Below are 60,380 nucleotides of genomic sequence, written 5' to 3' on the forward strand. Positions count from 1 at the left end.
TTAAAGCCAGTCCTTCTGTGTGAGTTGAAAATGTGTTGAAATTTAAGAAACCTTAATAAGGAGGAGATCTTGAAAACTTTATCCTAATTGTATTGATGTTTTCTGCATTAAAGCATTACCATAATGAAAATGTGTCAAAGGCTTTGCTGGAAAAGCCATTAAAACAGATTAGTGCATCTATCTGCACCATTAAAAGGTCCTTTTAGTAGGCCTGCCCATAATTCCAGCTGTCACAAAACAAGAGACTCCTGAAATGCCCTGTGAGCAGCTATTAAAACTGGAGAAGGCTCAGCCACATGATCTTGCTTTGATTTCAGTGCAAAAAGTGCTTTCACCTTTGGGCTGTCATTGCTGGGGAACATCTGCCTAGAGGAATTATAATGAGCCATCATTATATCAAGATAATAGTAACCTCATTTCCCAGCCAGCTGCACAGAGGAGGATGAGGGCAGTACTATGGGATATGCTGTATCATGTGGCTTTCCCTTGGTTCCCTGACCTGCCCCCACCTCCCTGAATTCAAATGTGGGCTGGTCATACAAAGGCTGATGTGATCCAGAGCCTGAGAGGGGCAAGCTCCAGCAAAGCTGGGGAAAAGGAGCTTGCAGAGATCCACATATAGTCAGGGACACTAGTAAAGGTAGGATGAGAAACTTTGGAGCAATAACAATTGGAACACAATTTTTTCACTGGAACAACTTTGATGTCTATCCACATCCCCACCTCTAACAAATTTGTGTTTTATAAAAATAAAATCCTCACTCACCTCTGAGACTTTGGCTTAGGTGAAGTTATATTTTCACAGGAAAAATATGATGAGAAATATCTTGCCTCATTAGCCATGGGTTCTTCCTCATCCCAAATGAAGTAATGGAGATATAAGGACAGATGCACAGGGCTGAAGGAGTTGGGGAGTATCTGAGAGACTAGAGGCAGGATATATATTAGCATCAATGCATTTGAGTTTCTGTCCTAGTAACAATGCAGACACCAGTCTCCAGATCCTTGTTTTGATCCTTTTGAGCTGGGAATGTAAAAGGAGTGATCTTCCTCATTCAACAGATTGTTCTGGCTTGAAAGCAAAACCAGTGAGAGAGTCCAAGTCAGAAATACAATTTATTAGGAAAAGGAAGAAAAAACCAAAATACATGCAATAATACAAAAGAAAAAAAAAAAAAACACTGACAGAGTCAGAATACAACCTGACACCCTGCTAGTTAGGGTGGTGGCAGCAGTCTTTGGTGGTTATCAGTTCTTTTAATGACAGTGTAGGAGGGTGAGTAGCTTTTATAGTATATGCAGCTATGGAAGTGGCCACTTGGTAGCTACAGGGTTTGCAAGGGGTCAGATTGTTTTAACAGAGATGCAAATTACTGTTGTTCTTGTATTGAATCCTAAAGCAGGTGGAATCCTTCCTCAAGAGAAAATGCCACAAAAGAAAAGTCACATCATAGCTTTACTATTACTGCAGAGCACTGAGCAGTGACTGTAAAGTGCTGCTGCATTTTATTTGCTTCCATTTACAGTCAATTGACTGACCTGCACTCTCCAGGAACAACCATGGGATTAGAACTTAATGAGTCGGTGGCAAGGGGGACAGAGACAGGTGTCTCCTCTAAGCATGGGTGAAAGGCCCATTTATGTGTCTTATGAATTATGTTAAAATCGATGGGAATAGATAACATCCAAAGTACATTGGCATTTAAAAGTGCTCCGTGGCTGTTAATGGTCACCCAGACAAGCACCTTGTAGCCCCTCTGGGGCTGGTGCATGTGTCCTGAGGGCTCAGTCCCAGTGGGCAGCTGGTGTCCTGGCACAGGCTGGAGGCAGCTGCTCAGGTTTGTCCTGTTTCTGTACCAAAACAGCTTGTGCATATACAGTGATCTGTTGTGGAGTGATTCCAGAGGGACTATTCCAGGGGCAGAAGGCACTGCCACAGACATATCAAGTGTGACTTATGCCCTTTCCAGCTTAATTTGTGAAGAGTGGAGCTGCACCTTACTTCCAGGCTGCCTCTATTTGGGGAAAAAGCACCAGGTACTGGCCCTTCAAAGGCACTGTCACAATGCATCCTGCATAGGCACAGTGCCAGGCTGAGGGCTCAGAGCACCCCAATCTCATCCTTGCTAGAACCAGCCTTGTAAGGACCTGCACAGCCCAGATCTGAGAGTGGTGAATGATTCCCTTGGTACAGCTGCTTTGTAACATAAAAATAAACCATTTTCTATATGTGAAAGCCTGCAAGGTAATTAATATCCTAGCCATTAAATTCCACTGCAGTATACTCAGTGTTAATAAGCTAGCTAAGAGCTCTGCTTGAAATTAATAAGTTGCAAATGACCTAAGGACCACTGCTTCATTTTTGCTTTTTTCCCCATGCACCCCCTTAGAATTACAGAATTTAAGTAGAAAGACAATTTTCATTTATGAGCTAGTATAATTATTCATAACTGGAGAGTTTTAAGGAATAAAAAGCCTTTCTGGTTAATTAGAAATTCCAGCATCTCAGGGAAATGAGGAAAGGAATAAAATCTGGGTTTGACTGAGGTGCACAAATATAAAGCACAAATCAAACGGAAGGGTAATGTCGTTTCTGCAGAAATTTTTAAATGCATTATCCTAAGGGTCTAGCTGTCTGTGCAGGGAGCATGAAGCACACCAGAGGTACAGATGCCCCATGTCCAGAGTATTTCCCCAACTCCTGGCCACTGTCAGGCGAGGAAGATAGAGGGGTATGCTCCAAGGAGGAAAGGGATCAGTCTGATTAGCTTCTGATCTGAAAGATCAAGTCCCTTTTGCTCATCCAGCCATGCATCTCTGGAGCTCTCCTGGCACTGACCTGCTTGGTCTGCCTTTAGCTGAGCTGCTTGGGAGATGTGAGAGAGGTGCTTGAAAGGAACAGGAGAAGAACTGGGCAGCTGCCCTTGGAGTTACAAAGCTGAGATGACTGGGCCAAAACCTCCTCTCCCCTTCAAAAAGGGGGCCATGGTGGGAGAAACTTGGAATAATTTTAGGCATAACTGGATTTTTTTCTTTCTCACATGGTCAGTCTGCCGTCATCTACCAGCAGCAGAATCTCTATTAAAAACAAATTAGGACAAGAAGACCTAGAAGTATAGCAAAGTTCTGCTAATTATGTGGCTTGTTTAGCAGGAGAGCTGGGCTGTGGTTTTGTTCCTGTCCTTTCTAAGAGAAGGTGGCATTGCTCAGAGAGGCTGAGGAAAGGGAGAGAACAGCCTTGGAAACTGGGATTATTTGTATCCCTTGTATGTGTGGATTGCCTCTGTGCCAAAGTATCGGCCTGATTCCCATTTCCCTGTACTTAGGCAGTTCTTTCCACACTCTCTGAAAACTGGGTGCTTCTACTGAGCTGCTGAGCTCTGAAGCATCAGTAATGTGTACAATCTCTCTGTAGCTCCAGATGCTCATCTTTTCTTCCATCCATACCCTATCCCTTAGGGGCAATTAGGGAAGAGCTTGTAAATTCATCATTGTGGACCTTCTCAAACCTAGATTAGTTCCTCCAGTCTATCAGATGAATACATATTTATAAGTGCGCTTAAAAATGCACCATTCTTCACTCAATGAGGTGTAATGAATCCATCATGTAAATACATGCGCAGGTGCAGAATGGAAAAATCCTTAGGGTATTTTTTAGGATTAATAGAAGGATGTTCTTTGAGTTGCTTGGCTTCTTTCAAAAGTGATAATAAAAGTGATTTAACTATATACAATGCACAGTAGTTAGATGAAAGAGCTTAAGGAATAACTCACCTATGCTGCTGAGATCAGACTCTGAAAAGTGCATCTTCCCATTATAAAGCAAACAAAAAAATCTGTTACTGATACAAGAAATGGTGTTTGGTATATGTGAATCTGAAATTTCTTGCTATCTAGTCCCTTTTCTGCTCTAGTAAGACTTAACCAGTTTTGCATTTCTAGTTTTCCGTGGAACACGTAATAAAGACTTTCTGAGGAAGCTGGGCTGGTAGAAGTTGACCCAGTGCTCTGAGTAGTGACAGGAATACCTGAAGGCAGAGTCTTCTTTGTCTGAGGCAGAGCTTGAGGCACGGCAGGTAAAGGCAGGTGTATTCAGGAGCCTGCTGACCAGCAGAGACAATGTGGTGGTGGCAGGGTGAGAGGAGGAATGTAATCTGGTGCATGGTAGCAGCTGTGGCCTGGTGGGGCTGAAGGAGAGACGTGACTCCAGAGCACTTTTACTCATCTGAGCTCCACAAGTCACATACTGTGTGACTGGGGGGAAACTGCTACTTCTTTGTGCCTTGGTTTCTCTGGTAGAAACCCAGCTCTGTGAGCTACACAGGGAATATTGGCTGTGGAATTGCTGAGTCTTACTGGGCTCTGATAAGTGCGCTCTTGCCAACATTTTAGACCACCTGGTAGTCTCCTGGTGTCTGACGTGTGCCACTGGCCCGGTGGTTCTGTGTTGTTTCTATCTTTGAGGAAGGTGGTACTTGAGAGGGCTGAGGCTCTGGAGGAGAGTTTGTAGTTTTTGCTGTAAAGGGAGGTGTTTGCAGTGAGGGTTGGGTTTTGTTACTGTTCCCCAGGTCAGTCAGACTTTTCTTTCTTCCTTCATGTGAGCACTTCTGAGCTCTGCTGTGGGAGATGACAGTGGACGAGTCACCTCTCTCCTAAGGCAGATGTTGGGTCTGGTAGGTAATTGGGAGCAGGAGAAGGCTCTGGGGAGATGTCATTGCAGCCTTCCAGAACTTTAAAAGGGCTTATAAAAAAGGAGGGAGGGTGGCTTTATACATGGGCAGATAGCGATAGGACAAGGAGGAATGTTTTTAAACTAAAATAGGAGAGATATTTAGATTAAATGTTAGGAAGAAGTTCTTTATTCAGAGCATGGTAAAGGCCCCAGTACAGGTTGCCCAGAGAAGCTGTGGCTGCCTCATCCTTGGAAATGTTCATGACCAGGCTGAATGAGGCCCTGAGCAATCTGATCTAGTGGAAGATGTCCCTGGCCATGGCAGGGAGCTTGGAATTAGATGGTGTTTAAGGGCCCTTCCAGCCCAAGCCTTTCTATCATTTTGATTTGTGTGCCCATCATTGTCACACAAAGTGGTGGTGACTCATGGGTAGCCTTAAACAACCATGTCTGTCTTCCTTCCTTGTACTGCAATTTCTCTGTCTGCAGAATCGTCCTTTATTACAGTTTTGAGCATTTCATTTAGCATTTTTCTACTCACAAATGTATAGTAGTGAATCGTAAAATAACACCAGGGCATGTCTCTGGGACACACCTGTGATTACAGTTAATCAGGCCTGTAAGTGCTTCGTTGGATGGATGCCAGGGCACTCAAGCACACTCAGAGTCAAGTTTGCCTCTCAAGTCCTTCTGTTGTAGGCAGAAGAACACACTTCCTCCAGGTTACTGTGTGCCAGGGGAGGGAAAACCCAGTATTACAGAAGAACACACTTCCTCCAGGTTACTGTGTGCCAGGGGAGGGAAAACCCAATATTACAGAAGAACACGCTTCCTCCAGGTTACTGTGTGCCAGGGGAGGGAAAACCCAATATTACAGCTGGAAGTGAGCCTTTCTCATCTCAAGTTAGGAAAACCTGCAGACTCTTATCCTGCTCCTGATTAATAGAATCTATTTTACTTTCATTGCATGACACTACTTAACTCCTTAGAAAGGAGAAGACAATTATTTTGGAGCATTAACAACTATCCTAATTTAATATTGCATGGAGTAGCTGATGCAGAAAGGAATCTGACAAGTATGGCTACAACTCTCCAGAGTCTGCCTACCCAAAAGGAAAATACTTTTTTACCTCAAACAAAGGGAGGAAAGAGTCAAGAAATAGATAAGGGGCAAAACATTTTTTCCCATGTCTCTTCTCCCACAGATTCATTAATTGCTGTGTGCCAGAAGACAGCAGCTGGTCCTTTTCATACTAGTAGGGGGAAAGTTCTACCCTCAGCCCAGATATTTGCAGGTGAATCTGGGGTTTGTGGTAGCCTTTGCGATGCTGAGTTACCTCTGTGCCATGGAGTAATTTGCTACAAAACTAGAGATGCTGCAGACAAAAAGTTGTGCATACCTTAGAAAAACTTTGCGTATTCTAGTCCAGACTGAGCTCATGTGAATGGTCCTCTCATGAAATCCACAAGCAATTGGGTAAGTGCTACATTTTACCAGTCTCCATTAGCCATAGGTCCCAAAGGCTTAAAAATTAAAATACCTGGTGACATAGCCGAGCATGAGACTGCTGGTCAGAACAGAAATCAGTGTGCAGATGAGACACCTCCTTTCTTGCTGGCATACTTTTTCTCCTAAACAGTAGACCTGTCTCTTGGTTCTCTGTTTTAAGCCAGCTTGATGGGTCTATGTTTCTCCTTCAAGGCTCTGATACAGAGAACTACTTTTAAATGCCTTTCTAAACCTAGATTGCTTCTGTTGTAAGCAGTTGTGGGGCAGTGTATTTGGGATACTAAAGCTGGGGCAGTGTTAGGTGGAGGTATTCCACCTGTTCAGGTGTGGACTTTCCAAGGCCCTGTGCCTGTTTCGGTGAGACTGGAGTGCAAAGCACCTGTGGAGGGTCCAACCCCTTCCCACCTTTTGCTCCTGGGAGACTGCCAAGACTGCCAGTGGGGACTGGCACTTTGTTGATAGTTAAGATCCGCTCCTTGGCACTGACAGCCCGCAGATCCTTCCCCAGTGATCTTTCTCCTATAGTGTCCTTTTTTGTTATTCTTTAAACATTACCATTTCTACAGCCTAAAGATGTTGTTGAAAAGTTTCATTAAATGTTACAGCTCATTATGGCTTTGATTACTGTAATTTTAATGTGGGATGAGCCTTCTGCAATGTGAGCCTTTTTTTGCTCCCTTTTTTTCTTACATAAAGCAGAGTGCTTTACCATCCTGTTACAGTGGACATCATAGAGGTACCTGAGGGACAATATTAATTGCCCTTTGTCCTAGCTCATCTCTTGATACATTTTGTAATATCTCAATTATTCCTTTTTACATTCTTTGCATTGTGAAGTGAATGCATAAATTAAAAACAACCCGGAAGGTCAGGGTTTGGGGTGTGTGCAAAATCTCATCAACTGTGATTCCTTACTGTTGTCTGTGTTGCTGCAGCAAGGAATCCAGGGCTGGGGCACAGAATGCTGTAAAAAACACGACCCCAGATGCAGGATGAAATGATGATGTCTGGCTCCAGATCAGAAGGCTGAAGGACAGCTTTATTAAAACTATACTATATTACATTAATATACTATTTAAAGAGATACTATATTATTCTACAAACTTACTTCTTACTTACCTGTCTAATTAACTACAAACTCGTGACTCTGCTGAGAGTCTGAGCCACAGCTGGATCCCACTGGTCACTGAACCCAAACAACCTTCACCAGAATCCAACCCAGCAATCACTGCAGGTGAACAATCTCCACACCACATTCCACATGGGGAAAACAAAGGAGCAGAGATAAAGATTGTTTTCTCTTCTCTTCTCTTCTCTTCTCTTCTCTTCTCTTCTCTTCTCTTCTCTTCTCTTCTCTTCTCTTCTCTTCTCTTCTCTTCTCTTCTCTTCTCTTCTCTTCTCTTCTCTTCTCTTCTCTTCTCTTCTCTTCTCTTCTCTTCTCTTCTCTTCTCTTCTCTTCTCTTCTCTTCTCTTCTCCTCTCCTCTCCTCTCCTCTCCTCTCCTCTCCTCTCCTCTCCTCTCCTCTCCTCTCCTCTCCTCTCCTCTCCTCTCCTCTCCTCTCCTCTCCTCTCCTCTCCTCTCCTCTCCTCTCCTCTCCTCTCCTCTCCTCTCCTCTCCTCTCCTCTCCTCTCCTCTCCTCTCCTCTCCTCTCCTCTCCTCTCCTCTCCTCTCCTCTCCTCTCCTCTCCTCTCCTCTCCTCTTCTCCTGAGAGATAGAATGATGTGTCTCTGTCCAGAGAATGTGAATGTCACACAGAACTCTTCACTGGTTCACCTGATCCCTGTTTTCTTCCTGCTCTTGATGTCAAAGGAGTGATGGATTTCATGCCTTAACCTCAACCACTGACTAAACCTAGTGGTAAAGTGAGAGAGTAGAGGAGATGGTAAGAGGCAGCGAGCTATAGTTCCTGTGGCCAGGTACTCATTGAAGTCTCCTGCAACTCTCACAATGACCATGAAAAAACTAATTAATGGCTCCCAGTGCCCCCACTGCAGTACTGATTAATTTAACCAGCCTTGTCACTGCCTATGGTACCCATACAGAAAAGGGGGTCTACATGGCATGCAGGTGCCCTGCTGGCACAAGGACACCCCCAGCCTGACCAGTGGCCAAGGAATCAGGTGTGCTGCTCTATCAATAATGGAGAGAGGCAGGGAGACTGAGTGGTGGTGGTCAGAATCTGATTTTATTGTGGACTACATGTGCTTATATACTATCCTAGAAAGGCTAGTAATTTTTTACTACAATGATTGGGTTAATCATCACATAAACAAACTTACACATTTTGCAGTATCTCTTGCTTGTAGAAGTTGATTAAATCTTCTTCCAATCTTCTTTTCCAGTCAGTCAGTCTGATTCAATCTTCAGCTAGTCTTGATTCAATCCTCAAAGTTCTGTTTGTTCTTGCCAAGGCATCCTGATTATCAAATCTTTTATGCTAATCAGGTCCAAAGTACAACACTGCTGTACCCAAGGTTGGTGATGGGTTTGGGTGTCTGTGAATCCAGCTCTGCTGGGACAAGTTTCCTCCCTGGCAGCAAGCCTCTGTTGTCTGGCCCTCTGAATTGCAGTGGCCTGTGGGCACAATGATAACCCAAGACAAAGTTACAGGGCTGCATCTTCCAAATCACTTCCTGATCTCCATGAATGAAACCCTGCCTGAATTTTCTTGAGACATGTGTGTTTCTAGTCCTCTATGGCAGAGCTCACAGCCCCTTAGGTCAGAAACTTCCCCTGTTGCCTCCATACCCAGGTGAAACAGCTGGAGCTCTGCCCAGCACAACTTCAGGTCAACCATCACTTGTGATACTGAAGTGTTGCAAAGCCCAATTCAACAATACAGTTTGGGAACTGTCGGAGTCCAGGACACCCCTCTGGCTGCCCTGGCTGTCTCGAGACCCTGGCAGGGGGCTCAGAGACCTTGGCACAAAGTCAAAAACACCTGTGGCTTCGATTTTAGCTCATGGAAAAAGCTGCCAACTCTGTATGAGGAATTACAAGCCACAAGGGTTTGAGTAGTGTGGTAGTTGAATTAACACAGGGTGAAAAAGTGGAATTTTGGGGCTTTTTAGAATGGGGTTCAGGGGACAAGATGGAGGGATTTGGGTGTGTCCTGACCTTCTTCTCCTTCTTCTTGCCCTCTGTGTCTTGCTGTGATGGTGACACTTTTCTATTGGTTTAAGGTAGAGACACACTGTCCAACATAGATGATAGGTATTGGCACATTATTGTAAATATAATACACATAATTTCTGATATAAAATGTAAACACTGCCCTAGAGGGCAGACAGAATGCCATGGCCAACTTGCTAGACAGAGCTCAGCAGGGCAGAGAAAGAACGTTATGGATAAGAGAAAATAAACAACCTTGAGAAGCCGACCCTACGCATTCAGACTCCTTCTTTGGCTGCGGGGCTGGGAGAACAAGGACTTTTACATTCTCAGGGTCATCTCGACACCCAGACCCCGAGAGGGAATGTCCTGCCTAGGCTAGAGCTGAAAAGGGAATGGGATCAGGAATTGCGATGTCAGTACCTGGGTTTATGTGAAAGGCCTGGATGTCACAACTCTCTGAGGGTGTGCAACTCTTGGCCATCGAAGACTTGGTCATCATCTGCTTGCGGTCCTCAGCTGGTGACTTCAGTAACAGAAGTGTGTTGCATAAACTGGGGCCAAGGTCCTGGTCCTTCCTTTGGAGGGGCTATTATGGCACTTGGAGAAGAGCCTTTCCCCTTCTACTGAAGAAGAGCGCCTGCTCCTTGTGGCTGTCGTGAGGAGCCTCCTGCATTTCTTTCCAGCATAAAACAGGGCTGGATAATTTCATCACTGCTAATAACATTTCTAGCACGGCAAGCTACCATAATGATAAGGGTAATTTAATCTCATGCTTCAGGGATAAGCTGAGCTCAGGAGGGGAATCGGGGAGGAATTAAATTCCCCCTTCTCTGTGGAAGCTGCTTTGCACGGTTGATCATTTGTGTTGAAAGGCTGATGCTTACCATGGCATGGGGGCTGGGCTGGCCCTAACAGCTGGTCTCCAGAACATCCCTATTGCCTGCTGTCTGTCCTGGCTCCCTGTTCTGTGGCAAGTGGTGTGCCAAATTTGCCTGCAGTTGTTCCAGAAGAAAAGGGAGAAAGTGATGAGGGGAGGGCAGGCACTGCCTGCCTGAGAGTCCCAGTTTCCCAGTCCCTTACAGCCTCCTGGCATGTGCAGGTGTGTGCTGAGAGTGAGTGCTGGGAGTGAGCAAGGGGGCCATGAGGAAGAGGAGAAAACTGTGAAGTTGTCCCCTATGAGGTATGTTCCGGTGCAACTAGCTTGGTGTAGAAAAACATGTGAACAACTTTGATAGCGGTGAATTTTAATATGTCCAGCTCTGCTTTGATTTTTATCTTTTGATTTTTAACTTTTTAACTTTGGGGGGATGAGCTAACCTATAGGGACATGCAATGAAGCGGACAATATGAAACCAGGATGGAGAATACCAGCTCAATTAACATCTGTGAGCTGTGGTGAATCTAAGTCCCAGGACTTGGGAAGTCTTTTCCTACATGTCATCAAAATAGCAAGTTCTAATTCCTGCAGCTACGTTACAAAAATTGTTCATAGTGTTTATGGTGGAAACTTAATTTCAAATACCATAATTGGAGAAAGTCCTGAGTCAAAACTTAGATGAGTCTTAGGAAGAAAAATGTGTCTGCATAACTTGTTTTGTTGTACTCCCAGCTCCTAATTCCATCAGAGGTGAATGTATTTTACTGCTGTCCATCAGTCCCTGCAGGTCCCTTTCTGCCTGGGCACTGTCCAGCCACTCTGTCCCCAGCCTGTAGCTCTGCAGGGGTTGTTGTGGCCAAAGTGCAGGACCCAGCAGTCAGTCTTGTTAAACCTCACATCGATGGATTCATCACTTGGATCCAGCCTGTCCAGGTCCCTCTGCAGAGCCCACCTACCCTCCAGCAGATCCACACTCACTCCCAGCTTGGTGTCATCGGCAAATTTGCTGATTGTGGACTCAAACCCCTCATGCAGATCATCAATAATGAGGACTGGGCCCAGCACTGATCCCTGGGGGACACCATTAGTGACTGGCCACCAACTGGGTGCAGCACCATCCCCACCACTCTCTGGGCCTGGCTGTCAGCCAGTTCACCTTCCCGCAGTGAAGATGTACCTGCCCAAGCTGTGGGCTGCAGCTTTTCCAGGAGTATGCCATGGGAGACCCTGTCAAAGGCTTTGCTGAAGTCCAGGCAGACACATCCACAGCCTTCCCTGCATCTACCAGGTGGGTCACCTGGTTATAAAAGGAGAGCAGGTTGGTCAGGCAGGACCTGCTCCTCTGAAATCCACGCTGGCTGGCTCTGATCCCTGAGCCATCCTGTGGGTGCCCTGTGATGGCACTCAGGGTGATCTGTTCCAGAACCTTGCCGGGCACCGAGGTCAGGCTGACAGGCCTGGAGTTCCCCAGATCCTCCTTCCAGCCCTTCTTGGGGATGGGCTCACACTGGCACCTCCAGTGCTCTGGCACCTCCCTGGTGAGCCAGGACTGATGGTAAATGATGGAGAGCAGCTTGGGGAGCTCATCCACCAGCTCCCTCATCCCCCTAGGATGGATCCCATCTGGTCCCACAGACTTGTGAACATCTGAGTGATTCCTCCTGGATTACTGGGGGCTGCTCTGCTCCCTGTCCCCATCTCCCAGCTCAGGAGGCCAGTTCTCCTGAGAACAACCTGTCTTACGTTAAAAACTGAGGCAAAGAAGGTGTTAAGTACCTCAGCCTTTTCTTCATCTCTGGTAACTTGTTATTTGTTGAGAATGAACCACAGAGTCATGCAGCTCAGCCATATGGAGTTTTCAGACCTTTCTGGCTGGGTGGGAGCTCTCACTCAGGTCAGAAAGACCTGGCTAGCTAAGCTGGAGAGAGCAGATATCTGGCACACCCTGTGACAAAGATGTCAGCAGTCACCTGCCCGAGTCCTCTCACTGTACTCCAAGACTATGCCTTTAAATAGATTTATTTCCTCCAGTGCTTGATTTGGATAGGATCGGGTGGTAGAGTTGTTTCAAGGTCTGTAAGTGGGCATTCAAGACCTTGAAAATGAAATGGCACGTGCAAGAGCCATGCAAGGAAACCATGCAGAGCATATTTTTTATTACTATTTTTAATAGTTAGTTATTTATTAATTTACTTACTTCTAGGAGAGAAAACCCTATGCTCAGCTACACTAGTCCTGGAGGGTGGGGTGGTGGGGGCACAGGGGAGGGTGCAGGAGGCATTTCCATTAATTTTTTACCTCATAACAAGTGTGGATTATTCATGGAGCTCCACTGACTCAGTGTGGGGGGAAAAGATTTCCTGTTCACTATATACTGTTCTCTTCAGGAACATTATATATTTTCTTTCCTTTTTTTTTTTTTTAAACGTGGAGTCTCTCTAGGAACAGGAGAAGTTTGGGCCCCTGGACTTTCAAGGAGTCCTTTTTCATGTACCTTTGTTATTTATTCTTTATAATGAAGCTTCTAGAATTAATTCCTAAGAAAATCAGTGTAAAGAAACATCCCTGTCATTAAACAGCCTTCAGAGCTGTGGTTAAAAGATTTCCAGGTGGCAAATAAATGCCTCAGTTGACTGTAAGTCAATTGACTCATGATGTGATTGATGGTGTCTGCTCTTGTATTGAAGCTGTCCTTGATGTCTATCACTGGCTCCTTCTCTGGTTGTGAGCACAGGATGAGAAGACTGCAGTGATATGCACAAAAGCCCTGGTGACCACACTGGGAAGAAGCCCTGCAGCTCAGCCTGGGACTGGGTCTCTTTTGAGGTTACCAATCCCCAAAGTGCCAAGGATATTGAAGAAGTACCATCAGATTTTTTGACATTCACTTGCATTTCTGCACATGCCAGGAGGACCACTGAGTTTGCTTTTCACTGGAGTTTTGCTCTTTTATCTCTCTTTTTCCAACCCCAGCACTCTGTACAAATACAGGTGTTGCAAGCCCTGTGTGGTTTTTTTTTTTTTGTTTGTTTGTTTGGTTTTTTTTGTTTTTTGTTTTTTTTTTTTTATGGGCTATTTTCTAAAGGTTCTGTTCATCCTTTTCTAGTGACTTGCAGTTACATATAGGGTAATTTCTCCAGGTCTCTTTCTGGGCAGCACTGTGATACTAGCAAGTATTTAACTGGGATGTGTGGTCTCTGAGACCAACCTCAGCCTCCTGATTGCCTGGGCAGACGAGCCAGGTGCTGCTGTGCATGTGGATGAAGATGGGCTTCCTGTGGGACCCAGCCAGGATGGGTTGGGATTTTAAGGAAGAAAAGACCCAGAAAAGGTTGTGGTTGCTGCTGTCACGATCAGGATGGGTCAGAGGGAATTGCACAGCAGGCAATCGCTGCAGATGTGGCTGTGAAACAGACTCTATGCAGCACTGCTCTGGCAAGCAGGGCAGTGTCTGGAGCAGAGTCCTCTCTCTGGGACACTAAGAATGGAGAGGAGACATTGTGGCTCTCTGCATGGGTTTGTGTCTATGTCTCTATGGGTGTGCTCAGGCTGTTGTGTGTTACGTCCCATTTCTGTGCTCATCCACTTTGGTTTATGCCTGCTGTGACAGCTCTTCCTGCAAGAACAGCTCAGCAGGACTTGTTCCTAGGAAGTCTTCAAAAGGACTTTTGAAAAACCAGAGAAGCAAAGTGAATTGAGGCATGAAACCTATGTTCATAGTCCAAAGGAAGGTATCAGTTCATCTGGACAGGAATTACTTCCAGCTTGGCTCTCCCACCTTCTCATATCTGAGATCATTAGATTTATGAAGGAGTGAATGGGAAGGAAGGGCTTGAAAGCAGCCTGGAAAAGCTTGGCCAGTGTCATGGCATACAAGTCATTAGGAAAATAGCAGCACCTCCAGCTCTTGGTGGGCTCTAATGTCCTCTGGAGATGCAGGTGAGCTCTGTGGCCAGGCTGTGTAGTAGGGAGGACAGGGAAATGGCTACAATTAAATTATTTGGGAAGCTCAAAGGTCTTTGCAGGCAGCTGCTCCTCATGTATGTGTAGGGGAAGGTTGTAGCATTGCTGCTGAGTGCCACCATAAGGAAGGAAACTCAGAGTGTGTGGCTGAAGCCTGGGCTCAGGGTGTTCCCTGGCACTGAGCCAGGGGCTGGGCAGCACAGGATGGGACATGTCCCTGTCCAGCACTGCACTGCTCTCTGACAATAGGCAGTGTGGTCTCCTTTTTGGCTTCATGTGACAGAAACTGTCCAGACACTCCTGGATATTTCCTGGCTGTTTCTCTGCCTGCTGGACATATCAACCCTTCCAGAACTTGCTGCCACGCAGAGGCGTGCAGCAGCTTGTGCTCAGGGGGTGAGAACTTGTGTAAATCCCTGTCTGCTGGGAATTGTTATGGAGAGAGGTAGAGCTTGATACTGGAAATATCATGGAAATTACTTGGAAATGAGAAGAAATGTCATTCATTTTGCATGTAGGCAAAAAGCACAGTGAATGAAAGGATTAGGTGGAGTATGCACAAAGGGGGATCTCTTGTCCTGATCAATAATTTAAAATTCCCAGACAAGTGAGTGGTAGGGTTGCATGTACAAAACACTTGAACAGAATTTCCAATAAATTATTAAAAAAAAAGAGTTTATTCAGATTTACTAGTTGCACTGGAGCTGAAGGTCAGAGTTGAATGTAACTGAAATTTATGCATGTATAGTAATTCATAGTTCTTTCTATACAAAGTCCCTTAAACTCTGTCCTTAGCATGATGACATGGGGGAGAATTAAAAACTGACTTAGCCCTGTCTGCTTAGAAGAATTGTCTTTGCCGTACTGAGGTCATAACAGGTGAAATACTTTTTCTGAATGTGTGCTTACCATGACCAAACTTCCCTTCCAAGTGGCCTTGTGCTGTGTTGGAGGCTGTACAAAGCAGGCATGAATGGGGAGGTGGTTCAGGAAACAGGTCTGTGGGCATGGATGTGTGGCTGTACTCAAAGGCTACCTCTGGGACAGGCTTATGTCTCTGCCATCCCTGTTCTTAAACAGGGATAATGGCTCTTGGAAGGTAATAAAATGTGCTAATAGATCAGAAGCACACAGGTATTTCATGTCTCACTTTCTTGGAGCAAGCACTATCTAGATACAGGTCAGGAGTTAATACATCCCTTGCTTTTTTTTTTTTCTTTTAATAAACATAATCTTGCCTTTTAGGGTTATGTGCCTGTACCAGAGGCCCTTTCTTCACCTTTTTTTTCTTCCATACTGAATCTCAAACCCTCTGCTGAGAAAAGAAGCACTGACCATCATGATTATCTGTGAGCAGCACCTCCTTTTCTGTAATGAATGTGTCAAACCGTAAGTATTGCAGCTTCTCATTTCTTTGAGCTGAATCAATCAATGGCAACAAATCAGTATAATTTCCTTTGTTTTATCTGGTTTTCCTCATAAATGCTGCTACCATTAAAATCTAGAGGAATCCTGTGCTTCTTCAAACGTGCCACATTTTCAGCACCCCCTTCCCCAGGTGGTGTAGCCAATGCCATGAGAGTGCAACAGGAAGGATTTGTGCTCCCTGCACCCTGCACAAGACTGATCTGAAGGGTCTTACCTCAGATATTCCAGTACACAGCCCCCCGAGGTGTCATCAAGGAGCTCGTGTATTGTAAACGCAGGTGAACCCGGTGGGAGGAAATGATGATGTTTGACTTTAGCTCAGAAGGCTGAATGACTTCTTTATTACAACCATCCTATAATACATTAATATACTATTTCAAGGAGATACTAAAACTACATACCGACTTTCTAACTACCTGACTTACTCACAGCTTGTGACCTTTTCTAGACACAGGTGGGTTGGATTGGCCATCAGCTCAAACAATCCTCACCAGAATCCAATCAAGCAATCACCCCAGGTAAACAATTCTCCAAACACATTCCACATGGGAAAAACAAGGAGCAGAATTTTTTTTCTCTTTCTTCTTTCTGTGCTCCTCTATGAAAAAATCTTGAGAGAGAGAAGAATGTGCCTGCCACACTCGTGTTGCCTCTGGGGATCCCCAGACCCAGGCAACTCCCTCCCCCCAGGCAAAGTGTCAGAGCCTCCATAGCAAGAGAGAAGGGTCAGCTGCTGTGTGCTGCTCCAGACCCCTCCCAGACAGGCTGGCATCCTGCAGGCTTGGCCCAAGACAGGACACAAGGAGGAGTGTTTTCATATTTATTTCAGTGATTTTGGACCAGTGAGTCATCCCCCTGTCTCACACACACCCGAGTGCTGTGTTTCATGATGGTGCTTGCCTTGGGCAGGTCATTATCCATCTGCCTCTGCTGGGTGCTTTGAATCCAGTGTGGTCCCTGAAGGCACAGGGCCAAGCGTGGGCTGGAGCTGTGCTCTCTGCTCTGCCCAGCCCACTGATCATGGGTGACTGAGTGCTGTGTGGACTGCGGGACACGAGCATTTGGCAAGGGAAATTGGGAATGCTGCCTGATTTCTTAAAAAGTTGCCTAGAAACCAAACTCAATATTGCTGAACTTCAGCAGGTCTGTAGTGCGGAACTTGCTGCACAGGGAAAAGGATTTTTTGTTTTTATTATTATTTTCTACTTTCTTTTTTTCTCTCTTACAAGAAATAACTCACTTTTCAGCTGTTGGAGAAGGTAGTAATTGATCTAGAGCTTTGCAGTTTGCCTTCCGGAATGGTTTTATTCTTGATGTAGGAATAAAATTCTGTTAGGTCAAATACACAGCAATAAATACAAGAAGCACATTAACTTTAATATATTGGATTATTCCACTTGGTGGTGACAGGGGAAAAAAAACAAAATTTAATTCCCCTGGCAATGCAGGCAAAGAAAATCGTTTTCCCTGCCCGTGTTTTTTTCTGTTAAGTCATCTTTGTTTGTCAATGCTGGTGCTGCAGGCTTTGGCGGGGTCTAATTTTACTTTTTTATTTTAGCCTGGTGTGAAAGTAGGAAGTATTTTCTCCAAGTAAATTGTTCACCAATTCTCTCAATGCCTTTCATTTCTAGCTGTTGCCGACTCCTTCCCTACTGAGCTGTGTGGAGCTCTCAGTACTGTCAGAAAAAGGGGGATTGTAATGAATTTGCAAGATAGGGTATGTTTTAGGTTCACTCTGCCATAGAGTGGGGCAGTGACTTCAGCACAGGTGTTCTCCTTTTTCCAGGTATGCTGGTGTTAGTTTCTCTTCCTACCTTGAAGTTTCTCAGCTAAAACTAGGATTTGCTTTTCCATGCCAGCTGTTTTTGTGAAGTACCAGCACCCTTCAGTGCCACAACATCTGTTGCACCTTTCCTTGTGTCCCACACTCCAGTGATGTCTTAGGGCTCCCATACAGTGCTGAATGTACCCAGCAGTGCATGAATGACTCCCAAGTGATATTCCTTGCAGTGCTGAAGTCTTTCATCAGGTCTCATAGTCAGTCCTTGTACTGAGTCTTCCCTCATTTTTCTGGGAGAGCAGTGACATTAGAAGCTTTTCCCACAATCCTTGCCTTTTCACAGATTTCTGTGAAAATATTTCTGAGATTTCTGTTTTATATTGGAAAAATGACAGGTGAGAAGAGGCAGGGATCACTTCCCTGCTTGTCATCATGGCAGACAGGTAGAAGATGGCTCTGCTATGGACCAGGCAAATAGCAGAACGACTGCAACAGGGATTTTGTCTGGGTGAGAGAGGAAACATCTCAGCATGGTGGAGGACTGTAACAAAGGATTTGCAAGGGTAAAGCCTTTCTAGCCAGAAAGCTTTGAAAAAAGACTGGAGGAATCTGTGTCAGGAGAGATGTACAGGTGGGAAGGGATCTGAGTTAGACAGGAGAAGGGGACTTGGAGCAGGCAGGCTTGGGTTGTATGGTTGGAAGTTTGTGTGCTGGCTCCAAAGCATCTCTCTCCTATTGCAAGTTAGCAGGAGAGACTGGGGAAAAGCAAGGTAGGAGTGTCTGTGTGGGTAACTGAGTCTTTGCAGTGTTTTTATCGGTCCAGGCAGAGTTACCAATAAACCAGCCTCCTTCACCAGCACACAGACTCTGTCTGACTGTATTTGTCTGAGAGAAGAAAGGCTTCATGATAATCCTGCTGACAATTAATTGGCTTTTGTTCAGCAAGACTGAACAAGATCTCATCTTAATCTGTTTCATTATTTTGCCTTGTATAGCACAGTCAACACAAGATTAGGTTTAATTTTCAAACAAAATGCAAAGGCATTACTCATATCTGGATCAAGATTTTATCTGCTTCATTTTGCAGTGCTTCATGTGTCAATATTAACGAGAGGAGCTGCATTATGTGTGGGGAGGTAGAAATATCACTGCTTGACTTCGGGACTTTCTGCAGGGATTGCAAGTAGCAGAGCTTTGATACCATCCTTTCTCTACTCTCAGCTCTTCAAAAAAGAATCTTTATGCTCAGGGAAACTTGGATATATATATATATATGTGTGTGTGTATCTGTATATCCCACTGCATTTCAGTGCTTCTGAACATGGTACATCTGCAATGTGCTCTGTGGGAGGCATGGCACTGCCAAAGCTTCCTCCCTTCCCTGCTCCTGCTGCAGAGAGATGTGTTTCCCCACGATCCATCAGTCCAACGAGCACTCTCATGGCTTTATTGCAGCCTCTCTGGGAGCACTGATTGCACTGTGCTTAATGGCTCTGCACAGATACAGCTCCACATGAGCTGCTCTGAGTGCCTGCAAGGGAGGTCAGCCAAGGGCATGTGTGGTGCACCTGGGGCTCCTGCCTGGCTGGGGAGGGCTGCAGAGCTCTGCACGCAGAGGAGGTGGGTAGAGGGGATGTGAGTGCCTGGGCATGGTGCACCAGGAGACACAGACAGCCCTGCTGCTCTGAGTGAGACTCTTCTGAGTCTTGTGGGCTGCATTAAGGTTAGAAAATAATCTGCAAGGAAAGGTGTGTTACTAATTTCAGTGATACTTCAACACTCTAGGATAGTGTTGGGCAAATTGTGCTGCTTCCACTTGAATCTGAAAGGCCTTGGTCTATGTTCAGGCAGCTTTCACTGCTCTGATTACTCATTGCAGTTTAAAAGGCTGCCTGCATCCAATAGAGGTGTGTTGTGTCTGCCACCCAAGAGGCAACAATCCCTGCAAAATGTGTATAGCTGTCCGGGATGGCAGGGATAAGCATTAGGGTCTGTGCAGCAAAGGCTGCACTGCAAACCATGCCAGCAGGCACTGCAAGAGGATGAGAAGAAAACATTCACTCGAGCCTAAGCTTCAGCTGGAAATAACAAGGTGCAGGGCTCAGGAGCAGACCCAAAACACAGCATCCAGACCGGTACAACTGCATCTCTTGTGCGTTGCTTGGCACGGAGAGAGCCAGCATCGGCAGGGGCTCCTGCCTGCAGCCCGAGTGCCCTCTGCTGTCACCGCCCAGGTGAGTGACACAGCCCCAGCTGTGCCTGCCTGGCTGTGTCTGGCTTCTCTGGACCTGTGACATCTCTTCCTCAAGTGTCAGTCTTGACCATGAGCATGTTGTTCTGGTTGTCTGTGAACCTTTGCTTTACACACAGGCTGCTGTGTATGGAGCTCAGCTCTCCGAGCAATCCTTGTGCTTGCCAGGTTCTGTGAGACTTTCCAGCTGAACTCACTGTAGCTGCAATTCCAAAGCTGCAATTCACTGTAGCTGCAGTTCTCTCTGCAATTCCAAAGTGTGTCCCCAGTAGGAAAGCATCTTGATGTGACATTCACATTCACTGGACAGAGAGACATCATTCTGTCTCTCAGGAAAAGCACAGAGAGAAGAAGAGAAAACTATCTTTATCTCTGCTCCTTTGTTTTCCCCATGTGGAATGTGGTGTGGAGATTTTTTACCTGCAGTGATTGCTGGGTTGGATTCTGGTGAGGGTTGTTTGGGTTCAATGACCACTGGGATTCAGCTGTGTCTTGGACTCTCAGCAGAGTCATGAGTTTATTAGTTTGTTGGGTAGGTAAGAAGTAAGTTTGTAGAATAGTATAGTCTCACTTTAAATAATATATTAATGTAATGTTGTGTATTTTTAATAAAACTATGCTTCAGGCTCTGATATGGAGCCAGACATCATCATTTCTTCCCTGAGCTGGGGTCCACTGCATTTTTACTATATCTTTAGGTCCTTATTTCCCTACTAGGTAAGGAGACTGAGGCCAGGAGAGTCACTGCTCTGAGGATATCAGAAGGAAATAACTGGATGGAAGGAGAAGCAGCTATCAGGTTAGCTCAGTGCCAAAGCTGCTGACATGTGGACTACTTTGTCCCCTAAGGTACCTGAATGATGTGGGACAGCAGTGAAGGAGGTGTGGAGTGGCTGCAAAGGGAGATGTGTGCCTCAGGGAGTGTTTCTTCACTAGTCCAGTGCTTTCCAGTTCTTGGAAGAGTTTCTGCTCTTGACAGGCAAGGATAAGTCCCTGGTTTTCCATCCCACTACCTGTGACCCTATTGATATCTGACCCTGAGATGATCTCATTTGGTTAGAGAGCATGGTGCTAATAACATATAACAGCAAGGTTGTGGGTTCAAGCTCTGTATGGGCCATTTACTTAAGAGCTGGACTCAGTGATCATTTTGGGTCCCTTCCAACACAGAATAATCTGTCGAGCTGTTAATCTCTGCTACAGCTTTCAGGTGAATTTCTCTGCTGCACTAGTTGATGCTCTGCTATCCTGTCTTTCAGAAGTGCTATTCCCAGCCTCTGTAAGCTGATTTAGAAGGAATCAAGTTCCTAAATTACCCTCCCTTTTACAACTGGCTAGAACAGCCAGACTGCAAGCGACAGGGAATTGTCAAATAGATTACTTTTATTTTCTCCCCCAAGTGTCCCATCCCCAGTCCTAAATTGCCTAGTGGGGGAGAAAACTCCACAATCTGTCCACAATCCCCCAGGTGGGTAATAATAGATGCTTCATATAGAAAAATTCTATTAGACTTTACAGGAGGTATATGATAGTGCTTCCTTGCCAGGACCCTATATTGTTCTGTTCTGTTCCTCTGCAAGAGACTTGCTGTAGAAGTTAATATGAAAAAAAATCAACCAGCCAACCAACCAACCAACCAAAAACCAAAACACCAAAAATACCCCAAAACAAAAGCAAAAACCAAACAAAAAAAAAACCACCACAAAACCAAAACCAACACAAAACCAAAAAACCCAACCAAAACCAACAAAAAAAAAAAAAAAAAAAAACCTCAAGGAAGGAAAAAAACCCCAAAATAGAAAACAAACTAACAAACTCCTTATAACTATAATGACATTTATATCCAAGATTAACTGTGGTGTGCTTTGTAGAACAGAAAATTGCAGTGGTATCTTGTACAACAACAGACACCAAGTACAATCAGCTACCCAGGACATCAGGTGCCAGCTGGTAGGAGCAGGACAGGGTTGTTGTGCTGTACTAGGGCTTCTCTTGGTGCCTCTGACTATTAAAGCAGTAGGGAAAAGAGGTGTTCATGTGGTGTCTTGGCAAAGAGTGAAAGGCTCCTTAAACTCTCCAGTCCCATCATCCATCTGTTCCCTCCCACTGTGGGTGTTTGGAAAACACTTCTGTGTTCAGTGTAGCTCAGCACTCTGGGGTGCCTTGTGGGCATGATGTGCAAAAGAACAAAGCCCTTTCTGCAGCTCTTGTTGCCATGATCAAGATTGGGAGTGGACGCTTTTATATGGTTTGGGCTTTTTTGGTATTTTTTTTCTTTCTTTATCATGAATGTTTCAACAAGACTCAATCTTTGTGTTTTAATGCTCAGATTTCTAAATACTCTGTGTCTGGGGGATGCAAATATCTGACATAAATCACTTGGGCAGACCTCTTTCTGTCTGTACAGCACACATCTGCATTGGTCACTAGTGTTCCTAGAAGTTACTGTGTAGTGTCACAAAACTGCTTGCATGTGTTGGCACAGCAGAAAGCAGAAGGAAGTCACATTGAAGTGGTGGGTGACAGAGCCCTGCAGCAGCTGGGAGATTCAATACATGTAAGGCCTTTTGCCACAGTTACACTTACTTTCTGTAATCCTATGAAATTGCACCATCTCAATTTCCATCAAGCCTGCAAGGTGTGAGAAGCCATTACCCTCCTGCACTCTGTTTGTCTTTGATGGGTGAATTGACATCACCTTGGAATTGGGTGTACATGTATGGCACAGTGTGTTCAGACTTCCAGGGCTTGATCAAAATTCAAAAGGCATTTGGAACAAAATATAATATAATGTGAGCAAGACTTTTTTTTCCCCATATACCCAGACACTTGCTTTGGGAATCTAGTACTGACATGGCTGAATGTGAGGAGTAATTGCTCCCCTGAGGTCAGCAGTGGCTTTTGTGAGCAGCTCTGTGAAGCAGAGGTGGCTATGCTCTGCAGTGAGGCTGCAGGCACTGAGTGTCTGGGAAAACACCTCTTGGAGGGGAGTGGGAAGGTCAGGACAAGCTTTGCAGGCTGCCCCTGACAGCAAACATGAACATGGGGGGTGCCAGCACAAAGAGGGAGTGCCGGGAGAAAAGCGCTCAGGCAGCTGCACTCATTTTAACAGAGCTGCTGGGGAGGCTGTGTGAGCTCAGTGCCTCAGCCTAGATAAACCCAAAGTGGGGACTACGGCCCTGCCTCATATGTACAAGGGCCACAGTACCTGAAGGCTTAATCCTGAGGTTTATCCTGACTGTAAGACGGTGACTTAGGAGAGGTTCAGTTTAACAATTGCACTGAGGTGTGAAATATTGATCCCCTCACTATACTGATTCCTTAGGGATAAATGGAGGGAGTGTTTCTTCTGTGGGCAGGGAGTTGGCAGTGAGCTGAATATTAACTAAAAGCTGCACTAAAGGCTAAGAGTGGGTAAAGCAGCACTGCAAGAGAGTGTGTGCAGGGGTAAGGGAAGGGAAACAATTACATTCTGAACTGATTCTGGTGCCTCCTGGGTCAGAACTAAGGTTAAACTCTCAGTAGAGCTAGTGACAAATGGCCTGGAAGGTGTGCAGCACGGCTGGGCTCCATGGAAGCCTTCCTGTACCTTCTCTGCGCCCTGAATGAATTCCCACTATGTTTGAGATGCACTTCTGCTTGCTGTTACACTGCAGACCCATTGCACATTAAGTGCTTCCCATGGGTCCAGGGTGCTGGGGAACAGAGCACGTGCCTCTTTCAGGGACACCCATGGTATTACACACAGTACAGTGACTCCTGCACTGGAGAGAACTGGCTGACACGCTCCACGTAATCAGAAGACGGATGCTTGAGCACAGGGGACAAATACCCAGTACAAAAGAGGAAATCCACACTCAGTTGTGTCACTTTATTACGTTTGCCTGGACTCTGGAGTGTGTGTGGCACCCGGGTGCAGTTGTGCAGAAAGCCTGAGGAAGTAGCATGCAGTGTCCAGGTGGGAAGCTCCTTCCTTTGGCTGCAGTCACTACATGTGTAAGGGGGCACTTAAATGGCAGCCCAGGGAGGGAAGACAAACACATGGACACAAAAATAGAAATACTTTCTTTAGGCAACACCAGCTCTGTTAGGGGATGCTCTTCTGAGTGGAATAACTAGCAGGGACAGTCTTGGTTCAGGAAAGTTTAGGGGGTCTATTCAGGATGGGGCACACAGCCCTGAGTGATATCAAGAAGCTCAGGTGGGAGACTGAAGTGCTGTCTTGTCAGCAAGCACATGGCAGAGGCAGAGGTGTACTTATTGCAGACGTGGTCAGTAGAGGTGGAGGTCAACAGCTTTCTGTGTCCTGCTAGCAGTCACACTGGATGACGAGGATGCTTGTTGCATGAAGCATGCAGAGGCCAGGAAGGGGTAAATGAGTTTGTTTTCATTTGTTTCTGGGACCCTATCCCAAATTTTTTCTAACCCAGTTCCCTAAGTTGTTGTCATCTCTCTCTCTCTGCCAGCAATTACTCTCAGATGCCATCTCTGAGGGAGCCAAATGAAGCCCCAGGGCTGGACACCAGACAGGTTTCTCTTCCCAACACTTCCCTTGATAAATGCATGCTGGGAACGGTGTAAGAGAAAAGGATTCAACCTCTCTTGCTTTGCATTATCACTAAAAATTAAACTAATAGTATTGACAGCCAAGCTAGAGCCCCTCTGTAAACAACGGGTAAACAAAAGGTAAACAATGTTACCTTTTTATAAATGGAAGAAGCCAAGGTTCCCACTGCAGGTCATGGAAACAGCTGGGGAGAGGTTCTGGGTTTCCCTGGTATGTTTTGAGACACAGGGTCTGTGGTTCTCCTTATTCTTTTCTTCCCACTCTAACTTCCAGAAAATATACTTAAAGTATCCCTTCAAGTTAAGGAGTGCCCAAGTCAGGGAAGCAGGCAGCAGACAGCTGACTCAGGCTGGGTGCTAGGGATTAGAGACTTAAGAGAGGAGATCTGCAGGATTTTTAGGTGATCTCCTGTCTGACAGAGAACATCAGTGCAAGTGGTGAGGCTGAGTCTTGTAGTGCATTCACAAATTCATTCACATTCTTTGCATAGTCCTCTTGAGGAAGGATGGGTGGTGGCTCCTGGCATCTTGCACACATGTTCCTATGCAGAAGGGCCATATAGCCAGAAGCAGCACCATGCAGAAACCATCCAAAGGCTAGGGGATGCCCTGAGAGAAGCCAACTCCAGCATGCAGATCCTGGTTCAGCACAGCTATGGCTCTACTGTCACACTGCTGTTGGTGACACGGACACCATACCATCCCTTCCAGAACAGCGTGTCCTGGCCACCATGTTCAAAGCGGACAAAACGGACCCCAGGCCCGTAGTTGGAAAAGGTGTGGGAGATCTTTAGGACAAGAGACAAAATAGGTGTTAGTAAGTGTCAAACCACCACAAACCTACCGCTGTTCAGTGCACAGGGCCTTCAGCCCCACTGGCCACAGCAGACCCATCAGGCTGGGTAACCGTGGGGAGATTTACAGTGGGACAAGCTTTGATCCCATTGTTCTGAGGCCACTTAATCACTCCCAGTTGGACATCTCCTGCACCTTACACCTGCTAGTGGTGACTCAGCAAATCTCCTGTAAAGCAGCCTCCCTTTTCCTTTTCAAATCGTAAGATCATGGCTCCAGAGAACACATGACAGAGCCTCCTCCTCCCCCTGGAGAATTCTTCTGCTTAAAAATATTCCTGATTCACATAGGTTGGATGTCACCTGCTGAGCCCATACCTGTAACTCACCTCAGTCCAGCTGGCATCATTTTCCTGTGGGATGGTGACAGTGTCACTTTTGTACTCAGCCAGCACATCCTCATTGTCAGAGAGCAGCTTCACACACAGCTCATAGAGGCAGCCAGCATCACTGCGCCCTGCATACCTACAAGGAGATCCAAGCTGTTGGCATTACCTGTAAGAGCTCTGCAGAGGCTCCAACATGCTCACCAAGCTACTGCAGCCTTGCTTTGAGATGGAAATGTGCAGTGGTTCTTAGCCCAGCCCACCACCTCCCCTCATTGCCCACAGGAACCTGGGCTGTGGAGTTCATGCGCTCTGACAGTTTGAAGCCTGTGGGAGCTGCCGGTGAGCCCTGTCCCACATCCAGGATCCTGGCAGCTGAGGTTTTAAGCCCAATATATATATAAGGTCTATGCCCTCCCTGCTCTTCCTTATCTTTCTTAACCCTCTGCCTGTCCTCAGAGCCTTTCTTAATACTTACCAGTCTCTTACCATGATTTTAGGCTGGGTTGTATCCATCAGCTCTTCCCAGTAGCCCTCAGCCCTAAGGTCAATGACCTGAGCCTTTCGACACCACCTGGAACACAAGATGCTAATTGGTATCACAGTCTCTCCTGAACTGGGAGAACCAGAAATGCCCCCTTTCCTGAGTAAGAGAAGAAAGCAGCCTTACTCATAAGATGTAACAAAGTATTTATGGACTTCTTCACTAGGAAATTCTTTTCCAAAGTCCCCTGGGAGCTCTTCAATTTTCCAGCCATCACCTCCATTCTCTACCTCTCCCCAGTGCTCCAAGTCTTCTGCAAATGGCAGAAAAGAGACTTGGATGAGTCCTGTGGATGTGGGGGACCTGACCATCTCCCACTGGAACCTTCCTCTGGCTTGTGAAAGTTTGATATTAGACACAGCACTGATTTCCTATGTAGACTATGGATATGTTTGTTAAGGAGAGGTCAGGCAAAAACCTTTAGTCTAACTGAGTTTAATCACACCAAACTTTAACATTCCCCAGCAAAGTGGCTGTGTACGTGTGGGTTTAAGAAAGTACTCCAGGGAAAGAATTTAGGTATTCTGAACAGTGTCACCATTTTCAGTGTCACAGCACACAAAGACTCTGGGGACAGATGCTAATTGCTTTATTTCTAAGTTTTCTAAAGCACTAAGTGGTATTTTCTGAGGCAGTAAGACCTTAAACATCGGGGTTTTCAAGAGGGCAACCTGGATGCTTGAAAAGCTTGCATAAGGTCACTTTTAAACAAAATGGGGAAGCTGTGTTGATACTGCTTTGGTCTGTGATGAGTGAAATTGTTGCTATTTGGATTGTGAGGCTTGGTTACTGCTACTTATTACTAAGCAGCTTGTAGCTCTGGCAAGCAAAGGTCATAGATTCAGAATAATGGCACATGGGGTGTGTGCCCAGGCTCTAACATGGGCTGTAGTGAGGGGGTTAAAAACATGATTGGCCTGAGCTGCTCCAAGGAAAGAAGCCTGAAAGGCTTGGTGAGCTGAGGGCAAACTCACCCTTGAGCTGGGAAAATCTTCATCTCCCCTGTCATGGCTTAGCAAGAAGCAATACAGAAACAAATGCCACAGCCATTACTGTGTTGGATGGTTTCTACAAAGGACATCTTTGTGTCTCAAACATGATTTAGATCCTTGCAGAGGTTAGATAATGTTATGTAAAGCCCTTTGCAAAGGCTGATTATCAAGGGCCTTTGTGCTCATTAAATGATTTGGCTGCACGGATTGAGTGACTTGACTCTTGGGCAGGGAGAAAATTCTGCAACCTGACAGCAACTAAGATCTATTTTCAAAGACTAGACATAGGCAATTCTCAGTGACTGGTCATCTCTCTGACACCTCGAAGCTTGTTGTGATGTCTCTCACCTTCACCGCATGGGTTCTTGATGAGATTCTTCCTTTTCTTACTCAGGAAGTAGAAGCTTTGCCAGTTCTCTGTATCTGACTCTGCTCTGGTGAGGCCTTCCTGCTGACACTTCAGGATCCAAAGTGCAGCTCCATCAACCAGGTTCTTCCACTGGCAGCAGACCAGGCGGCACACCAGCACCAGATCCACCGCAGGTAGGGAAGCCAGGATTCGGATCAGGACTGCTTCAGGGAGGGACTCCATCCTGAGGCAGGCTGGGCAGAGCTGTCTGAGAGAGAGGGTGGAAAGAAATGGTGAGGGTTTCCCACATCAATGTCAGACACTGATACAGTAGAAAAAAATGGAAAACAAATATATTCTCTGAAGGCATGATTTTGATTCCTAGCCTCAGGGTCTCCTGTTCCTTATTACATTAATATCCTGAAGCAGATTACTATTTTTGTATTCTAAATAAAAGCCCTGAATTAAATCTGCCCACAAAATGCATGTATTTGACCACTGAGTTTGTTCATTTTCCAGGCTGAAATCAGTCCTTCCAGAATCTCTGCTGCTTCAAAAATCAGGCTCCTAATAATGATTTCCTCTGCAGAGGAAGGCACATGGGTGTTTGTTCTGCCTTTAAGAGCATCCCTGATAACAGATGCTGCAAAGCAGTGCTCAAATATCAGTGTTAAGCTTCTTGCCAGCCACCTTTGCAGTGGTTCATTCTGTATCTGACAGTCTTTCCCTCAGAGTGCTGGCACTTAATTGCCTTAGTCAGGAGCCTGTATAAAGTAAAGGTCTGAGCATAACTGAAAATTACTCAGCTGATATTCTCAAATATTCTATTGTCTCTAGCCTCATAACTGGAGGAATTAAGTCATAAGTGCTTGCTCTAACTTCATGTGCTAATTCTGAACTCCAAACAGCTCTCTGCTGCCCTGAGGTCCAGGTCCAGGTGCTGCAGGACTGTGGAAAGATGAGTGTGCAGATTCAGAGCCTACATCATCCATGAGGGATGCACTGTGACACTGCTTTTATGTCAGCTCAGTCCTGGTGCTGGGAAGCTGCTGAGATTGCAGCAAACCGCATGGATGCAGCCAAACTCCTCAGGAATGACTCATGAAGCCTGGGAGAGGTGAGAACAGAGGTGAAATACCCTGGCATGCAACTAAACGAAATACAGAAGTGAGAACAGAGGTGAAATACCCTGTTATGCAACTAAACAAAATACAGCGATGCCAAACCTGGCAAGGAAGGGAAGAAACTGGGAGCCACTGCTGTAGCAGCATCCTAAATCTAGACGTTCAGATGCGTCCTCTATCTGCACTGCGCCCAGCAGGGGCCAACTGTAATTTAAAACTCCCTGGCTTTTATGGAGACAGCATTAGTGATTTCTCATTCTCCCCACACTTCCAACCCTCAACCACAGTCCTGAAAGCCAAAATGTAATTTTTCAGAAGTAGGCGGGAGGGATCATGCTGGTTTCATCCCGTACGGGAATGTCAGAAGCCTCTCCTGCTCCCTGCCCGCTGCTAGAGCGCTGTTAGCCCGGCTTCCTCCGCACTCGGGAGAGGGGCAGAGGTACCTTTCGTTTCCCAGCCCAGGTAAGCATCCAAACCGTGACCGGCATCACGGGCACGCTCCCGGGCGGCGCCCATCCCTTGACGTGTTCGGGTGTCCCTCCTCTGTCCCCGGCGCTGCCCAGGAGACACCCCGGAAAACCCGCAGGGGCTCAGGGGAGGCACCGAGCGCTCTTACCTGAGCCGCTGCTGCGCGGGCGGGCCGGAGCCAGGCCGCTCCGAGCTGCGCTGCGCCGACCACGGCACACGCGTGTGGGGAGAGCGGCCCGGGCTCCCGGGATAGAGGAGCGGAGTGCGGGGAGCGGAGAGCGGAGCGGAGGACGGAGTGCGGGGAGCGGAGAGCGGGGAGCGGACTGCGGGGAGCGGAGAGCGGGCAGCGGAGCGGAGCCCCGCCCCGCCCCGCCCCGCCCCGCCCCGCCCCGCCCCGCCCCGCCCCGCCCCGCCCCGCCCCGCCCCGCCCCGCCCCGCCCCGCCCCGCCCCGCCCCGCCCCGCCCCGCGGAAGGGCCGCGGCCCCGCACATCCGCGTCCGGCGGCGCAGATGGGCGGAGCCAGGTGGGGCCGGGGGTCACGGCGGGGAGCGGGCCTGGGGCCGGGCGGGCTGCCCGCGGGTCTGTTATTCACGAGGGCAAACTGCCTTTGCTTCCGGCAGCTCGGCCCGTCGTGCCGGGGATCTCCCATCGCGCTCCTGCGGCCCGCGGTCTGCCATGACAACCATCGGCGACCTCCCCGAGGACGTGCTGGTGGAGCTGCTGTCGCTGCTGCCCGCCCGGGACCTGCTCCGCACCTGCCGGCTGGTGTGCACGCAGTGGCGGTACGTGGTGGACCTGACCACCCTGTGGAAGCGCAAGTGCCAGCGCGACGGGTTTTACCGTCAGAGCTTGGACAGAAGCATCTCTGACTGGAGGACCTTCTATATGCTCTGCCACTTGAAGAGAAACTTAATCAAAAACCCTTGTGCTGAAGGTTTGTTTTGTTATTTATTATAAAGGACTAAGAGTTTCCGAGCAGTCCGAATGAGTCAGTGTCCTGCATGCCTCAACTACTGCTAGTGCTGTGGGACTGTCCAGCTATTGGGTGTAGCTCTGCTAGGTCAGAGTCATAGCTCAACTCCTGCAATAAAACTGCTGTGATGTAGATAGGGATGTATTTACCAATACTTTGTGGTTTTAGCCAGAAAAATCTGGAGGAGCCAGAAAAGTCGTAAGGCCCCAGTACGGCAGGCAGTGACAATTAATTTGCACTGCAAGTACAATGTGGTAGTGAAATGATGAGGTATTGGGATTAAACATTTGGGCAGCTGGAGAACTTTTGTTACCAAAGACTCGACTAATATAACTACAGTAATCCTACTTTATTGCTGCTGCTGATTTTCTGATGAGGTCAGAAATCTGCTACCTGCTGTCCTAGATGCTGACAGCCACATAAAGGTAATGGCAGCATAATGACAGGAGTCACTTACAGCTGTAGGAAAAATACAGTGGAACTGAAAACATCAGGTAGCTTCCTGGAATTCTCCTGTTGCTGATTCTAACAAAAGCTGAGATCCTGCTGGTAGCTGAAGTGAGGTCCTAACCCACACTTGGACACCTGTGTTTTTAGAGAACTTCCAGCACTGGACACTTGATGACAATGAAGGAGATAAGTGGAAAATTGAGGATCTGCCTGGAGCTCATGGAAATGATATGCCAGACCCCACAGTACAGAAGTACTTTGTCACTTCATATGGGTAAGAACTGGATTCCAGTAATCTGGAACTGGGAAATCTGCTTCCTCCCATCTGTCTGAAAAGGCACCATGGTTAGAAGGCTGGTGGCAGATTACTGAACCTTAGATCACCTGTGGGAAAAGGAAGGCGCTTCATTAACCCTTTATGCCAGTTAATCTAAAGAGATGGGTACTGCTGAGAGAATTGATGACAGCAGGTGCTAAATCTCTCTGCCCACCAGAAACTTCCTCTAATTTTTATAGTTAGGATAATCCATATGCTTCTCCTCTCCCAAAGGTGGTAGAGAAAGGTTAAGGGTCTGGCAAACTCAATCAAACTGTACTTACATGACAAGGTCAAAGCTCTGTAACCTTCAGGAGTGGTAGGTCCTGAAGGTTACACTAACAACTCGTGTCACACTAATAATTTGTAATAAAAGCTGTCACCAGAGGAGGATCAACAGCTTTTACAAGCACTAGGCACTGGTTTTCTGTTACCAATACATAACAGAGTCCTCTCTTAATCCAGCTTGTAGATAACTATTCTTTTTATCTTGGGGTGAAGCTAATTCAGTTCACTTTTTTGTCAGGTTCTGGTTATGGATAAGGCAGGGTTTAGCCAGGTCAGCTTTGTGGGCCTTCAGGATCTGGATGGGTATTAAAGCTGTCAGGGAAAGGACAGCAAGAGGGAAGAGATGTGTTCTGTAGAACTGTGACTATTTCTATGTCTGTTTCAGGCCATGCTTCAAGTCTCAACTCATTACCCTGAAGAAAGAAGGTTATTGGAATCAGCTGATGGATGAGAAACGGCCTGAAATTACAGTCAAGGACTGGTGAGTGGAAGCACTGAAAATTAGAATTTCTGGCATTGGTCTAGAGGTAAGCTAGGCTTCTGGAACTTTTCATGCAATAACATCAGTTCTTTATTCTTTGGGAGTTGTAGTTCTTGAGTGAAGAATAAGCTAAATCTAAACTCACTCAATGGACTGCACGGTGGCAATCCTGTGAAGGGTGGGATAGCTGTAAGCTCTAGAACTTCTCTATCGCTATGGGGATGACACTCCTTCACTCCTTTTCCTCTGCAGACAGGGATCCCCTTGGAGACTGCTTTTGAAAAATAAAGAGAACTGAATGCTGTATACACAGTCCTGCTCCTTGATTCCTCCTGCCTCTCCAGGTACGCTGCCAGGTTTGATTGCGGGTGCCGCTACGAGCTCACCGTGAGGCTGCTCTCGAAAGACTACATCGTCCTGGAGGAATTCCATCCTGAGCCAGTGGTCATTGAGCAGTGGAGTGATGCCAAGTGGAGAGAGGTGAGCAGCAGCCAGGGAGGCAGGAGTTTTACTGCAATGTTGTGACGCTTTTGTGTTCCATGTCTTACTTGGCCAAAAGTGCCAGTGGACTTTCTCTGCTGTTCAGCCTCCTCTGCTCTATAGAAAAGGTGAGTCAGTGCTTGCTATTGATGATGCTGAAGAAGCAGTAGTGTCCTGAATGAGACAGGTACTATTTTTAGGTGCCCAGCATTTTCTATAGAGTATCCTGTGGGCTTCTGTGTTGTTTTAGTGCAGTCTCTTTAATTTTTTCTTGGTTTTATGTAAGATTCTGTCTAAATAATTAAATAACAAGAGCAGATTTCAGGGGTTTTTTTTGATCAAAAAACTGTTTTAAAACTACTGCATGGATAGCCAAGTATTGCAGACTTAACTTTTCTTAAACTGTTACAGGTCTTTAACTGGTTTGATTTGCTGTACATTCTGCATTAGATGTTACTTATACATGCACTTAAAAATCAAGCTTAATGTTAGCTTAACTCAGATAGGATTTTGGGGAAAAGGCTGAGTGAGAAAGGCTTCTTTCCTCCCCCTGCCATCCCCTCCTCCCCAAAAAAACAGAGTATGGTGCACTTTCAATGAAAGCTATCTAGGCTCAGGAAGAGCTCATTCTAAGACTCACACACTGTAGTTTTCTGAGCTTCTAGGTGAGCGCTGGTTTATATAGGCAAATTAAGAGGAATTCTCTTTTCTGTCCAGATTTCTCACACCTTCCAGAATTACCCAGCAGGAGTTCGTTACATCTGGTTTCAGCACGGAGGCCAGGACACCCAGTACTGGGCAGGATGGTATGGGATCCGTGTGACAAACAGCAGCATCACCATTGGGCCCCAGACATCATTATGAAGCACTATGTAAGGGTTTGCTTTTACCTCAAGACTGGAACCAAGTGGCCTCAGTTGCACTGTTTGCCTGTGCTGTCCGGGTGTGTCCTAGCTTTGTCCTGCAGCTCTTGTGCACAGCAGAACTTCAGCAGGCCCAGCCCTTTGGAAGGGTATTCTGTCTTCATCTTCCATTCTCTTCTACCATGGATGTTACTCCAATTAATGGTGCCCTTCCAGAGAAAAACTGGGACAATTAAATATGAAGTCTATCTTTTCTAGTTAATACATTCTTATGCTAACACACATGGTCTAAAAGACACTTTCTTGTTTATGGAATGTAGGAAAGATAAGGCTAAAATGCCTAATTTCAGATTACCAATTGTACCTACAAGGACCCTGCCACAGATTGTTTTGTACAGTATTTTCTTTCCTGTTTCAGTTTTAAGATTCAGTTAAGATTTATGATCTGCATCAGACCCTTCATATGATCAGGAAACTGTCACTCCTTGTTCCTAAGTGCTGTGTCACTGGTAGTGAATTCCTTACCCTTTCTCTAAGTGTGTATGATCAAAATGGTACCTGCCTTTCTATCCAAAACAGTCCCTTGGTGTTTGAATAAACAGGTAGAGAAAGAGGAGGTAAGAAGTCCCTTCAGGCAGCTGCCTAATAACACAAGTGCCTTTTGATTGTGCTGGGCTTTTCCCACATCAGCTTTGGTTTGTACTGAGCAGTGTAACCCAATATAAAATGTTAAAGCAGTGCCCAGAGTTGATCTATAATGTTCCTACACTTGTTACTTGGAGGAAACAGGAGGTGCTGGACAGGCTAGTGTACCAAAATTCTCTGACAAACAAGCTCAGCTTGTTTGAACTGTGTCTCCCACCCTTATATACCCAGAACTAATGTTAAGGCCATGTTCCATCTCCTCTGACAGGTGTAGGATAAACAGTGCATTCCTTGCCTATTCTCAGTTAGGAGTGGGATACTTGGCAGGTGTCCTTGCTGGACAGACGAATTCCACATTGCTAATGCCACCTCTGAGTGAAAGGGAAGAGATCAAGGTTGCAGAGCCTTTCATAGGAATTGACAGAGTCCACATACAGGCCAAAAAAGCGGTGGGAGCTCCATAGAAAATAAAAATACTTCCTCACTGAAGAAGGGAGCCTGGTTTTGACAGAACTCAGCCCAGTTCAACTGGGGTAAAACTTGGTATTTATTGAAGACTACTTGGGATGGTCACAGTGGACAGACAGTACATAAGGCCTCGCTCCCCCTTAGCACAAATGTTGCTCTCATGGATTGTGTGACAGCTCCTAGCTGTCTATCACTGCCTGTGTGCAATGGAGCTGCCCTTTTCAGGTGAGAACAGGACTGGTAATAAAGCACTGACTCCCGAGGGACACACTGTATCAACACCTGTACTCTCACTCAAGTCAAGATGGGAACAGGCTCTGGCTCCCCATTCCAAGTCAGTTCTTCATACAGTGGTAAGAGCACTTGAAATAAAGAGGCAGCAGCTGCTCTACATTCACCCAGAAGGCCAGCTGAAGAGATGGTTATCAAGATACAGTTTGTGACAGATCTTAACTCCACTGGAAGATCAGATGAAGCTTGAAGGCAAGGATGATTTGAAATCAGGTGCCTTTGTGAGCTCGCTCTTCTACATAGAGCTGCATCTGGAGAGAGAAACAAGCAACAGTCCCGTTGGTATACAGGTAGGTGAATGGAGGAAAAAAAAAAAGCCTGCAACAGGCTGGATAGGAAGTGCTTATACCTTCCCCCATAACCAGGTTTCCTATTTTACTATGAGGAGTCTTTGATTACTGGCACAGACATCTGCAAGACTTAAGCTACTGCTCAGCACTATGTTTTAAAGTTGCTACACCACAGAAAACTGCAGAGCTGATGTCAGAGCATTTAAAGTTCAGAACTACAGCAGGTTCAGCACCTCTTGGTCAGAATGCTCTGCTCACCTTTAAGATGTCAGATGTCATGGTTTTCAGGGGAATAAGCCGGGGGTCGTGCATATGCACATCTTGCTCATCAGCGAGGATCCAAGGGAAATCCTGGGAGCAGGAACACAAGGTGTTACTGGCAGAACCCAGTAGTGCTGTAAGGTGAGCTCCTTCTCAGCACTTGTTTTGTGTTAAGTTGAAAGAGAGACAGAGTGGCTGAGGAAAGGAACAAGCAATTCAAACTTTCCACAGCAACAAAACTTAACACTTACACGCTTGTCCCTGATGCTCAGCATAATTGTCTTCAGTTACAGCATCAAACTGTGAGGTCAACCCACTTCACTTACTGCAAAGGTGACATCTCACTTCTTTAAAGGTACACGCTCAGCTGTCCTGAGCTACCATGCCCAGTTCATTACACCAAGATTTAACTGCAACTCCAGCATGCTTAGGGCATGGGTTTCCATCCTGCCTTGGAAGTCTAAAGGTGGGTCTACTACACTACCAGTTTCCATTACTAAGCAGTGCAGAACAGACTTTCATTTTGAAACAAGTTTATACTTTGCTAGCTTTATTTGTTGTGCCTTTGGACACTTAAAATAACTTGACTCAGGAAAAAAGTTTCCTTGTATCTAAGCAAGGATTCTTTAAAAAAATCTTTCTTTAGAAAGTGTTCTGCACACAGTTTCCTGTAAGATACAATGTATTTGTGCCCCCAAACCTACTCACTGCTTTAATCTTAGTCTGTCTTGTTCTTTAAACAAAATCAGCCACCACACAGTGGATGGTGGGTGAGGGCTGCTTTTTGCTTAATTAAATTCAAGTACCTATTCTACATGCCCGAGTGTTTCTAAGTGTCTGAGCAAGCACTGGACAGTGAGTATTGCTACAAGACTTGAAGTTGTTGGCAGTGGCAGCTGTGTGTGGCAAACGTGCTGTCAGCTCACCAGCATAAATCATTTCACCACATTTCAAGTACAGTTATGATGTGCCTCGTGTGACACCAACCTACATGTTCAAAATATCTATCTTTAAGGTTAAAGATGCCAAAACTCTGCACTGCCCAGTCTTTGCTATGCAGCTTCTCACCCACAATCAGGTGCCCAAGGATATCACTCACCTTTATCACCTGGATCTTTTCCATGTTGCGTGTGGCAGCCTCCCGTGTGTGAACCAGAACTGTGAAGGTGCAACCTAAGAGAAGTGTCAGGTTCCAGCTCAGGGGACAGCTCCCAGAGGATCAGCCAAGCCAACCAATGCCAGGCATTAGGCTGTTTGGATCCAAGTGACATTTACCTGGGGGGTTGTTGTCCAGCACAGCATCGCACACGCTGATTTTCAGGATGAAGGCACGCAGTAACTGCTCCACGTGAGACAGCAGGGACTCAGAACTGTGGAGGAGACAGCAGTTGTTACTGTTGTTACTGGCATGCAGCAAAGGCCTGAAGTTGCTCCCAGGGCTGGGTGTTGGATGCCATGGGCAAACAGGAGTGGAAACCTCACCTAATGGAAAGAAGAGGTGGCTGGGTGATCTCAAAGACAAATCTCTCCACGGGGTGGTGCTCTTTATCCAGAATTACAACCACAACTTTCTCCACATCGTTCTGCAGGAACCAAGACAGAAAAATCCCTTCCTTAATATGAGCTGTCTGCTGCCCACAGTGTGCTTCACATGCTTTGATGCAGTGGAGTACACTCAGTTGTTGGGGCTCACAGCACAAGCCCTTAGCAATCAGAAAAAAATGCTTTTGCAAAGCCATTTCTTGCTGGGTGTTAAACTGCCAGCTTGTGGCTAAGGCTGAGGGAGATGAAGTGTGCTAAACTGTACATTCCTCTAGATCCTGTTTTGGAACAAAGGAGGAAATGCACACCCATCTCACTGCATCGTTCTGGGATGGACACTGATGAAGTTAAGACACATTCAGACCGTTGCCGAAACAGAGCAGCGTTGTACAACTGCAATTAAAACAGACCCAATTCCATTTTCTACATGTGCATTAAAATTGTCTGTAAAGAGCAAGGCATACAAAACCTGCCAGCAGCCTCCTGGAATGTTTCATTGGTCACACCCTTCTCTCACAAAACCTGGAGTCCAGGCCTGCCTTTGCTTCCTGGTTCACAGCAGCTGTTCTGCCACAGCAGGTGCTTAAACTCGGATGGATTGTAAAGCAGAATGGTAGGATGGTGTAACTGGAAATATACAGACATGTGTCCTTGTGTGGTAACGAGACAAGCAAGGCAGGGTCTTAACTGCCAGGAAAGGTTATGATGTTTTCAGTTTTGTTGGGAACTTTTACCAGCTAATATATTGTGAATGGTAAATTTGTAAACATGTTGCAGTTAAGACAATATTTATGTTCTCTTACTTTCTATTAAATCCACTTGCAGTACTTTTGCCCAGGTCCCCGGTCTGAGCTCACCTTCTCCAGCAGCGGCTTTACACAGTGCAGCGTGTCCTGGATGTACTGGTTCAACTCTGGGTGGCAGGACATCTGTAGCAAACACAGGGAAGAGTCAGAGCTGTGTTTGACATGAGCCAGGACAATGCTAAAAGTGAAGATTTAAACAGAAGCACCAGTGTGTACAAGACATTCAAGGCATGCTTCAAATAGTGCTGAAAAATGCTGAGTTGCCCATTCAAATCAGCAATTATTTCAGGGAAGGGTTAATCAGCAGAGGCACATCACTGCACTCATACAGTTGTGGCATATCTGGAATGTATACCAGAACAGCATGTTGGGAATAGCATACTCCAACCATCTCTACTTCCTAGTAAACTGCTTTCGTGTTACCTCACTGCACAGAGCTGGGGCAGCCTTCTACTGCTGTTATCCATGACCTGCTTGTCCCATGAGCACTTGCTGTATCCTCAGCTACGGGGCTTCTCCTCGTATGACAGGAACTAAGCTCTCCTCAAAAATAAGTCTCTACATTAAACAGTCACTTCCAGTGTAAGTTTGTTCTGGTGAGTGTTGATTGATCCTTGCTATTTTCCTTGTCCATGTGGCTGTCAGCTTCCAGGAAAATCTCCTACCTGGACAGGGACATTGTATTTTTTCCTCTTCTGAAAGATCCCAATAGGGTAAACTTCTCTGACATACAAGATGAGGTGAACAGCCACTTCCAGGAATTCTGAAAGAACATCTGCAACAACTGAAAAACAGAAGTAAAGGATGCTGGAATAGGGTGTGGGAAAGTAGAGAAATACCATAGACTCAGGGGACCTTTTTTTACAGTTTTTTTTTTTTCTGCATAAATTTCATCTGCCTCCTCTTAGCTGCAGAAAGTTTAGGGACAGAGCAACCCTACAACACTCCCCCAAACTCAGTACCCAAGAGGAGCCTCACAAGGACAATAGTTGCAGCTTAGTACAACACATTACCTTGCCCAAAGTTAAGGTCCTGCCGTGTGAGAGTGGTCATCTTCCCCAGACCCTGGAAGTAACCACAAAAGGGATGGTTATCCTCTGGCTCCTGTATTATTCATCTAGTCAGTTCATGAAGCTGTGCACCAGAAGACCCTGCGAGCCCACAGTGAAATGTGTGAGCACCCCCCATAAGCACAGCACGTCCTCAGGGATTACCAGCAGTGCACAAACCAGTGCTCACACCTCAGGATGAGATAATTAATAATTTACTTCCTGGGGTTTCCAGTCTCTCTCCCTCTCTGGGATACAGGAAAGTTCAGACAAATACTTTTTAGTAACACAAGAAACACTGGGTTTTTTAAAGCTTCATAGTACTTGACTTTTCTAAGCCCTATCTCTTACTATAACACAAGAACTTCTTGGGGTTTGGGGTTTATTCTAACGCCACCACGAACCATTGCTTGTCCAAGCTTGGAGCTACATCTTCCACTGACACACCATCACACAGGTTCTCATCTGCTGCCACTGCCAACAACTTCTGAGTTTCTCTCTGCAGTCTGCAAGGAACCCAAACCCTGCAGAGCTGCATAATTAAGTCAACTTTGTGACACAGGATTATGGAATTCCCAAGGTTGGAAGGCACCCATAAGGATCATGGAGTTCAGCTCCCTGCTCCTCACAGGACCACCTAAAACTAAACTATGTGACCTAGAGCATCATTCAGCTGCTCCTTGAACTCTGACAGGCTTGGGCTGTGACTACATCCCTGGGGAGCCTGTGAGTAACAAAGGGCAGCATGTTATTGTGACAAATTGACTTTCATGTGCCAACAGTTGAACAGCAGATGCTGGAGTTCAGCTTCCCAACAGCTTTCCCTGCATAGCAGACTCCATGCCTTACACAATTTAGGCCGCGGTGTACATAATTATCTATTAGAAACTTTATTTTGTTTAATTATTTTATCCACACTCTCTGCAAGCCAACAAATTCTAACCACTAACAGCAGCACCATTTGTGAACTGTAGAGGTCTTTATATGCCTCTGGAGCACCCTGGCTCCACCAGTAACTCAGGTGTTCTACAAAGACTTTTGACAAACCACAGATGTTCCAATAAGCTCTTTAGACACTGATTTTCAAGCTGTTTTTCAGACCTATGAAGAATTAGTTCAACCTGCACAAAACAGGGAGCTAGTTTCATCCCCAGGTTTTAAAACAGAGTTATGCAAGTATAACTGTATACAAAGACTTCCTGGAATATTAATGATCTGCTACACTAAATAAAATTAAGATAGTTAAGCATCTCTCTAGCACCCCAGCCACAGTGGCTCTCAAATTAGTACAAAAGATCTACAGAGTATCATAAACAATCTGTGTTTTTAGAGGTTTAGGTTCACATCCTCACTTAAACTTCATTCCTTCCTAAAGAGATGCCCAAGCAACCCAAGGGACCCACCTTTCCACGCAGTCACAAAGTAGGAACCAGGCACTACACACTCAAGCACTGTGCAGGCTGGGAGATCATGGAATCACAGAACAGTTTGGGTCGGAAGGGACCTTAAAGCTCATCTTGTTACAGCACCCTGCCAGAGGCAGGGCCACCCTCCACTGTCCCAGGCTGATACAAACTCCATCCAACCTGGCCCTGGACATTTCTGGGGATGGGGCAAATCCTGTAAGTACAGCCCACCGCCCTCGCCGTGCCTATCACCAGAGCTCCCGCAGTCGCCCGGAGCAGCCCGGACTCCCAGTCACCGCCGCTCCCTCGCCCTCTCCGGTGTCTCCACCGCCGAGCAGAAGGGAGGGCGGATGGGGACAGATCCCTCGATCGCCCCGCTCCCACCCAACGCGCGGCACTGCCTCTCCTCAGCACTCCGAGCCCGGGGACCGCCCGTTCGCCGCTGCTCCCTCCCGCAACCAGGCTCCTCGCACGGCCCGCCGCCCCCACTGCCGCCCAGGGCCCCGCCTCAGCACGGCCTCCTGTCCCCGCGTCTCCCCCCGAGCCCGTGTCCGCCCCGTGCTCCTCCCGGCCCGGTGTCCCCCGCCCGCGGCTCCTTCCCGCGCCGGCGAGCCCCCGCTCCGTACCGGGCCCGCCGCCCCTCACGCCCGCCCAGCGCGGGAGGCTGTGCCAGCGCCCGCGGCTGACGTCAGGGCGGGGGCGGCGAGCGCCCCCCGGCGGGCGGGAGGAGCGGCCGCGGGGCCGGTCCCGCTGCCCCCGGGGGTCCCGGCACCGCCGCTGCTCCCCCGTCACGGCGGGGCCGGGGGCTCGGTGCGGGGAGCGGGGCACGCTGAGCCACCAGCGGGTCTCCCTCCCCGTGACCATAATGCGGGGGAACGCCGGGGAGAGCGGAGCCCGCCGCACCGGGCTGCCACCGGCTCACCGGGGCTCACCGGCTCACCCGCTCCCCGCCCCTCCGGGCTGCCACGCCTTTGTCTCCGGCCTTTGTCTGTCCCGTCCGTGTCCGGGGCAGGGACCGCTGCTGCCGCCAGCACCCTGCACTCCCGCACCCACCTCCTCCTTAGCGCCGGGCAGCCCGCACCCCGCTCCCCTGGCATGCCCCTGCACTGCCCCTGTGACCCCCGCACGCCCAGAGCCCCTCCGCCCCTCCCAGCCCCACCTCCTCCGGCACCATGCACCCCAGTCCCCCGGGATTCCCCATGTCCCCGATTCCTCTCCACATTCCCCCACTGCCTTCCCCCTGTCTCCTCCTCCTCTTCCTCTTCCTCCTCCTCCTCTCCTTTTGGGTTTGAACACCCCTTGCCCCCCGCAGACCTGCCTCCCCTCCGCCGCTCGCACAGCTCTGCCTTGCCCTGCCCCGCCTGCCGGGCTCCGCCAGATCGGGACCTTCGGACAGGTAGGCAGCGCTGCTCGCGCCGTGCTCAGCCCGCCCCGGGGCCGGAGGGGATGCTCCGCCGAGCCGATTCCCCTCTGCTGTCGCAGGGACTGGGGAGGAGTGGGGAACACCTTCCCACTTTCCGTGCGCCCCGGAGGAGACAAAGACATGGACTGACGGGGATCCCCGGTCCTGCCGCCGTCGGGATGCGCGCGGAGCTCCGGTTACGGCGGCATCGCTCAGCGGTGCGAGCGAGCAGAGAGCTCGGACAGCGCCGGTGCCGGGGCGGGGTGCCTTCGGCCAGACCTATTGTCACCCGTGCTGGGGAGCGGGCTCCGGACTCTACCGCTCCCGCCGCGGTTCTGCCACACAGGTCGCCTCCGTGCCCTGCGCCGTGTGCCTCGCAGGGATGTGCGGTACGGGCTCTGGGACTCACTGTGGGTCACTCCTGCAAGCTTCCTCCTCAGATCGCTCTTGGAAACAAAGTCACCTCGGACAGAGGCACCGTCCCTCTCTCAGGGCCCCTCGCGTACCCCAGGGGTACGGGTACGTCCCGGCTCCGAGCCAGAGGTGCCTAGGAGTGACGGAAGCTTTTCCCACCGAGTCATTGTGTTTACAGAGCCGTGCGCTGCCATGCACCGAGCCCCTGGGTACCCGCAGCTTGTTGTGTGTTCTTCCTCCGTTGGTAAAAGTGTGGTCTCATTTCTGAATTAAATCAGCTTGGCATCAGTTAATGGCTTATTGCAGCTAGTAATTAATCACATAGAATTTAATTGACACTTATCCAATTCACACCTGAAGTTTTCTGTCAGCTGGAGGGTTTAATGGAAGTGGTTTTGTATTCCCATGTCCTCTCCCTTGAAGAAGGAGGCATTAATTCTATACATATGGTTCAAAGTGAGAATGCCATGCAAGGAAGAATGTTGAAAGCACAGCCTAACTGTTTTGCCAGTCGAGACACATCCATGTCTCCCTTCCAGAAAAGATCAGGGCAAATCTGGCCCATTCTTCCCTGTAACACTGGCGAGTACTTTCCAGTTGGGTGAGCAATGACCTTTCCTATTGACTGTGTCCCATTTGTCACCTGGCATTGCGCATGAAACTGAAGAGTCTTCTCTGCCATGCTGACAGCAAACAACTGTATCCTGGATGCGAATCTCAGGCTCATTGCTGTTTTAGTCTCTTTATTGGGTAGCAGAGACTCTGTTGGATAGCAGGGCCTGCGATGGCTGCGTCAGCCACACTGTGAAGTCCCAGAGGGAAGCAGAGCAGAGGGTACTGCATATTCATTCATGGGCTCCTCTTACCCTTCAATGCAGGGACTTGCTGGGCTGACCTGTCCCTGGCAGATGTGCTGGGAAGCTCTCAGGGCAGATTGGGCTAGGCTCAGGAGAAAGAGTGGCACAGCTGTGGCTCGGGGCATGTATTGACTTGAAGGTGTCCAGTGTCAACCAAAAGCGGGGTGCTGGAGCTCAGCAGGGACCCAGGCAGCTCACAAGCCTGGGCTGCAGGAGAGGCAGTTCCCTGGGTTATGCTGTGTGAACAGATGATTTCTGTCCTGATCAGGAGAGTAGAGCACAGGCTGTCAGCCAGAGTTGATGGGTGAGGGGAGTCCCAGCTCCAGCTATACAACTAATGTTGAATGAATCAAGTTTCAAGTGGTCACTGGATACAAATTGCCCCAGGGAGAGGCTTTGTGAAGCTACCCCAGGGGTAGCCTCAACTACTACTTAATGCCTTGCAAGCCTGGATCCTTATGTCCTGTATGTCCTTCCACTAATGCAATTGGTATATTACTGAATTTGGCCCTTTCTATTCTGAAGTGCTGTCTGGGGATAGCAAAAGTGAGAGAAAACAGCACAGGTAAAGGAACCAGATGTTTCAAAGGGCCAAGCAGGGGGGGGTGTTCAGGTAGCCTGAATATCTGCAGAGAGGAAATGTCTTGCATCACAGTCAGGAGGGACAAAGAAACTTTAGAGTCCCGTAAGTATGAAAGGCAAGATAGGGAGGAATGGTGATGATGGAAGCAGGAAACCTAAAAAGCAGGGCAGCTCTGAAAAGGAACACAAAAGGACTGAAGATCTGTGAGCAGGGAGCTGTTCTGTCATCCCAAGGATGTCTGGGACAACTGCAAAAATAATTGAAATTCTTTACAAATCTAGTTTACAGGAAATGTTGAAAAGAATAAAAATGTTAATACTTTTGCCCTGGAGAGGAAAAGAGAAGGGCAAATATTACCTGTCTGCTTTGGGAGACCCTAGAAAGCTGGGATTGAGCTTTTAGAAATGGGAAAGTCTCTTGGCAGATTGTTTATGAACCTTCCCAGCATTTGCCTCCAGAAACAGAAAAACAGATGGAAAGAGACCCAGCAGGGAAGTCAAATCTCATTTATCTGCACAATGCCATCCTCATGGCTCCAGCCAGCTCTCTGCATGTCAGCCACCATAGAGCCTACCCCATCCATTCTGCTCCAGGCCTTCTCAAGCCCATCCATCACCCCATGGCTTCTTATTTACAGGGAGCCTGGCACACAGAGCTGGGTTTATTGTCTGTCATCCCTGCCACACAGGCACATACACACAACACCCATGCAGATGCCCATACACTTTGTGTATTGCTGCAGACTGGCTTGTCTGGAGTCCAGGAAATCTTTACACACATCTGCCAAAGTCTGAGCTTATCGGAGCCAAAAAGAAATCTAGCCCAGCACAGGTTCTTGGGTCCAGCTTGGTTCAGCCCTTGAGCATACTAAATGCATCAAAGATCTTGACAGTCTCTCAGTTCAAGGGTTTTGTTCCTCTTGGCTGTGACATGAAGAAATGTGAAAAGTTAAAGCTAGGACTGTCAGGTATCATGTTTTAAGCAAGATATGTGAATGAATGTAGATGATCTAATGTTCCTATTTTGTCTAATATAAACCAAATACACCAGGGACAGTTTCAGAGTCTATTTCAGAGCCAAGGTGACACAACAGTATTTATAGCAGAAAAACATGGGTGAATTTCCATGTACCTGCTCAGTGCCTGGCTGCCTTGCAGGATTATGAGCAGAGAGCAGAGAAATAGCAATTATATTAGTGAATCCAGAGAAGACTTCCTACAGGGAAAGTTATCCAAGATGCAACCCCTCCCCACCCCCCCCTCAATTTCACTTATGGGATTGTAAGCATCCACACTAACCCAAAATGGATCAGAAATTGTGGCTGGAAAACAGCACTGCAACTCACTTCCCAGCACGGAATCTACACTCTGGGCAGCTCTTTGCTGTACATATGTTCATGTGAGAGGCAGACTTGCTACCTCGGGTGGCTTGTAATCCTGAGGGTCTACTAGGCAGTGCAGGAAGAGGGGTGGAGCAATAAGGACGTAGGTCTGGTGTTGTGAAGAACTACAGGGGCAGCTTAACATGGCAAATACTCCACCTATTTCCCTTATTAAGATATGAACCCCAAGAAGACAATGAATTCTGGGCTTTGTTGTAACATGTGTGTTTGTTTATAGCAATTTACGAAAGGCAACTCCTTACGAAAGGCCAGACTTCTTTCTGCCTGGTGTGTGTCTCAGGCAGAATTTCATCCTTTGCAGGCTGCATCAGCAGGGTGAGAACCTTGCTGTCACATCAGTGAGCCCAGGGCTAGCATGGGATTCTTTTGTGGACTGTGGTCCTGCCAGAAAAGAGAGTGAAGTTTATTTTGGGGCTCAGCCATTGAGGAACCTGAGCACTGAGAACTAGGAATGATGTTGTGTTATCTAGCTGTCTTTTGTATGTGTGAATTCTATAGTGTAAGAAAAATGAAGAAAAATTCTATAAGGTAAGGAAAATTCTATAGCGTAAGAAAAATGAAGAACCTCCAGAAGAGGTTTCTGGAACTAAAGATAGATCAGGACATGGAAACAAGTGGTTAGGAGAAGGCTGGGACTGCTTTGCCTCTAGCACAGCAGTGTTGCATTAACCCAAAATTTGTCCATGCAGTGGTTTGGCTTAGCAAACAGCTCAGATCTCCCCTGACAACAGTGAAGCACAGGTTGTCAGGTAATGCAGGTAATCCACGTTATTAATGCAAGATTCCCAGTGACAGTAGCACAGCACATTAACCTGCCTGCTCTGCCAGTGCAGAGATGAGGCAATCTGTGTTTCTACCTGCATTTTCATCCTGGTTCATGCCAACGAGACAGCTGGGCAGCTTAAATAAACGCCCCCTATGCTTTGAAGCAGACCTTCTGTTTAACTGCCCTGCAGCATTTAGCTGCCTCCCAGCTCCCACTGAAAATCAGAATGTGTCTGTCAGATTCACCATCAAAGGGCCATGCCTGTGAGAGTGAGATTGGAGACACCCTTGCATTCTCTTTGTGCTTGTTCTCTCCTCTTGGTGTTTTGCCTACAGATGAAAAGTAAGATGCTCTTTATAGCTCTTTGAGTTGTTCTGAGTGATGTCTTAATCCAGCTGGTTTGCTTTAGTTCTTAAAGAGAAAATCCTAGGAAAAAAGCAAAGACCCCATGGTCTGGGGAAAAAGCAAATGATCCCATGCAGAGCTCTGTGTTGCTATCTGTTCTAGTAGTTTTGAAGAAAAAGATCTTCAATTTTTTTTAATAGATTTAGCTGTCAGTCTGGTTTTCCTTTGTTCCAGGTAGTTGCCAATAAAATAGTATTTTTAGCGTTATGCCTTCACAAGTGAGCTTCCCAATGCCTCCTAAATCAGTCCTCAAGGAACAGTTTATTGTCTTTTATGTCCAGTAGAAAGACCTGCTTTTTAAAAACTTCATGAAAAGAAGGCCCCTGTGCTGCCTTCCTCTTTCAGGGAATGGCTGAACTGAAAACATGTTCCCAGGCTATGAACAGCAACAGAGAGGAATCTTGGAAAGGCAGGATTGGCTGGTGAGTGCATGAGCAGGGTTTTTTCAATTAACAGGATGAAGGCATCTCTCTCTTAACTCCAGGATGATGGGCTGCTGTGGTGGCAAAGTTTTCACTGACTCAAGATTCTCCATATCTGTCTCTCAGGATGAAAGAAAAGGCGAAAGGAAGAGCCCAAGCTACTCCTAGGGTATCTTCTGTCACCTCCACAAAAACTGGAGTCAGAATTGGCCTGAAAGGCTGTTACCTGCTGCCCTTCACAGGTTACAATGGCTGGTGTCGTGGTTTGATACTGGCCAAACACCAGGCACCCACGAAAGTTGTTTGCTCGCTCTCTTATGCTATAGTTGGGCAGAGGAGAGGGGGGAAAAATTAACAAATTTAATTCAGATTATTATAAGGACTGGGAAGAAAACACTCTAAGGGCGAAACAGGTTCAAATTTAAAGGTCTAAGGTAAATTTATTATTAACAGAGTCAGAGGAGGATGATGAGAAGTAAAAGAAGCCTTTAAAACACCTTTTCCCCTCCCCAGCCCTTCCCTCTTTCCCACCAACAGCACAGGGAGACAGGGCATGGGGGTTTTGGTCAGTTTGTCACTCGAGGTCTTGTTCTGTTTGCTCAAGGACAGGAGTCTCCTCTGCTATGCCCTGGGTTCCCTCCCACAGGCAACAGTCATCCCAAAACTGTTGTGGTGTGGGTCACTCATCCACGGGGTGCAGTCCTCGAAGGACAGGCTGCTCTCGTTTGGGAGCAGGGCCCTCTCTCTCTATCTCTGGGAGCAGGGCCCCTCTCTCTCTCTATTTGGGTCTCCTGCTGGACCACAGCTTTCTCTGCCATCCACCCACTCTACGTGAGCGCTTCTCCCACGGGCTGGGAGTGGATCTCTGCATGCCCCATGGACTTCATGCATTCCAAGGGGACAGTTTGTTTTACCATGGTCCTCACCACAGCTTGCAGAGGAATCTCGGTTCCAACGCCTGGAGCACCTCCTTCCCTTCCTTTTTTTCCACTTGGTGTCGCCATGTTGTTTTCCCTCACATGGCATTTCCTCCTCTTCTCTGACTAGAAGAAAATTGCTGCTCATTGACAACAAGTTGCACCAATTCAAAGGTTCTTGCAGGACCTCGCAGCGCCGAGCGGTCGATCTCACCTGGGTTCCGCACTGGGAGTCGCTCGCCGTGGTTCCGCAGCCGTGGTGCTGGCAGTGGCGGCCCCGTGGCGCTGGGCTGCTGAACGCCTCTCTTAGTGCAGGCCCGGGAAGGAGAAGCCGCTGCCGCTGGCCCTGCCCTTCTGCCCGTGCACGGCTGCCAGGGGCGACCAGGCAGGCGAGGCTCGCCACGGGCCGCGCCGAGATGGCCCCGGCCGGGGCGCCTCGCCAGCCCTGGAAAAACTGCCCCTGCGCTGTTTTGATTTTCTTCTTAAATGTGTCGTCACAGAGCTGTTACCAGCCTCTCTAATTGGGCCAGCAGCACGTCCATCTTCAGAACCATCAGAGATTGACTCTGTCGGACATGGTGGAAGCTTCTAGCAGCTTCTTACTGAAGCTACCCCAGTGGCCCCCTCCCCGCTACCAAAAACCAGGCTGTGCCAAATCAACACACTGGTCAAGCAGAAAATCACCTGGAGGAGAGAGTATGAGCCCTTGTGATTAAGCAGCAAAGTGGTTTTCCTGGTGAACAGATGGAAATCAGGTGCAGCCAAGGGCTGAGGTGCAGAAAAGACTGAGATGAGGTTGAGTGAAAAGCTGTAGCTGTAACTCTGTGACAGTATTTCTCAAATGTAAGCACAGGCCCGGTTTTCTGACAGTCAGTATCCCAGGGAACTCTGTTTTTAAGCATGTCTTCATGCTTCCCAGAGAGAGAGGGGCAGTCTGGAAAAGCCGCACTAGAAATGCTGCAAATTCCTTCCCCCATTTTGTGGGAAAGGACAGGGGAGAACGACTAAATAACGTAATTTGAGAATGCTCTGACTTGTGCAGAGCACAAAGCCACAACATCCCAAAGCCATGTCTTGTAGCACAAACAAAAAGATGAAAGAAGACCCTTAAAAATATGACAGTGAAGCAGAATGAATGATAATAGTCTGCCACCACTGCACTGGTGGACTCAGTGGAACTTCGTTTCGATGTTCTTGGGACTTAAATTACCCTCCCAGTGACAGCCTTGCCTGGTGACCTGTGCAGGATCAAGGAGGGAAAGTGGGACAAGCTTAGGAAACCTCAGTCTGCCTCTCTACCCCTTGGTCTTTAGACCAGCATCCCCTGCTCTGCTGACAGCCTTTTTATTTCCCTCCTATGCCATGGGGTATCAGCACAAAATCTGCAGGGTTTTTTCTTTCTTTGACCAATTTCCACCACCCTGAAGCAGTATGCAGGCACATGAGGAAGTCTCTGTCTTGAGCTGCTCAGGACTGTTACTGGTCCTGTGTGGCCACCATCTGCCTCCAGTTCTGTTCATTTTGACATCTTCATTGCAAGAAAACCAGCTGTGAGGAGGGGCCAGTGCCCCTAGCCCAGGATGCCAACCCGGCAGCTGGTATTGTGCCAGGCTTAAGAGCTGTGGGCAGGAGCCAGCCCCCCCCACCCAGGCCCTCAGATGGTGGGCTGTGAATAGGAGGGTAGGGGGGCTAGTGAGGAATCAAAGGGAAGTGTCCTACTGATTGATGGCCTCATTTGCACATGAAACTGGGACCTCTCAGCCCTGCGGGCCCTGCACATGTGTCTCAGCTGCTGTAACCAGGGCTGGGAGAAGAGGAAATAAGCAAATAGGGAATAACTTGCTTTCACCTCAGGACACCATAATGTTTTTTATCTAAGTGTCCTAGGACTGAATCTTGATGGTCTTTTACAGTTCCTAACTGTTGGTTGCTTTTTTTCCCCCTTTTTTAATTGCAGGTGAGACAGAGCACCCATGATTATGGAAACTTCTTCCACCTTCTCTTCTTTCCTTTTCCTGTGTGTGCTGGTTCTTTCTGACATCAGTCTTGCAATCTCCCTGAACCCTGGCACAAAGCTCAAAAATGCCCCAGAGAACAACAACCACCTTCAAAACCAAGAGATGTGGCTGCAGCAGCCCAGAACTGGGCGCCATCACAGGCAACGCTTGGCCAAGAAGGAGAGGGTCCATACCATGCCTTCAAGAGGGCAGCTGGCTGGGGAAGAGTCCCTCAAGATGGGCAGTGGAGCTTCAGCTGTGGAAGAGCTGGTGGCAGAGGGACAGCCAGCAGCCTTGAAACAGAATAAGGACTCGTTCCTGGGGTTTGAATTGTCGTATCCTGAGAGGGAAAACCAGTCCCCAGGCTCTGAGAAAGGAAAGAAGCAGAACCGAGAACATCGTCGACATAGCCGCAGGGACAGACTCAAACATCACCAAGGTATTTGAGCTCCAAGGGAAGCTGGGGCTGTTGTGTCACTGGAAATGAGCATCTCTTGTGTGAAGGCAAGAGAAGCAGCTGTGGTGGAGCCACATGGGTGTGTGGAGGGTGTGGAGTGTGTGCCTGCTCTGGGGAAAATTCTGCCAAACAAAAGAGGCACAAGAAAAAAGGAGAACTGCAGAACCAGAATTTTAGTGCTGGCTGCAATTTTGTGAAAATGACCTAGTTTGTCTTACAGGGGGAGCTCTGAGGGACCCTAAGACTTGAGGGGCTATTTTAGGGTGGTCTGCTTTTTTGTTTTTATTTTCCTTTTTAGCAAATGGCCCAATTTAGGAACAAGTATGTCCAAGCCTTGCTCAATCTCTCCACTGACTTCAAAAAGTGATGGGAATTAGAAAAAACACAACCCCCTTATTTTGCTTTGAAGACCAGTTTCTTCTCACCAGAGCTTGTACTCTTCTATGTTTATGCTGAACAACAGTGACAAAAAAAATCAGATTTCGCATATGTGAAATTGCACTGATAACTTTTAAATGTTGCTTGATTTCGATTGGGACTGCTTTCCTTTGCAGGTCAAGTTGTGGGTGTGTGTTTCTGTGGTATGAGCTCAGTGTGGTAAACCTTGAGTTCTGTTGAAGTGAGGCAATTTGTGTCAATCTACACTATGTGACAGGCTGGGTGTCACGTCCTTGAGTTCCATCCTACACTCCTCCTTGCCTCAGTAAGAAGAGCTCTATTGTTTTTTCAGAGGACTGACTAAACAGCTTGTGTTAGCAATATAAAAGAGTATGCAAGAAAGCTGGTTTGAAGCAATATTTGGAGATTACAAACAGGGCTTATTTCTTGAGGCTAACTTAAGGTCTATATTTAAATTAATACTTAAGAAGAGGGACATATCTGTGAAGATAATTTCAAGTTAGGTAAGTCCTGACTTGAGCTAAATTGAAATAACTCACTACTGAAGTCAAATAAGAATATATTCACAGGTATTTGCAATAGCTTAATCTGTTGGTTTAAAAATAGTTAAACAAGTACATTTTGCACTTTTGAGACCAGAAAAAAAAACCATGTTTTACTTCTTAAATAAGAGACAGACATATCTTCAGGGAGGTGTGATTTTGTATGTCTTAAACATGCAAAAAATCAAGCTGCATATACTCTGGACCTGATTTCTCACTGTAATAGCTCATTACTCTGTTATACAGTGGTATAAAACAGCAGCTCAGGATCATGGAACAGTGGTCGGTAACTGGACGAAAAATGAATTCCTTTGACTCAAATCTGTCATACAGAGAAAAGGTAATGCCACTGTACCTGTTGCCCTCTGCAGGGAAGACTCCTGATGCTGGGCCAAGCTCCCTGTACAAGAAACCCAAAAGCTCTGAAGAACAGTTTCAAAATCTTCAGGCAGAGGAAGCTACAAGTCTGGCTCCCACCATGCTCCTCATTGCTGCACTGGACACAGCTGTTTCCACAGAAGAGCCTCCTGTTCTTCCAGCCACTTCACCACGGTCACAGGTAAAGAGACAGCTGGGAACTGTACCTCCAAGCCTTGCCTCTCCCTCAGCTATCCAACTGAGTTTCAAGGACCAGAGAGACAGTAGAAGCACTTGAATGAAGAGCCAGCATGCCCTAATGCTCATTGCTCACTTTTTGTTCTCACAGAGAAGCAGCGGAAATTTCCTTCTTGGCTTCAGCCTCAACAAGGAAAAGTTCTTTGCTTTTGAAAATGAGATGCCAGGAATCCCCAGTGGATAAGACAGGAGTGGAGGAGGGGAGGGGGAATTGTAAAGCCTTTTTAATGTAAAATATTTCAGTGCAAAGACTTCAGTGTCTCTACAGAAGTGTAATCCATTGTCTGTCTGGTTTATTTGTGGTTTGCAGGCCCGCCTCAGGCAAGATGGGGATGTGATGCCCACCTTGGATATGGCACTCTTTGACTGGACCGATTATGAGGATCTCAAACCAGAAATGTGGCCATCTGCTAAAAAGAAAGGTGCTAAACCTCCCTGTCCTCTTTCCCAAAAGTCATCCTGTAAGGCTTGTCTATGGTTAGTATTCATAGATGTGCTGAAGGACATGAGATCATAGTGGGTTGGGGGAAGAGAGAAGCAGCATAATGCTGATTGAGTTTGTGCTCAGTTTCAGAATGTTTCTGATTTTGGATGCATATTTGGAGGGCAGAGTAAAAATGATAAATGGAGAGTGGAGAAATAGGGAGGAGATTAGAGTATGAAGGTTTAGGGTTCAAACTCTTGAAATTTGAGGTTGTTTTTACCCTGGAAAAATATATTGTCCAAAATGAGAACACTAGCATGAAATTTTCTATCAGCATGGTTTTTTTTCAATAGAAAAACGCCGCAGCAAGAACCCCAACAGTGGAAATGAAACCACGACAGCTGAAGGAGAGCCATGTGATCACCACCTTGACTGCCTCCCAGGTCAGGATCAGCTTGGTAGAGTCATTTCTCCAAACATGGGATGTTTGAAATCTAGCTCATGTTTTAAGACATGCATTCTGATTTCTACTAATGATCGGAAGTGGTATGCAAGGGAAGGGCAGAGGCCTTCCAGGCGTGTTGTGGGACCTGATGATGTCCGTATGACAGAGCTGTCATGGGCGTCAGTAGCCCTACAGGTAAGGGATACCTGAGCTGTGCTGACCCCTGGTCCTGTGTTGCAGGCTCTTGCTGTGACTTACGTGAACACCTCTGCAAACCACACAATCGAGGCCTTAACAACAAGTGTTATGATGACTGTATGTGCACTGAAGGTGAGTCCAGCTCTTTGCTCCCTGTCTTGGTTTAAAAGACAGGTGTCTGCTAAGGAAGGCGGGAACCTCCCTTGGAATGGAAAATATGAAACCCTTCCCTCCAAATTATTATAGCTTTGAAATTACGGGGCTTTCAGGCAAAGATATGAGGGAAGGAATAACATATATATATATATATGGTATATATACATATAGCAGGACAAACAAACCGCAACGGTGGCAGCAACACCAAACAAAAGCAGACCCAACCACGGCCCTCTCCCGCCGCAGGCTCCTTCCCCTTGGCGCAGTTCCGGTCACGGCCAGCAGGGGCGCTGCTGGCTCCCGGCCGGGCAGGGTGGGTGCGATGATTCCCCCGCGGCTGCAGGGGGCGCTGTGGCGGCTCCGGCCGCCTCCCTCACGTGGCTGTGAAAAGGGGCTCCCGCTGCAAACTCACGGGGGGCAGCTGGTCCCAGTGCCCCTCTGTGTGGCAAAAGGGACTGCAGCAGGAACCTCGGAGACGCAGACTGGAACAGCAGAGGTGAGCAGATCCCCTGGGGCCACAGATCGAATTGTAGCACTAAGCCCCAAGCCGTGGCAGAAGCAGAAGCAGTGGGGGGGGTCTTGGTGGACACTGGGAGTTGGGCTAAAGTATAGCAAAATGCCTGAAGCAGAAGCAAGAAACTGCAGGGTCTGAATGGGGGAAAGCTGCTTGGCTCACAGATGACTGGTAGAGGAGTGCCCAGCCGGGGTCCTGGCACAGCACACACCGGCTCTGGCTCCCAAGTGGCAGAGGAGCAAACTGGCAAGCCCTAGTCACAGTGCCGAAGGAAAAAAGAAAAAACAAAGAGGGAAAAAAAGAAAAAGGAAAAACCACAGGGCAACAGAATCTCAGGTCAGATGCACCGTACTGTGTGGCCGCCGAGCCAATCACTCCCACTGGAAGTGCAGCCCCTGGTCCTCGACCCTCACAGGATCCTGGGCTGCCCCTCACCCATCATGATATTCCTGGAGCTGGGGAGGCAGTGACCATGCTGGACACAAAACAAAAACAAAAGCAAACATGGTTATGGGATGTAAACCATTCCCAAGACACTCCTCGACTTTGTTGACCTGGAATAGTGGTTTGTATGTGAAAGCAGGAGCCAAACTTTCCTGCTCTTAGCCTCCCTCTGCCACTGACTCACAGTGTGACTATTGGGCCTTCTAGGATATCTTTTCTCTCTTGAAAACAAAGATCCTGATGTCTACCAACCTAACAGAAGAAGTCACAATATATTAACATTTCAGTGGTACTTTCAAGTATCACAGACTATGAAAACACTGTTTTGTATGACCTTGTGCCTAGCACGACCTTCCCAAGTTAATTTCAACTGGGCTTGTAGCAATTTAGTAGATGTGGGAAGGACTCAGGCTTTTGTTTCTTAAAACTATTTCTGAAGAATCCACAGCAGCCTTTCCTAGGTAGGTGCATTATGAAAGTGCTAAAAGGCACTCTTCTAGTCCAAACATGATCAAACATGATCAGCTCCAGGCACTGAGTCTTGCCTGCCATAACAAAACTCTGTTTGCCAAGTTTTGTGACCTGCATTAGGTACCCAGGCTGTTTGCCTACTTTTTACCCAGTTAAATGGGCAGCTTTCCTGGTCTTGCAATGTTAAATGATAGTCTTCACCTTGGGCGTGTTGTGTAACACCACAAGGTCCTAATCAGAGATGACCTTCTGATAGATTAGCCTAGAAACATGTTTCTGCAATCCTTAATGAGGCTGCCCCAGGCCCTGCTTTATCCTTAAGCTAGTTATAAATTGATAGCAAATGTGCATCCTGTGTAGCATAAAAAAGATCCCCAGAGAAGGAAGATCCAGGTAAGATAGACAAGAGGCTTAGATAAGAGTAGAGCTCTGATCTTGCATGCTCCCCTTTTAGGAGGCCAGTTTGCCCTGGGGTGATTGGTAATGAGGGGCACAAACCCAGCTTTTTAAGGAAGCTGGTCTCAATGCAGCCCAGGGACATAATTCCAAAGGACTGCTATGTGACATCATCTGGATCTCCAGTGTACAACCAAGGAAAGTTTTGAGCTGTCTTATTACAAAAGCTATAAATCCTCTGCTGCCTGCTCTAGAAGTTAAAAGAGCTGCAGTTTCTAGAATGATCAAATCAGCTCCTGCCAACCCCAATGATAAGATCCTGCACTAGTGAAAAGTAGGATTTTCATGAGAATTATTTACCCACAGGCTATACCCTGTCTGGCCCAACTAGCTACACATTCTGGTGTAACAAAGTCAGACAAGAAACACCATAAAATCAACCTCTTGGAGCCAGAAAACAAGTAGTTACCATGACCAGAGGCTCCCATTACCTTCCACTGCCATGGAAGAATATGTACTCATGGTTTTTACAAATAAAATTCATTTTTTCCCCTTCATATTCACCCTGCTGTATTAGCTAGCTTCCTTCAGACCCTTCACACTGAGCATCTAAAACAGAAATTAAAGGAGATGAGCAGTGGGCTTTGGATCAGACCTCCCAGTAATAACACTTCAATGTCTCTTCCCTTCTCTCTTGAAGCTTCAGGGAAATAAATAGCAAGAGGAGGTCCCTAGTAATTGCTGCTGCACATTAAGTCTATAGTAATTTCCCAATGGAGAGATTACTTAGACAGTAATGGAAAGTAATAGGGGGAAACCAAGCAGGCCTTCCATAAAATCACTTGAAACAATTGGAATAATTCATTGGTATTTCAAGAATCTAGTGAAACCTGACTGAACAATGAATCCCAAACCAGAACAGTGAGCCAAACAGAACACCAGTGCTCAGAGAGCAATATGCCTTGTCTGTGTGAGGCATTTCTCTCCCACCCTATTTGACACAGCACTGGGACTGTCCCCAGTGCAGCAGTAATTGAGGCAGAGAAATAGTTGGTGTTACTGCTGTAGGGAGCCCTGGTCACTCCTCACTTCTACACGTCTGTCTTTTCCACAGGGCTACGCTGTTATGCCAAATTCCACCGGAACCGAAGAGTGACCCGGAGGAAGGGGCGCTGTGTGGAGCCTGAATCAGCCAATGGAGAGCAGGGATCTTTCATTAATGTTTAGGAGGGTGGGACTCCTGCCTGTACGGTCAGGAGCTGGGGTCAAACTGTTTCTACCTAGCAGTGGGAATTAGAGGAAAAAGCAGAGCAAATGATGGAAGCTGCAGGCTCTGAACATGCCAGGTCCCAGCTAGACTGAAACTCATGTTCATTATAAATACAGTGGCATCAGCCTTTTCCATAGCAGGACTGCACTCCCCGTCCCTTCCTTCAGCACATTCCTGCCACTGAATTGAGTCCCCCTCTCCTAGTTAGTAAGCAATGATCATGACTCCCATTCTGATGGTCCTGGCAGGAAAAGGCTCTGCAGTTTCATCTTCTCTCAAGAGAGGCAAGATGTGGAAGATCCTTCAGGGCCAAGGGGATATGAGCTTAAACTTTACCCCTTAATTATTGCTTAAGAATAAATGTAGACAGATCCTCCTTAAGGACTGGAAGTTCCTAGAGAAGAGGAAATTTGTAGCATCCAAGTGGAATCAAAGATAGGAAATGGATCAGCTGCCTGCCTAGGTGAGAGAGGACCCTCTGGCAGACCTCTTGCTCTCTCCCTTTTCCACTACTCCAGACATATTGCTTAGCTGTTACACACTACCACTTCATCTTGGGACCTGCCATCTTTGGGACCATCCAATCCCACTCCATCCTTCCTTCCTTTCTTGCTTTCAGAGAACCACCTGGTTTCTGCAAGGATGTGGCAAGACATCCTAGCCTGTAGCTCTCACTCATTTATCTATCCTGCCAGGTCTGTTATTTTTAATGATTATCTTTAGGAGCTTTCTGGGGAAGTGATAGTTTTCCTAGTGAGCCAAAAATAAAGTTTTTGGTAACAGGAGATAGGGACAGGCTGTTCCATTGTAGTAAAACCTGTGACATGTTGCATGTGTGTTTCTGTGATATGTAAATAAAGATATGATGGATATCCTTTGTGCAACTCTTCTGCTTTTTGACTGCACCCAAGGATGTGGAGGAGTCAGAAAAGCCTATAAGGAAGTTGGTCAGCAGGTAACACTGATGACTTGAGGTAGTCACACAGAACAATTGTGCCACTGGCAGAAAAATTTTTCTGCCCAAGGTTGCGTGTATTCTCATTCAAATTGGAGATAACTGTTTCTACCTAGAGTAGCCAGCCAGATGTTTTAAACTTCTTTATATTAATATTTAATTACTGGCTTCAGTGATATATTGGAGCAACAAAGGCTACCTGTGTTAACTTGGAGTAGTGGTAGCTAGTGAAGATGTCCTTTGCTACTGCTAACACCCGAATACCCTGACTTCTGCGGGGAGGCAGCTATGAAGCTTTTTATATCCAAGAGCCTGAAGATGTATAGCACTTTCTTTAGGAACAGAAATATTAATTGTGGTGCTGTGGGCAGAATCCTCTTTACACAGCTTCCCTAAGCCCACTATGTTCCATTTAGTTAGTCAAAACTCCAATTTGCAATCCTCTTTATGCTGTGGTGCCACTTTGCATTTTGTATTCACTCCAAGACTGTGAGTTATGCTTTACATCTCTAATATGAGTGCCCACTCATGGCCACAGAGAAACGCTGTGAATACAATGTCACTTCTGACCTGTGCACACCTGCTAAAGGAGGAATTTGTATGGGACCACTTAGGCAAAACCTACCACAAAGTTGGATGTAGCTGTTTAGATTTCTGTTTACAGCATGACAGTCTTAGCACAAAAGACAGAAATAAAGAAAGGTGGTTTGCCTTCAGCTCGATGCCACAGCAGCAAGGATTCAATTCATTAACCCAGGGAGAGCAATACAGCCCCTCCTTCAGCCCAGATGCGAATAGTGGGTGGTGCTGCCAGTGCCATTGTCAGTGGAAGCATAAAGGGAAAAAAGGCTCCTAATTGATCACATTCAATTGCAGAGCTCTCAGCCTCTGGTCTATGTGACTCTGATGAGAACCACATGCACAGGCACTATCAAAACCAGGTTTGATATCACACTGCTTTTTAGTGTAGCAGCCAAGATCTGGGGGGAACAGTGCAACTGAAAGCGAGAAGGAAATTTTGCGGGGGTCTTCATCCTTGGTGATGCAGGTATTCTTTGCCTCTTACGCTACAAAGGGGATCCTTGTAGGATCACGGACAGTGTTTTAGGCAAGACTGTGTTGCATATCATATGAAATACAAGCAAGCCTGAATTTTGTCAGAGCTTTTAGACTCTAAAAGGAGACTTACTCCTTCAGTTCTTGCTTTTTCAGCCTTCAGTCTGCTATTAACTCTGAATATAAAGAAAATATTATTCTTAATTGGTAGGATTAGTTAAGGTCAGTGAAAATTCAGTTAATTATTATCAGTCAAGTTTACTGATGCAATTTACAGATTACTGGATTGATTGCTCACATTGGAGTTTCAGAAAGACAGCCTGTGACCAAGTGTCATTCCTGCTGAGTCAAGCTGTGGTGTCGCAGAGGTGGAGCAGGAAGGGTGAGCAGTGGTACAGGCACATGCTACATAGCCACAGCAGCATGGAAAGAATCAGCCTGAATTATGGGTCAGCCAGATCAACTACTGACTTCACAATTGCAGTGCAAAGGAAAGCTGTTGAGTAAATAACATGCAAAGGTGTGGAATGCAAGAGCAGCCTGTGATATAAAACCCCAGAGCAACATTTGTACAAGTCCAACCCACTTGTGAGCACAGCAAAGCTTCTTAGTGCCACTCTGTGCTGTCTCAAAGGCATGACAGCAGCTGCAGAGCATCACCATCACAGGTTACTTTTAGCAGCTTTCCCCTTTCTTCCCAGTATCTCATAGTCAGAGTGCTGTCAGTAACAGTTTTGCCTTTGAGGGCATTAAGTCTGAACAAGAGAGAGATACAAATGTCAAGCAAGACTTGATTTATATGTTCTTCTCAACTGATTATTTAAGAAACTCAAATTAAGAATTCACACAAGCTCGGCTTCTCTGCTGCCCCCAGAGAATTTAAGTCAGAGCTCTTGCAAGATTGTCTATTGTCTTGAAAGGACTTTGGACCAGGCCCAAACCAGCCATAGCAGGATTCTGTGCAATAATTTCTAAAGTTAATCATGGAGCATGTGTGCAAGAAAGGTGAGTGACAAAGTCCCACCCAAAGTCCTGTTCTACAGCTACTGCTGTTAGTAGCCTCTGAGAATCCAAAGCTTATGCATCACCTTAAACCGCTTCTCCAAGGGTGAGAATCATTAAACATTGAAAAGAGAGAACAGCATGCTGATTTGACATAATCATTTCAGCAGCTGACTGCTCTGCAAATGCTGTTGAATCTCAGGCGTGTTGCTGGTAGTTGCCAAAATGATGACTGCAAGAGAGGCAAGAAGTGGAAGCACAAATTAAAGCACTTGGGAATTATTCTGTCTCAGGTCTGTAATAGTCTGCATTCATTTTCGCTTGGAGGTGTTTTATTGAAACTCTCTCTCTTCCTTCCCTCCCCCAGTAATTACCCCATTGTAAATCCACAGTGTGTGAAAGTGCTTCAATTTGAAATCCATGCTATACCAAATTGTTCACATCCATGCCAGTCATTCTCTGCTACATGAAGCCTGGTAAAAACATTGCTTTCCTAGTTTTTTTTATCAGAAAAAAACCCGAGGGCTGTTGTTTTCTTGGAATGTTCTGAGTGAGCATCTGCGCTCCATAAAACCACTTCTGGTGTGTCAGTTCGTTTTCTGGAGTGCCAGTGAACCTTGAAGAGTGGTCTCTTAATGATATCTCAAAGCTTTAGTTAGAAAATCAGAGGAGCAGCTCGTTGCTGCTGAGATTGGGAAGGACTTCCAAGTGCATTTGTCAAGACACCACATTAATGTGACCCTCTCCACTCCCCAAATCACCTTGCCATAGTCCGTTTTGCAGTGCAATTGCAGGAGGAGGCTTTTCACCAGCATTAAAAAATGCCTTCAGTTTCCCCTCCAATAGAGATAACGACTCTGTTTGCTGATTTCCCACTGGGATTTAAAAGGGAGTTTGTAGAGCCAGGCAACTTCTACATGCCCTTCCTCACTACTTATTCAGAAAGGCTCTGTGGCTAATATATATGTATTTGTGCTGAGATGGTGCCTTCACTGCTCACAACTCCATAGCCAGGGGCAAAACTCAGAGATACTGGTGTCAGCTGCAGCCTTTAGTTGTCTTCAGACTAAACCCCCAGAGAGGGAAAGAAGGGCAGAGCTATGAGAGGTGAGCTTGTCTCCACGTCCAAGGGCCAGATACGGACAGCAGAAGCAATTGTATTAACTCTATGGAATTAACCCTATGGAATTGCTATCATCTTAAACACCAAGGGTACAGCGTCCTGAAAATGCAAAGGAAAGCATTTCTGCCTTATGAGCCTCACTTTTATGCTGTCAGGGGGAATCCAGCTGTGTATTAGGCTTTTACTCAGTCTGCACAAGGCAAACCAATAGATTTTAAAAAACAAGAGATTTTGCATAAAGCAGCTAATTGCTGGGTATTGGTTGCAGAGAGCTGAACTCACATGGAGCAGTCTTCTAGTCACAAAAATCTCTGTATCCAGTCTCCTGGGTAACCTGCTTTTCCCTGCAGGCCTTCTTTAACTTGCTGCTTATCTTCCTCACCATGTTGTGTTGCTTCATTAAACCTGGGGAAGGGAAGAGAGACAGTGGGTTACACAGAGATGCAATTTACAAGGTACACCAGCACAAAGTAGAAATAAAAAACAAGCAACCCCCAGATCACACAGGTGTGAGAGACATACAAATGCATAATGTCAGTCATAGCTCTCATTGTTTTCATATCCATGAGATAATTCCTAAGTCCCTTGAGTCTATGACATGCAAGCCCAGGATATAATAAGCAGGGATGAATGAACTGCATGATACATTGATGAACAAAATGAAATCAAGTGCTTTTATTGTACAAGGGGAAATGCTCTGCATTAAACAGTGGACACATCAATTCAAATTATGGCTCATGATGCATAAATGATAATGAGACTCTGTCTCAGGCTGGGTGAGAATGCTGAAGGGAGCAAAGACGCCCACATGATGCTACATCCTAACAGAGCTTATCATTCAACTGGGACAGGAGAATTTATCTTCATTACAAACAGCTCTCCTTTGACAGATACCTGTCTTGGCAGAAGGGCATCCTAGTGCACTTCACATAGCACTGAGCCAGCAATATGGCTATTCAGGCTCTCTACCTTTCCCCCATTCCAAGTGTCATATATTTTTGTCATTTACCTTGAAATCCAGTCATTCCTTGACATTACTGGAACCACTAGCATTGATGTTATTTGATACCACTACTTCTGTAGATAGAGGCAGGATTTCCCTGCAAGACACAGTAATGCGTCCATGCAAGACACAATAATGGAAGTGAAGGCACAGCTCATGTGTCATGTGGCAATAGATGAGTTATATTTCAATCTTTCATTTGAAAGTGACATATTCAGAGATTCCTGAGGGAACTTTCACAGCCTTTTTGGGATTTTATTGTTGTTCTGAGCTATGCAGCCAGTCATTTTTATCTTGATGCTTCCTAGCATTTTCTAG

At 46.8% G+C, this 60,380-nt stretch overlaps 4 protein-coding genes across 7 annotated transcripts; 2 read left to right on the forward strand and 2 right to left on the reverse strand.

The window, feature by feature from the left end:
• Nucleotides 1-24,357: 24,357 nt before the first annotated feature.
• Nucleotides 24,358-27,542, reverse strand: FBXO2 (F-box protein 2). 2 transcript variants are annotated; one of them, XM_068171616.1, is made up of 5 exons: nt 27,226-27,542; nt 26,012-26,138; nt 25,820-25,915; nt 25,334-25,480; nt 24,358-24,949 (listed from the first exon to the last, which is right to left on the reverse strand). In XM_068171616.1, exons 1-5 carry the CDS (start codon nt 27,467-27,469, stop codon nt 24,829-24,831), a joined length of 735 nt encoding a protein of 244 aa, XP_068027717.1. In that variant the 5' UTR covers nt 27,470-27,542; the 3' UTR covers nt 24,358-24,828. The 2 variants fall into 2 exon arrangements, with proteins under 2 accessions (XP_068027717.1, XP_068027716.1); XM_068171615.1 differs by having other exon boundaries at nt 25,345-25,480; nt 27,226-27,541.
• Nucleotides 27,543-29,298: 1,756 nt separating this feature from the next.
• LOC137461836 (F-box only protein 44-like) lies at nt 29,299-32,917 on the forward strand. Its single transcript, XM_068171614.1, has 6 exons — nt 29,299-29,341; nt 29,439-29,752; nt 30,389-30,515; nt 31,231-31,326; nt 31,671-31,806; nt 32,524-32,917. The coding sequence occupies exons 1-6, from the start codon at nt 29,328-29,330 to the stop codon at nt 32,668-32,670; spliced, it is 834 nt and encodes a 277-aa protein (XP_068027715.1). The 5' UTR covers nt 29,299-29,327; the 3' UTR covers nt 32,671-32,917.
• An 899-nt stretch (nt 32,918-33,816) lies between these two features.
• On the reverse strand, nt 33,817-40,975 carry MAD2L2 (mitotic arrest deficient 2 like 2). Of its 2 annotated transcripts, none has more exons than XM_068171612.1 (9): nt 40,742-40,975; nt 37,986-38,037; nt 37,638-37,756; nt 37,024-37,095; nt 36,107-36,207; nt 35,900-35,994; nt 35,724-35,797; nt 34,622-34,714; nt 33,817-34,324 (listed from the first exon to the last, which is right to left on the reverse strand). In XM_068171612.1, exons 1-9 carry the CDS (start codon nt 40,970-40,972, stop codon nt 34,283-34,285), a joined length of 879 nt encoding a protein of 292 aa, XP_068027713.1. In that variant the 5' UTR covers nt 40,973-40,975; the 3' UTR covers nt 33,817-34,282. The 2 variants fall into 2 exon arrangements, with proteins under 2 accessions (XP_068027713.1, XP_068027714.1); XM_068171613.1 differs by lacking the exon at nt 40,742-40,975 and adding an exon at nt 40,054-40,157.
• DRAXIN (dorsal inhibitory axon guidance protein) lies at nt 40,665-55,795 on the forward strand. 2 transcript variants are annotated; one of them, XM_068171609.1, is made up of 7 exons: nt 40,665-40,823; nt 48,553-49,031; nt 50,362-50,549; nt 50,916-51,027; nt 51,383-51,472; nt 51,715-51,804; nt 54,768-55,795. In XM_068171609.1, exons 2-7 carry the CDS (start codon nt 48,569-48,571, stop codon nt 54,878-54,880), a joined length of 1,056 nt encoding a protein of 351 aa, XP_068027710.1. In that variant the 5' UTR covers nt 40,665-40,823; nt 48,553-48,568; the 3' UTR covers nt 54,881-55,795. The 2 variants fall into 2 exon arrangements, with proteins under 2 accessions (XP_068027710.1, XP_068027711.1); XM_068171610.1 differs by lacking the exon at nt 40,665-40,823 and adding an exon at nt 45,419-45,678.
• Nucleotides 55,796-60,380: the final 4,585 nt, after the last annotated feature.

Source organism: Anomalospiza imberbis, chromosome 23 (assembly GCF_031753505.1).
Source record: "Anomalospiza imberbis isolate Cuckoo-Finch-1a 21T00152 chromosome 23, ASM3175350v1, whole genome shotgun sequence".
Taxonomy (NCBI): Eukaryota; Metazoa; Chordata; class Aves; order Passeriformes; family Viduidae; genus Anomalospiza; species Anomalospiza imberbis.

Coding starts and splice junctions, on each gene's coding strand:
- LOC137461836 (XM_068171614.1), top strand. Junction 29,753..30,388: donor CAAAAACCCTTGTGCTGAAG/GTTTGTTTTGTT, acceptor CTGTGTTTTTAG/AGAACTTCCAGCACTGGACA. Junction 31,327..31,670: donor GAAATTACAGTCAAGGACTG/GTGAGTGGAAGC, acceptor CTGCCTCTCCAG/GTACGCTGCCAGGTTTGATT.
- FBXO2 (XM_068171615.1), bottom strand. CDS start 27,469: ATGGAGTCCCTCCCTGAAGCAGTCCTGATCCGAATCCTGGCTTCCCTA. Junction 25,916..26,011: donor TACTTTGTTACATCTTATGA/GTAAGGCTGCTT, acceptor CTTGTGTTCCAG/GTGGTGTCGAAAGGCTCAGG. Junction 25,481..25,819: donor AAAATCATGGTAAGAGACTG/GTAAGTATTAAG, acceptor ATCTCCTTGTAG/GTATGCAGGGCGCAGTGATG.
- MAD2L2 (XM_068171612.1), bottom strand. CDS start 40,972: ATGTCTTTGTCTCCTCCGGGGCGCACGGAAAGTGGGAAGGTGTTCCCC. Junction 35,995..36,106: donor CCACCTCTTCTTTCCATTAG/GTGAGGTTTCCA, acceptor TCTCCTCCACAG/TTCTGAGTCCCTGCTGTCTC. Junction 34,715..35,723: donor AAAAGATCCAGGTGATAAAG/GTGAGTGATATC, acceptor TCCTGCTCCCAG/GATTTCCCTTGGATCCTCGC.
- DRAXIN (XM_068171609.1), top strand. CDS start 48,569: ATGATTATGGAAACTTCTTCCACCTTCTCTTCTTTCCTTTTCCTGTGT. Junction 51,028..51,382: donor GCCATCTGCTAAAAAGAAAG/GTGCTAAACCTC, acceptor TTTTTTCAATAG/AAAAACGCCGCAGCAAGAAC. Junction 51,805..54,767: donor TGACTGTATGTGCACTGAAG/GTGAGTCCAGCT, acceptor TCTTTTCCACAG/GGCTACGCTGTTATGCCAAA.